The following is a 72089-nucleotide window of genomic DNA, read 5'->3' on the forward strand; positions in this document are numbered from 1 at the left end:
TAAGCACCATGAAGCATCTGCAATGTTTTGGCAGAGACTTTATTTACCAGAGTTTTCAAAGTCCTTGAGGGTGCACCTTTGATTAGAGATGTGACTTTGAGAAACAGGGTGGGTTAGGGCCTCCTTTGATCAAACCTGTTCTGTTTCAGCCATGTCATAGGACTATAATTTATTTCTGTACTTCAGTAATTTTCTTTTCTTCACTCTCTTTTTGAGTACTTAGCCAGCAAGCATATGCATTTAAGTGGCTCATACGCTTTCTTTCAGTGCTGAAAGAGGTACCAAGGGTCACATCACCTTCCAAGTTTCTGATGTTTCATGGTTATTCTTGGAAGTAGCTTCTTCACATGAAAACACTACATAATTGTTGGTTTTTCATACTTGCTCATGCGATAGTTCTGAGTAAAATAAAGGCTTCCTTACAGTGCCTGTTGCAGTTTGGAAATCAGTTATGAAACTGCACTGCAACTACTGGATGGGTTACAGAGAATGGAATATGGACTGTTGGCGAAGGAATTGGGTGAAACAAGAAAACTAGCCTACCTCTGGGATTGGAAAATCAGCAGGAAAGGTTCCCAGTAACCTAGAAAGTGGTTTCCTTATTTTTCTTTCAGGGAACCTGTGCATACATATATACACCGTCTCCTGAATTTACAGAGAGGCTCCTTAAATAGCAACAGTAACAATTCTGATGTGTAAATAAGTAACTCCAGATGTTACAGATATTATGGGGCTAGTTATAGTTAAAAGGGTGACATCTCAAGGCCTATGTGCAAGTTTGTAGATCCTGTCCATAACAAGCTCTTGTCTCTTTTTCTTTGTTGTCCTTTAACCCAGCTCCTTTTCACCTTCACACACATCCTTCTGGAAGGAAAAGACTCGGGAGCAGAGTGATTTTACACCATTCTGTGGGGTAAGTTTCATACCCAAAAGGTAATCATAATAATTCGACAGTATCAGTTCTGTATGATCCTAGTGCCTTTTGATAAAGTTTCCAGGTCCAAGCTCTATTTTAGCCAGACAAGCAATTGCAAAAGGAGATACCTCCACAGGAAAAAAAAGGAAAGGACAAGAAATACAACCCCAGACTTTCTTGTCATGTGAGGTATTTCTCAGTTCATTAGCTGAGATCCTCATTAGTTCTCCTTTACTGGTATCTTTTAATCTGAGGCTGAGATTGCAGTCAGCCCAAGGCAAGGTAAATGACAAAGGAAACAGCCAACAGTTTCCTGACTTTTCACCTTTTGTGAAAGGTTTTCTTTAGTGCAGGTAAAAGGGGATTAAGCAAGACCAGGTCCCCCGGCTGCGGCAAAAAGAGAGATGGGATGGGGCCTTCTGCCTGACTCAGCCCGTTCTGCTGGGAGGGATTGTGGGGCACAGCATCGGGCTGTGCCTTTAAACTCCAACCAATAAAAGAAGTATTTGGAATCAGGACATGGTGATGACTTCAGTGGATAGAAATCTACCAGAATTAGCCTGGAGGTCCTCATTATGCGAGGATAGGGAACAGTAAAAATCAAATCAGCAGAGATAAACTGCACAGATCATTTCTGCTGATCAATAACAGGCTTGTGCAAATAACCCTGCTGTATAGCAGCCCATCTTTCTCAGAGTCAGCAGGGAGCCAAGATTAGATAAACTGTAGGCCAGTGAGACTTTTACAGAAGCTTAACACATAGAAAATGTCCCTCACTCCATGATTTGGTCGTAATGTAATGAACATTTGCTTTGTGCATGTGGGCCACAGGAGTTTATGATGACAATCAACTGTAATAAAAATAAATGATATTATCTGCTGTACTGTTTCCTAATGTGACATTTGCTACGTTTAAGAAATGGCAAATATCAAGCTGCAGCCTGAATCTTGAATTCCTGCATTCCTAAAGCAATGGGAGCTTTGGTGCGCTTGGAAATCCTGTGTCAGATCTGTCAATACCAGTCTCCTCAGTCAGTGTCAGTCCTTGGGCAGGACAGATTTCTTGCAGGGTTGGTCGAAAAAAAGCAGTGCTGCAGAAAAGAGTAAATTCCAACTAATGCAAAACCTTGACTAAATATGGGAATGAATTGTTTTTGCTGTTAAGGCATCAGAAACTGGTAAGGCAGAAATATGAATGCCTTTTCAGTTCACAGCACCCTTTTCTGCTGTGTGTTATTCTGTGGTTTGTACCTTCAGGCTTGTGCCTCAGAGATCTCTGCACCAGGCAGTTCTGTGAGTCTCTCCTTGTCTTCGCAGCATTGTCAGGATCTCAACATGCTTGTTTGTTCATTTTAGATAACCCTAATGCTTAGAAAATAAGCAAATACATTGTTGTTGGGGTTTTTGTTCTTCCTTCTAAATTTTGTCTAGGAATTCTGGAGCGAGGATGCTTTAATTGCTGTGGTGTTGAGCACTGACCCAGGCTGCCCAGGGAGGGTGTAGAGTCTCCTTCCTTGGAGGTCTTCAAGACCCACCTGGACATGTTCCTGTGTGACCTGATCTAGACGGGACCTGCTTGAGCAGAAGGGATGGACTGGATGATCTCTAAAGGTCCCTTCCAACTCCCACCATTCTATGATTCTATTTTAGCTAAGGTTAATAAAGTGGGAATTGAATATATTCAAATGCCTGGGATAGTGGGTGAACATACTAGTGAGTTGAAACATTGACCTCAGTGCACTTAAAGGCTGTGAGTCAGACCCCTGAGGCCACAAGGTAGAGTGAGAGTGGGAAATGTATTCATGTGTACATGTGTATGTATGTAATTTGGAAATGTTTTTCCCTGCTCAGAATCTTTGGGCCTTCTGGTGCACTATGAGTTATTTTAGTCATTGCTTCAGCACATTCAGTAACAAAGTTAAGATCAAAAAAGATGGGTCTTTTCCAGTTTAAGGTTATTTAAATGTATTTCTTTTGTATTTCTTTTCTTCATTAGTGGTTAAAATATCAGTATCAATTCTTTTCAGCTGTTCTCTTATCATAAAAAATATCAGAGATGAGGAAGACAGTAACCTTGTAATAGTTAATCTCACTTCTTTTTCAAAAGTGCCTCTGGATGTTGCCCTCAGTCCTGATGCACACAGAGGCACGTTTCTGCTGCTTTAGCAGTCAGAAGTGGCCAGAGGAAGGTGGATTTCTCAGAGTGCCACAGGCTCATGGTTCTCCTGAAGACACAAAAAGAGCTGTGACTACTGTGACCCTCACAACATTTGGACTAGGTCCTAAAACCATGCATTTAATGCTGGCTTTGGAAGGTTTCTTCAGGAGTCAGGCGTGCTTCTCTGCAATTCAATTGCTGCAATGTTTGTTCCTTAGGCTAGCTCTTTACTTTGGATTCAGGTTCATTATGTAAACTGAACATGATATGCCAGTGACAGAAAGATAACGCCTCAAAGCTTCTGTTCAGTTCAAATCAAATGTGATTGGTTTGCATTTTCTTATGAGAACTTTCAACCCAAAAGTGTGAGTTAAACATTGGAAGTTGCCTTTCTGCAACGAAGACAACTGGCCTTCATCAGAATTGTAGCTCATAGAATGGTAGGGGTTGAAAGGGACCTTTGGAGATCATTTAGTCCAACCCCCCTGCAGAAGCAGGTCCACCTAGATCAGGTTGCTCTTACTACAGTACTTGCTGCTTCTTCTTTTCCTCCTTGAACTTCTGAGTGGATTTTCATGAAATAGGATGACTGCTTTGTGGCCTGAGATTGCCTCGTGGATCAGCAGGAGCTGTGTATGGAGCTGGTCAGGTGGGACTATTAGTACATATGTAGGTATAAAGAGATTTAAAATTAATGGGAATTGATTCTAGACACTGCTGGTACTGCAGAATGTTTTAAATTCTTACTTGGAACTTAAACCACACTGCAATGCATTGACCTCTAGTTGGACAAACTGAGGATTGGCCAGACCTCTCTGACTTCAGTCCAACAGGTCACGTGCTTATAATCAAGCTTACAGTTAGAATCAAGATGTAGATACATCTGGGTCTTGCAGAAAGGATTGCTGCAATAGCAATTTCCTTGCACAAGGCAACTTAGCTTTCCTGAATGTTAGGCCATCCTAATTAAAATGACATAAGCATGTATGTATGTATTTATGTGTGGGGGAAAAAACAGGGTTTAAAAACCTCCAGGAAAACAAAAGCATCTGTGGTCTCTTGTGATTTTTCTCGTGCCAGTTTGAACTTTTTCAAGAGTGAAAGCTAGGAAAAAACAATAGCAAATGTTGAGACCTCATAGAATAAATGTCCAAGCTGGATGTGAAGATACATAAACAGCTTCAGTGAAACACCTCTGAAATAATGGAATTCCAAGCATATCGCTGCTGGGGAAGTATCCAGTTAATTACTAAATAGATACCTTTGTTACCTGCCAGATGCACTGGAGATGTGCTCAGATAACAGTGGAACCAAAGTTAACTGAGATTCTGTGTTCTTCTTTTAGTCTGAAATATAATAAAGTACTTAAAAGGAAAATGCTGGAACTGTTTGCTTGTCCCTGGCACTGGTACACGAGTTTCACAGGAAAAGCATCGAATGTAGCAGACTACTGTTTTTATAACATGGCTATCAGCAATAGGCTAAAAATATGTCTTGTGATTGAAGTGTTAAGTGCTGAACTGATTATTTTTATTAGCGTTCACAGCTATTGGGAGTCGATTTATTAAAAGCTCCATTGCAGCAGCAATCCGGAAACACTTACAAGGATGTGCACTTGTAATGGAGTAGCTGGGCTTCACTCAGGGCGAGTGCTAGGGATTATTGAATGTCATTGATTAGCTGCAGTTGTTCTTCGATCTTTCTGAAAACAGGGAAATCCAAAGCATATCTACTATGTAAAATAACAGGTCCTAGGCTCTTCGTGGCAGAGATTTTGAGGGAGAAGAGGGAAGGATACGTATTGATATAGCTGAAGTTTGATATCTTGGTACAGAAAACAGTCCTGATATTCTCCTCTTGGGTTGGTCAGCGCTGAAACGTGTCTCTGTGAGTCCTGGCATGGCATGTGTGTGCCCCCTAACTCCATCATACACTATCCAAGTGATTCTTGTGGGCTTCTGACAAAAACCTGTGGTTCTGTAAATTGCAGTCCTAAAGCTCTTCCCAGGCTTACCATGTAAGCTGTAGTCCTGGCTCTGCACTCAACCACTTGGCAACTCATTTCATCAGCTGGCCCTTTGTGCTGGAGATAGGTTGCCATGTGTGAAAGAAGCCTGGTGTGTCACTGTGGGATTTCTGCATCCCTTCACGGTCCCAGTGCAATCTTGAACATCTTCTCTTAAACCCATGAGAGCGGATATCAACTGCCTCCTCTCAGGCAGTCATTAGTGGCTCCAGCCCTGGGAATAGCATGAGCTAACTTGTCTGTCTTTGTCCTGACTAGAACCAATTATAAAGTTGGTTGCAGGTTCTCATTCGTAAGCCAGTAATTAGCGCAGGAGAGGCAAGCGATTTCCTAAACTACTTTTTAGCTGTTAGTCTCCTCCTTAGCTGAGCTGTCAGCTAAAAGCATCCACGTGGCAGAACGGCAGGGGCTTGAGGGCTGGCAGGCTTCCTCCAGCAAGCTACTTAGCATGCACTCAAGTGAAGCATCACTCCGCATTAGGCTGGGTGCCGTACGGATGCTCGGCGCTCTAAGTGACATCTCCAGGCTGCACCGACTTAGCCGTGACTTGACCTGTGTCAACACGGCCAAATAGCGCTGCATAAGCAACGAGCCTTTTTGCTTTTAATTTGGTAGCTGCTTAAATGAAGTTTCCAATTCCTCCTTCTAGCAAGGGGGCTAAGTGCATGATGAGATTTTTGTGATTTCGGCACCGAGTCAGAAAATCATTGGACTGTGCAATATTATTTAGGGAAAAAAAGGGATTGGGAGTGGAAAGGAGGAAGAAGAACTGCTTTTGTCTCACATTGTCTTTTGCACAAGTAGATAGTTCTATGCAAGAGCAAATATGAGACAGGAACGGGCTTTTCTGTAAGTATCCCTGAAAGATGCTTTTCAGTAGATATTGTGTGCAACCGACAGCATTAAGATAATATAAACAAAGCAGGCAATGGTGCAAATCAAAAGAAAAGCATGAAAGAACAAAATGAAGTCACTCAACTGTCATAGTCAAGTGTTTGTTAATTAAAAAAAACCCTAGGAAAAAAATAGCCTGATACAGATGAAATGTGGCTGCAAAGGAGAACATTTGAAGCAAAGGCGTTAAGTGAAAAATGTGCACAGAATGGTTGTATACGTGAAGCAAAGGATCCATGTTCTGAAAGCACTGCTGATTATTTGGATTTTGCAGTTACTTCTACATCATGCACGTGAAATATGGGAATGGTATCCAACTTAAACACAAATGTGGGTGCCTAGAGGAAAAACCCTAGCAAGAAACGGGGTATAGCTGGATTAGCCTCCTGCTAAGGGAGGGGATGAGATAAGAGTAAGATAGCAGAATCTCCTTTTGCAGTTTTGTTCGTGGTGGAGAAGGATTTTCTCTATGGGATTTCTACACTGTTAGTGATTTCTAACACTCATTTTGGAAGACTCTGAATACGATCCAGTGAGATGCTGATTTCTTAATTATCACTGAAGTCTGCTTGTGCTTAGGCCATTGAGCTATCTGAGGCTGTTGTTGATATCATCAAGAACCGTTAGTCCTTAGTGAGCTTCCAGGGCTATGAACTTTCATCTCTGTGTGTGTGAGGGCAAATGGGAGAGAGCAATGAGGAAGCTGACCCCTTGAAAGCTAACGAAGCAGCTTTGATATGGTCAGCAGAATTCCCCTGAGGTGAGTGGAAAAAGTGACTTAATTTTGCAAAGGAAATGGATCAAAGATGAGCAGGGATGTTTACAGTAAGTAGAGCAGCAGACCACAGAGCAGTGTAATGACTGCTTTAGGACAGCATAAAAGGATGTGTACTGTGCAAAATCTGCCAACCCATCGGGATTTACTAATGTAGGAGGCTGACAACTTCCACATATTCCTTTATTAATCAGGTAATCTCATGACCTCTGACTTGGGGATTCGTGGTTTCTTCTTTCTGTTTTTGTAAGGCTTTTCTAAACCCATCACACCTTACAAAACTAAGGGTTCATATATCTGAATGTGGCTCAGAGGAAGCTTCCATGCACAAGTATAAACCCTGAAACGGTGTTTGATTGCACTTCTGTGACTGGAGTAACTCTGTCAGGAGCCAGTTAAGGACAGACAGAAGGTTTTTGATTCAGGTGATTGATACGATGGCAAATTATGCTCCTCCACTTTCTATTAAGTTTGTAAGCAGTGAATTGTAATCCAACATATATAGAAATGAAACCTTTTTCACAGCTCATTTGAAAATGCTCCTCTTTTGTATTTGAGAATCCTTGTTTCATACAGCTTCTTGTGGTTTAAGCCCAGCTGGCAACTCGGCAGTGCCACTGTTGAGAACGTATTGTGGAAGCAGCACATGCAAAAGCGATAAGAGGAAACATTGTGCATTTCCCCATGGCAGTTTATCAGCTAGCCTATAGTTTTCAGTGTGAAAGTGAGATACTTTTCATTGCATTGGCTGTACTAATGCAGTTAGATATGTAGGCTGTGAGCTGGCTAAATAAATAGCACGGAATGTTTTGAAGGTAAAGTGCATTTTCCATGCAGAGGAGACCAGAATTCAAAGTATTCTCTTTCTTTTGCTCTTTATATTTTTTCTTTAATAACAAAAACCAATTTAGTCACCTTTAGACACCTTGACTAGATTGGTATTAGACATTAAATTCTTCTTCAGAAGAAACCCAAGAGTCCAACAAGAACTTATGTAGTAGCTTTATATGGTGGCATTTTGTGGGGAGGTTTTGGTTTAGTTTGAGGGTTTTTTACATTGTTTTGTTTTGTTTTTTAAGTCCTCCAAAGCCCTGAATGAGCCTTGTGAGGCTCTCTGTTCAGTACACCAGCTCCTAGACATCCATTCCTTCTTCAGATGGCGAAGGAGCTGAGGCCTGTAATGTGGGGCTGTGGATTCCACCCCTGCACTAAGGGATTCTAAAATAAAGGTTAGTTTTAGCAGTCCTGTATCACCATAGTTAAATCTCTTTGTGGTTCAGCAGGAGGATGGAGCCAGGCTGTTCTCAGTGATGGCCAGTGATAGGACAAGGGGCAATGGGCACAAGCTGGAACAGAAGAGGTTCCAAACAAACACAAGGGAAAACTTCTTCAGTGTTGAGGTGAGCGAGCACTGGCAGGGGCTGCCCAGATGGGCTGTGGAGGCTCCTTCTCTGGAGACATTCCAACCCAGCTGGATGAGTCCCCGTGTGCCCTGCTCTAGGTGGTGCTGCTCTGGCAGGGGGGTTGCATTGGATGAGCTTTCCAGGTCCCTTCCAGACCTGGAGATTCTGTGATTGTGTGACTTGGGGTCCTAGTGCCTGCACGTGCCTTCAACATTTTGCTGAATTTTACAGCAGAGAATGCTAATCAAACCAAATTGTAGGCAGCACTGCCAGTTGTTCATATGATTAAAACAAACTTTTAATAACTCTTCCATGAAGCTGTATATTAGGAAATAGTGGTGTAAAGGAAGCACAGGATTAAGAATTCCTTAAACCCTGGATGAGATTCTAACGAGGGAATATTTCCAAATTTACCACACTATGCTCACTCTGTATTTCAGTTAATAACAAATAAGAACAGAAAAACTGTTTCACGGGGTCTTTTTTGCCACAGCTCAGGTTTGCCTGATCTAGTCAGAGCTGGCAAGTGAAAATATAATGAAAGGTGGGCTGACCTGAAGGCTGATTTCTTTGTTTCTGCAAAGCTAATTGTGAGTTTTTGTTGTTGAACCTCTTGCACTTGCTTCTTTTGCTTTAAAATCCTGCGTAGTATTTAAGCTTCCTAAGCACCCCATGGGGATATAATCAAAGAGAAAAGAAGCTTGGGAAAGAGCCAAGCGTGTTTCCCTTGCTGCTGTGTCACAGCCCCAGCGCTCCGTCAGCGGGGACTCAAGCTGGAGGCTGAACTCCTTCATTCTCCTTTTAGAGGATTTCTATCAGTAATGATGCATGGGAAAAGATTTGATGTAGACACTATTTAGTTCTTTAAAACTATGCATGTTAGGTCTAAAAAAAAGTGCCTTGCTGGCACAGATCCTGCTTTCAATGAGGTTTACTGATACAGTTTTATTCAAATGTGACCTTTGCAGAAATCAAAGCCTAGCAAAAAACCTCTTAAATGCCACTTTATGATAGTGACGCCCACTAGTGTTGCCATATTTTAGAGTCTGTCAGCTTTTCCATTAAAGAAATTCAAGAGTTTTGAATTTAACTCTGCTATAAAATCTGTTCTGGGTTTGAAATACACCCTACATGTTCTGTGTGGAGGATCATGTTTTAGTTTCAAGAATGATTGTCTCTCTCTCTTCCTATTCCCCCTTAAAAAACATATCAGATTGAATAATTATTACTGCTGGACAAGGAGAAAGCTTCCCACTTTGGAAAGAGTTCTGTGCCTTGAAAAAATCCAAGGCTTATGCAATCAGTTCATAGTTAAGTCATGTTCTTTCTCTTGAAAAAGAAAAATGCTGTTATGCTTCTTTCCAGAACCTTATTCTTTGTATCTCCTCTCTTTGTGACACCACATAGAAAGGAGAGGAAATTTATAGAGCTTCATCAGTATCATAGAACTTTTGGATGTGGGCTTCAAAACAGATGTGAGATTCCAGTTGCTGTGCTTAGAATTCCACTACCTGCTCATCTTAGAGTGCCACATTTCACTGAGCATATACATTTACTGTCTTTTTACATTACCTGTGTGAAGGAAGAGCATAAAGGATGAGTGTTCACCAACTTTAGCTTTTTGTTCTGCTCAGGAATTGCACGTTAATAGGATGTAGTGTCAATTGATTGTTCAAGATGTCTTCCTAGGCTTTCTATTCTTACTCTATGGTTTGCACAAACTTTTTCTGTTCTCCATCTTTGTAATGTCTCCATATATCTGTACTAAATAATCTACATCTACATCCGTGCATGTATGTATACACATGCATATACATAGGATTTATATTTTTCAGCATGAATAGCTTATTTCCAGTGATGATATCATAACCTTATGTCATTCTGTAGCTCATGTGGATGCAATACCTTACAATAAGCTGATTGTCATTAACTGACTCTTAGCTGTGATGCTGGTATGTTTTAAACAAAGACTGAAATGCATTCTTCTTGAAAGACAGTTCCAGAGCCAATGTTAACTCCTTTCCTTTACATTTCCTGAAATAGAACAGATTCAGCTTCTTTCCTCTTCTGTTTTTCATCGATAAAGTTTCTGAATAAGTGATTTCTTAGCAAACAGGATATGAAATACATGGAGAGATTCTTGTATGTTGCTGTGTCATTGATTTTGAAATGTTAAGTATATCTATATATAGTGAGCAGGTGTATTTTAATGTGTGTGTATATATCTCTGCATTTTTGCCCAAATTAGTTTTCCAGCAGCATGTACTGATTAGAGAAATGATAAGAAAATCTAATGATCACTGAAAAAAGTTTCTATATGAAGAGATCATTTCAAGGGCATGAGTAACTTCTAATGGCTCTCACCATAAAGCTCTGAGCACACAGGGAGCTCAGTAATGAGTTTGCCTGAGAAACGATCTCAGCATGGAACTGATTGACTTGTATTTATCACCACTCTTACATTTTGATAGTTGCTATAGGTGAGTAATCCTACTATGATAAGTCACTTCTTAGTGTGTGTTTCTCTTTCAAAATGTGGCTGTGGCTCCATTAATGCTAATTGGATTTATGGAAGAAAATACCCTTTAGTACTTTCATGCCGGGTTGGTGTGATGATGCTAGAAGAGCTATGTATTATGGGATATGATCAGTACACACAATGTTGTCAATAATAGTCCCACTAAAACCTACCTGGTTTTCTCCCTTTTCTCACTGTTTAACAAATACATATATGGTAAAAATACTGTTTTGTGACCCACTCTTCTATTGAACAGAGTATGGGGTCTGGTCTATCTTAGCCTTATAACTGTGTGAAAGTTAAAATGTAGATTAAAAAAGAAAAGGAAGAAGATTTTAGGGAGTGTGCAGTGCCAGCAAGTGCAGGTACATAAAGATCATTAGCTATCCTAAAGGGGGGCATAGAGAGAATTACATGGAAAGCTGAATCTTTGAGTAACTGCTTACATGTGCACTTAGCTGTGAATACGAGCTGATCAGCTGCCGAGTGGAAAGCTGCCACCTGGTTTTGATAGGAGTGGAAGTTGCAAAAGAAAAATAAAAGCCTATATATCTCTCTGGCTTACAGTTCCTGGTAGCATATTAACATCACTGGTACACTCTTTAAATGTCATCACATACAGGCACTTGTATCTTTTGCTTTTTTGTAGGATACTGATTTTCTTGGGTATTGCACAAGAGGTTTGGGTGTGGACTCAACCTCAAAAGGTGGTTGTGACCAGCTGGGCGGCTGAGTTTTCAGCAGTCAGCAAAAGAATCCTTTGCTGTTCAGTTTATAGTACTCAATTGTATAGTATGGGTTTTAAGGTCACATATGACAGGAGGTGTATGCAAAAATCTGTGGGGGCTTGGGGGCATGGGGATCTGTGAACACGTCTGCATAATTTTGCAGTGAAATTGAGTTGCGTTACATATGCGTTGGCTTTCCAAGTTGTGCCGTCCTTGTTTGGATTCTACCACCTTCTGAGCTACAAAAGGCAAAAACCCAAATATGTTACAAAAATGTATGTATTTATAGCTCTTATCTACTTTGTTATGGTGGAGGATGTTAATGCATCTTCTTTCTACAGCAAGTTACATATGCTGTATGCATCCGTAGGTGGTGTTCTTGTATATTCAGAGATCCGTCTATTAACTAATTTAACATAAAACAATTTAGCTCTGTTTATTTACAAAAGCCAAGCCAAACCTTGCTAATGATCTAATGGATAATTAGAAAAAATCCCTTTTCCTCATTAGATAGTCAAGCTGGGGAAGAAGTTGCCCAGAAATGTAGCACAGAGCTTTTCAAAGCCTGACTAGTTAAAGCCCTGAGTAAGCTGGACTGAGCCCTTAGCTGGCTCTGCCTGAAGAGGATGCTTGAGGCCTCCTGAGGGCCTTCCTGACTTGGATTGAACTGTGATCCTGGCACAGAGAGTGGATCCAAGGAGGAGATACCAAAAACTCTGCAACTGTACTCTCTTTAGTGCTGCAAATGACAGTACAATGTCTCTATGTATTTGCGTCCTCTCTGGCAGCATCTCTTCTCTCCTGGAGTTCTGCAGAAGCAGTGGGGTTGGGCTGGATCCCTCTCAAGCAGGAACATGAGGAACTGTCAACTTAAGGACTTCCTTCTGCAAAGGTGGTAGCAGCTCAGGTTATGAGGCACTGATGTGCTCAAACTCAGGGAGCTATTCTTCCTCCATATTTTACTTTCAGTGATTTCTGTATCACTCACACGAAGGAGAAGCTCCCATCCTGCATTTGAACACTTGAAGTAGTGAATTCCTGACTCTTCCACTCCTTTACTCGTTTGCTTCTTGCCCATCTCTATCTGCAGTAAAATTCACAAAGAGCATGGGACTTCACTGAATCCTCTGTCTCATCTCAGTCGACCTCCAATTAGAAAGCTTATTCTTCATTCAGTACCTAATGAGAGTGGTTGATGGAACCCACAGATTTTCTCAATGGTGTATAACAGATATGTGCCATACATCCCATAGTCATAGAATCATTTTGGTTGGAAAAGAATGTTTAAGCTCCTGGAGTCTAACCCCTCCCCTCACCCTGCCAAGCCCACCACTGACCCCTGGCACTCAGCTCCATGGCTTTGGGATCCTCCAAGGCCGGAGACTTCTCCACCTCCCTGGGCAGCCTGGCACAGGGGCTGACACCCCTCTCAGGGAGAAGTCAGAGACATGTCCAATGTCAAGACAAACTCATTAACATGTAGGTTCTGCATTTGTGGAATTGGAGTCCACAACTGTCATAAAGATATTGAGGTCCTCACCCTCAACACAGCAAAGCTGTTAATAGTGTGACTCCTTTTCTCTGTATCACTGTGTTTAAACACTTATGTTTCAGTCTTCTCCCAAGAACTTTCCCTCAACACCTGAATTTTGAGTTTATAAGTTTTCCATTTGTCCTTCTTTCCGAGGCCAGGGAGAAAAATGGTTGCTGCAAGTAACCTGTACGTGGGAGCTGGGTATTGTACTGTGTTTAAAACGAATTTCAACACTTTACTGGACATGTACGAGCACGAGAAGAATCCTTGAATGTCAAAATCAGATATGATCCTGGGAAAAAGTTATTTTCTGCCTGTAAAAGCATGGAGTGTATAGAGCTGGGCTAGAGGCAGCGAGGCTCGCTCAGAGTGATGTCCAATGCCAACAGTGGCAACCGCCGAGGCTGGAGAATAATGATCCATCTTTGGGAAGCACTTCTCGAGGAGCAAAATTGTTATTGTATGCTAGGAAGCACACATAACTTGTGCTAGTGTTTCTTATCCTCCAGAAAATTACTTTTTGAAGACAAAGGGAAGGTTTTAAATAGTTTATGAGCTCTTCTGCTTACTATTGATATTTACTCCCCTGCAGATGTGAGAAGCCTGTTGTTTTGCACGCACTTTTGTTTTAACGGTGGTGAGAAGTCTGAGGGTCAAAGCTTAACCAGCTCAACGCTGACACAGCACTTGGAAACCTGTAAGAGCATTGTGTAATTTAGGAAAATGCAAAATTTGGAGATATGATGCTAGAACCCTGGGAGTTTTACTTGACCTAGAAGTTAGGCAGAGGTGGCTTCTTCCTTGTATTCTGTGTGTAGGCATAATTATTTGCAAGAGTAGCTCACTGATCTAACAAATATCTAATTTTCTGGAAACATTAGAGCACTTCTGTTATGTGTTAGATAAATCAGATGTTTTTCTAAACCAGTGTAGTTACCTGCAGAGTCTTTCCTCAATTGCATTAGAATTGAAACTGCGTGAACACATAGATGCTTGAAACGATGCTTACTTACGTATCTTATTAATGCAGAGGATTTTTTATGGGTGTTTTTTTGCATCTGGCTCTCAATGGCCTCTTGGAAATGTAAGTAATGACAAAAATAAACAAAGAACATTAAATATTGCTGAATTAAAGCTTAAAATCTAAACAATAAAATCCCCAGAGGTCAATATTGAGCGAAGCTAAAATAGGAAATCTGGTATTTTGGAACAACTCTTGGGTTTTTTTTTTTAACTGATGGGTTTCTATCAAGGGTAAATGAGATGGATACTGATCTAAATGTCAAGTAGTGGCCCTAGAGCCATTATTTTGTCTTCACTCGGAATCAGGTGCAACCCTTATCTGCCCATAGAATCATTTCAGCTGGAAGACACCTTTAAGATCCTCGAGCGCAGCCTTTGTCCCAGCCCTATCCAACCACTAGACCCAACAAGGTAACATTTTAATTACAGTTTTGTCTTTGAGATTACTTTAATTTTTGTCTGCCAGCATGGAGAGGCTGAGCAAACCTGCTTTAGCTGACAACTGGCCTAATCCAGGCAGTGCCAGAGCAAATCCTGACCTGAGAATGGGCAAAAGCTCACGTCAGAGGGCTCTCTGTTTAATGGTCCTATTCTAGCAGAGACCATCATTGACTTTAAATTCTTTTGGCTCTCATATCATTATTAGTATTTAGGATATTATTATTTTCTTGAATAAACAAACATTTAATGCTTAAGAAACCAGTTGCTGTTCATATTTCATATGAGAATCTATAGATTTTTTTAGAAAACTCAGAGTATTTTCCTGCCTTAATTGCTAATTGTAAAGAATTTATGCCAAGGCTCTCATGGAAGTGCATTACTGATGTATTGTCTAGGAAAAATGTTTCCTTAGCACATTTTAAAGAAAACATCAGTATGCCATGCATTTTTCATGTAGCATTAGTGGCTCACATACTTTCTGCAATTTAATCCCATTTTACTTCGTTTCCTACAATTGTTTGATGTTGGAAAAGGTCAGTATGTGGGGGGCACAATGCCCACCAGCAACCCTAAAGCCTTTCTTGCTTTTCTGGGAGGTTCCCAGCTGATGTTAAATTGGAGATATGAAGGCACACAAACGCAAGGAGAAGTCGTCCACCCAACCCCCTTTTCTAGGAGAGGCAGTACCTCTGAGTGAGGGCAGTTGCCTCTGGTGATTGATCTGGTTGGACTGAAAACCAGGCAGTGGTTCAGTGCTGAACATCTCTCTTCCTCATTGCTTTTAGATCAAGATCTGTATTAACCCCCATGAAAATAATTTTCAGGGTCTCAGAACCTGAAGCCTGCTGCTACTTGCAATCATCTTTAAGCTTCTTGTGGGAAGGATGAAGTGGGAGTTGTACTAACCAGCATGTCCTCTTCTGCCTGACAGGGCTGCTACCCAAGTCTCCTTTCCAGTGCACTAAGATTGTTTTCCCTTTATTCATACAGCTTGTTCTAATATTCATATCTGTAAATGTATAGGGGAGCCATAAAAGTATATTGTTTACCTTGTAACATCTTTAGTATTTGCTGTGCTCTTATGGTCCTCCAGCATTTTCACAAAGGGCTGCCTCCTTCCTAGCTCCAGAAGGAATTCATGCAGAGAGAACACAGCCGGTTGCCGAGGTTATTGTTGTTGGCTTAGGACTGCTCTGCTAGAGGACAAGATCCCATTTCCACTCTTGGAGTGTTGAATGTTGTTATTGCCTTAAAGAAAAGCTGTTGCTGACAAGCCAGTCTTTCTAGGTGACAATCACCTGTAGCACTTCTCCATCCTGAGGTCTGCAGTATACTTCCCTGGAGCTCTGTCTTCGTACTAGCATGAACTTTGTATTGAGAAGTCTTCTGCAAATAAATATGGTGTGCTCTGCTTAGCAATGTTGCAAATAGAAGTATGGTGTCAGGACTAGGAACGTTGAGTTCTTTGTTTTATGCCTAATTACATTATGTGCCTTTAAGATAAGTGGGTAAGGTAGCAATCCCTGGAAGGAAAAGGGCAGATTTATTTTGCACAGGGAGCAATTAAGCATGCTTAGACAGGGAAGCTTCCAGAGTTGGAAATATTGGCCCTTAAAAGAAGTTTCACTGTGCAAAAACTGATTTATTCTGCAAAATAAATATTTAAAGCACAGCTATTTTCTTTTTGATATAACATTTTGCAGAATAGTCTCAAATGATAAAGGGGAAATGTTATTGTAGCTGCTCTGATTATGTGATTGAATGATTTCAGTTACTAGGAGGAAATATATTCCCATGATCAGTTGAGCAATGGCCTGATGCCGTTTGCTGTGGCTGGATATTTGGTTTTGGTTCTCAGATTCCATTTTGAAGTCTTAACTGTCACCAGTCACAGGCCTGGTGCCATGTGGAACACTCTGGAGTCAGTGGGAATTTGGGGCATGCGCTTGGTAAACGTTGGGGTCTAGAGCTCCCATATCTGCACAAGCTCTGCTTCTTATTAACTTGCAGTTTAAAGATGCTGAGTTTTTAAATAAACCAAAACTTACTACTAAGTGCACTCCATACATTAGCCTTTACCAACACTCATCTTGAATAATTTTACAGTCCCTTTGGTGCCAACATCTTTGTTTAACTAACACTCTATATTATTGCTTTCAAAAATGTACTTGTGAAAGAGAAAGTGTCTTGTGTTGCTGTTGTAGCTTAAAAGTGCCATTATTTAACACTTTTCTGAGGCTGATTTTTCCCTTTATAATTTGTGCAGATTTGCCTTCTAGTTGCAAATAGTTCAAGACTGTAACCAGCAGAGAGGATCTTAGCTAGCAGTAATGGCGTGGAGCTGCCCAGAAGACACTGTGATGAATGGCAGTGCTGCAGAACTGGTGATACTTCATGGTTTTATTAAACAACTTATAACAAAACCAGACCAAAAACCAGGGACTGCATTGTAGGAAAAAGCCAGCATGGAAATGGCCAGAATATTGTGGTAGTGAATCTCTCCCTTTTTTTCTTGTGATCTAGGGGAAACACTCTCAGAGGAGGTTTCCAGTAGGGATAGAGACATGTGCCAAGCCTCATCCCTATTCCCCTTTGAGTACTTATGAGCAAAGAGCAAGTCAGGGTATGAATATCTGAGGCTAGTGCTTTGTAAATCTTGTGACTTTGAATTTATGGTATAAACAGGGCCAGAAAAAAAGAAATCAGCAGATTCATGTCTTCATGTTTTGAAAAATCCAGATGAAATATCAACAAGGCATGGGACAGGGTTTTTAAAGCTGTGCTGCTTGTTATGAAATATGTTACTATTTTTTGGTGGTTATTTTCCTCCCAATTATAGTGGAAGCAAAAATAGATACACACTTCAATAATTTGGAATCCATAGATGCTTTTGGTTCTAGCATCGTGAATACAATATAAATGGAACTTGTTTGCTTTTTTTAGGTAGATACAGCTGCAGTTGCTTTTAGATATTCAAAGGCATGAACCTCTGTAAATGACATTTAAGGAAGAGCTCTAAAAATGCATACTGGAGTCTTGTAAACCAGTAACGAATTTCAGATGTCATCTAACAGAAGAAAATGCTGCATATGGAGCAACTGTAAAGCTTGAAATAAGAAGCTGCTTTTAAAGCTAAACAGCTGAGGGCAGCTGCTCTGGTATTACACTAGATATAAAGATTTAACTACTACTGCTATAAAAACCATCCTATATTAATTGTGTGCTCCTTCCTTTTGAGGGACAGCAATCCCAACTTCGAAACATCCACAGTGGTACTAAAAGAACCCAAGCTGGGTTTGTACTGCTGGGTGCAACCTATTCAGTAAGGCTGAAGAAGGCAGATGAGCTTTTGCATCTCGTGCAGGGAGGTTGATGCCAAGTTGTGAAGGCCAGAAGGGTTTATTTTTTGCAGCTGAAGTATCTTTGAGCACTTTTTGCCCTGGTTACAAGGGCTCAGGGAGAAACTTTGCTGAATTACTCCATTGGCTCCATGTCAGCTGGGAAACTCCCTCCTCCTGAGGTTATTCCTTGTGAATCTTGTTCTGCCAGCTTCAGTGCCTCTTCATGTGGCTGTGACAGGCTCAAGTGCCCAGATTGGAAAACTGGATTCACAATTTCAATGCCTTTGTTCTGCAAAACACGTACATAAGAATAGATAATGGATAAGATATGGATACCTACACGCTTGAGACCTCATATAAAAAGGAGCAAGTTGGTGGAGGGGAAAAAAAAGCAGATAAAAATATCCTTAATTCATAACTTCAATTAATAAAACATACTGTTCTCCCTCTAAAACAGAGCATTGGCTACATTTTGAGTGGAGGATATTAAAAGAAGCTTGTGTTTTTTTTCCCCTGCAGTCTGACAGGAAGTGGCAAGTGATTGCAGAGCAGAAAACTGTGCTACAACAAACACATTCCAGCCATTCCTTCACCCACCATTCTTCTGCCCCGAGTTAAGGGGAGGCACAGGAAGGGAGAGTGCCAGGGAAGCTTACATCATGGCAGCTTCTGCAGCGAAAAGTAAACAAATGCACACAACCCGTTGTCAAATGTGCACTTTGTGTTGTTCTCTAAAGCTTGGGATGTTTATCCTCATTTTGTAAATTAGCCTCTGGAGCAGCCTTCAGGCCTTGAAGGGCTGCAAATACTGGCTCCATACCAGGCGGAGAAAATTAATTCCTTGCTTCATATGCAAACATTTTTCTCCTCTTGGCTGAGGCAATACAGTCAGAGGGGACTAAATTGCAATCCGGGATAAAAGAGCATCTTTAGTCCTTGGTTGCTTTTCATGGAAACAAATGGGACCCTGCTGAACTCTTTCAGCTGGATGTGTCACAGAGCCAGGAAAAGTGGAGAGTCACCTGAGTCACCCCTTTTAACCTGATGCTGTGCATAGTACCATTGGAGTTGATAGCTACAGAAAGCCATGCTGAAAGCCACCACAGTGCTTCATAACTGAATTGCTGTTCAAACAGAGGCAGTTGGGCTCTTCATGGTCTTTTTGATCATTCTGCAAATTCAGATTTTGACAGTTTATGCCCCTGTGCTGGGCCCTGGGGAGGCTGCAGCTCCAGGGCTGTGCTCAGGGCTGGTCCCCTCACTCACTGCCACAGGGACACTGAGGGACTGCAGCGTGGCCAGAGCCAGGGAAGGGGCTGGAGCACAAGGGTGCTGGGGAGGGGCTGAGGGAATGGGGGTGTTGAGCCTGGAGAAGAGGAGCCTGAAGGGAGACAGGAGCCCGTTCTGCAACTCCCTGACAGGAGGTTGTAGGAAGGCGGGGGTCAATCTCTGCTCCCAAGTAGTGCATGATAGGACAAGAGGAAACAGCCTCAAGTTGCCCCAGGGGATGTTGAGATTGGAGCTGAGGCAGAACTGTTTCCCTCAGAGGGGTGTCAGCCCCTGTGCCAGGCTGCCCAGGGAGCTGGGGGAGTCTTGGAGGCATCCCAGAGCCGTGGGGCTGAGGTGCTGTGGGTTAGTGGTGGGCTGGGCAGGGTGAGGAGAGGGCTGGGACTTAGTGATCTTAAAAGTCTTTTCCAACCAAAATGAATCTATGATTCTGTGATGAGTAATTTTCTACTAACACAGACCACAGTTTTCTGACATGCAATTCTGGGTGTATTTTCTGGTTTTGTCCCTGGTTCAGACTCCTAACACCTCGATACAAGTAGTGATGTACAAAGCAAGAAGTCTAAACTAAAGCCTCTTCCCTTTGTTTGTCTCTAATCTTATTAAACCCCGTCAACTTCCACGTTTGGTGGTGAGAAGGAATCCCAGGGGCTCTCCCAATGCAATCTCTTTCACATGATTTGAAGTGAATTAATTAAAAGATTGTTATATAAGCCTTTTTTTTTAAAGTGCAAATGGACTTGGCTCTGTGTAGCCATTTGCCTTTTATTGATGATGGGGGCAGGAGATGCCTAATGTGCATTTATCTACCTACTCTTGCGTTTCTTTCATTATTTCTTGAGATTGACTTGAAGCTTTCTGTTTTTCTTTTTTCTGGCAAAATATATACTCACTTATGGGTTAAAAGAATTAGCTTGATGTGGAATTGAATATTTTCTTAGTCTTAATCTATGTTTTCATTGTATTTTTCCTTATTTTAAAAGGTTATCTTCAAAAACTTAGTTTGGCTTTATTTTTCTTTTCAAGCTGCAGTCCTCCCCAAAGTGTTGCTCCTTGTCTCAGCTGACCTGTACCTGAGCAGAACGATGCTCTGCTGGGTGACTACTCCTGTTGTCATCTGTGAGGAAAGTTTAAACATTTTAATATGTGGCATCATTCCCACAGCTGTCATTGCTGTCTGCAAGTTTATTCTCAGCACAGTGTGAAGCTTTCAGCCGTGCACAAGGGCAACACTTTCACTTAAATTGCTAAGACATGAGTTTTATATTCAGTTTTCTCTTGAGCATAATAGAACTTGTTACCAGGTCCTCTTATCTCCTCAAATTTAAGATTGGTGTTCACTGTTGAGTGAATTCTGGGCCTGTCTTCTTGAAGCCCTGCGTGAAGATTTATACCTCTGAAAAGATTTTCTGCTTGGGAAGTTGTTGCATGTGGATAATGAACTATTGAAGGCCAGTTGCCTAAAAATACAAATGTGTTTTCCTTAACACAGCTTGTGTTACCATATAGACTAATCTCATTCTGAGGGACAAAGAAGAGTGCTTCTTTGTCACTCTAAAGCAGAACACTTCCTTATGTATCCTTATGTGCTAATCACAATCTGGTTGCACTTACTTTCTGCAAATAGGATGCGGCTCCATTTATTTATCTATGGTTTATGCACACAAATGCATGTGCTCATGCACCCGTGTGCTTGCACATCTATACACACACCACATCAATGAGAACAATCTTCTGGAGTTGTACTGATGCAGGCAGTTAGAGAACACATTTGGGAACGTAACTTAGCATGGGGAGTGCTGTTGGAAACTGGGAATTATCTGGAACTATCATCTGGGATATCAAAAACTTGTGGCTCTGCAGACATCAAAAAATTTGGCCAAGAAGTAACCCACTGAAGAAAAATATGAAAATGATTGGCAGTAGAACAAACAACAGTCGCTGAATAAAGAAGGGGGAAGAGGAAGTAAACGGCACTGAATAGCAAATGAGAACATTTGTAGGGAAAGTCAGAGGGATCAGTGGCATGTTGGGAGTTCCCAGGTTTTATGGCTGTGGTGGCAGCAGCAGCAGACCGTGTGCTCTAGCTTCCCACAGCAGCATGGTTCCTCCCTGTTCTGTTTTCCAGATCTTTAAATCAGGGCTCAATCTCTCTCTCTATCTTTTGAATTATACTGCATTTACTTAGGCTTGTTCTCTCCAGACCACCTGTGTCAGTGCCTGCTCTGCATCTTGGGACAGCCGTGTGCACATGCTTGTGGGCTTGAAAATGTCTGAACCTGTGGGTGGGCAGAGCCTAGAACTGCTCTTCCTGCTCTTGGGGGGGATGTTTAACTTGGAACTGCAGAGAAGGGAGAAGTATTTAATGAATACCAAGATATTTGCAGCAAAAAACGAGATCTATAGTTGTTGATGCAGAAATTCCAGAAAAAAACCCCAATAAGACAACCATGAAAAATATTGCATGAGAGAAAAATTAAGCTCAGGTAATCAAAGCTTTAATTGTCAGAGAGAAGCTTATGAACTTGTGTATCAGCTGTTATCTGCTCACAGGAGGGCTTTTCAGCCTAGCAAGTACGGGCATAAAAAGTTTCAGGAGCAGAAGGTGGACGTTAGTGGACATATAAAACCAGTTCTTTCAGCCTTAGACTGATGTGGAAAGAGTATCAGACCATGGCAGGTTCAAAACAGGGTTACATTTTATTCTAAGGAACAATAATTTAATTGAAGTTACTTTTTCCCCACCAGGCAGGAATTCTCCCTTTTCAAGGCATCCATCCCAACCACTGTGCAGGGTAGCACAGATGCTCTGTGTCTCGGTAAAATTGATGCAAGTCAGATGCCTGATTGATGCCACTGCTTTGGTCTGGGTGGAACAGCAGGAGGAACGAGCAGAACAAGACCTGTTCCTTGCAGACTCTGACCTGCATTTCTTATATAATTCCTGCTTTGCATCTCTACAGAGATCCCTTGCCAGTTCCAAGTTGATCTCCTTGCTAATTCCCAAGTTAAATATTTGTTCCTCAATGGTTGCAGAACTAACAAGTTTCCTGGATCTTTTCCATCTCATGTTTGGAGCTGACATCACCATCTTCTTCAGTGAATTACTCCTCCTTAGAGGCTGACCTCTGATACTAGATTGAGTGCTGTCTTCTAGCATTTAAGAACACTGCCTTATGTTTCTGTAAGGATTCACAGGGAGGAGGCTTCTTTGATTTCAGAGATTGCTCAGTCGTTTGCCATTTGTTGTCCATCAGAACTCTAAGGAAAACATTTTAAGTGTGCTGGACACACATTATTTGTGTATGGGTTCTCACTCACAGATTCTGCTCTATCTGGAAGCAGCAATTGTGGAGGACAGACTAATCTCATGGTTGGTATCTAGGCTGGGAATTTAGTTTACTGAATTCATCTGGGCAAGCTATTCAGCTTTTCAGTGACTCAGCTTCCCTGTTTTGAAGTGGAGTTAACAGTAAGACATTAAAACTAGATGTTATTAATGTGAAATCAAGTTGCATTGTTGAAGGTATATATATATATATAAAATTACTTTTATCCTGCTTTAAATATTGTTCTTTTCACACTTTGGGTAACTTCTGAGCCCATGGGAATGTAACTGACTTAAATGAAGTTGCTGAAGGACTAAGACAGTAGTGCTTAGAAAAAATAAGAATGACAGAACCCGGTGACCCCAGGAAAACAGTAAAAGGGATCAGTTCCTGGTGCTCTCACAAGCACAAACTCACCTTTATGTTTGTCATGAGCAACTAGAGATCTGACAAACTGCCATTTCAGTATCTGCCTTGGTGTTTCTACTACATAGAATGGTTTCACCTGCAAGAGACCTTTAAGCTCATGGGGTGCAGCCTCTGTCCCAGCCCCATCACCCACCAGCCCATTGCCCTCAGTGCAACACCCACTCGGCTCTGAAACCCCTCCAGGGACAGTGACTCCAGCAGCTCCCTGGGCAGCCCTTTCCAATGCCTGACAGCCCTGGCAGCAAAGAAATTCCTCCTCACATCCAGCCTGAACCTCCCCTGGTGCATCAGTAGGAGAGAGAAGGCCATTAGATGTTTTCTCATAACAGTTACATGTTTCATGTGTAGATACATCAGGTAGAGTTGAAAGGTCATTAATTCATTCTAAATGGAAGAAACTCTTTGGTAGTGGTTAAATAAACAACTAACTATTGCTTGAACTGCTGGGACCATGGGAATAGAAGCATTTTCTCATGTGAGGATTACTTTAGGTTTATAACTGCCACAATGGTGTTCAAATACATATTCCTTGCAGTAACTCTAGGAACTCTTGTTTCACAGTAAGTACTAGGAACTGGTTCTTTAGGTTTGAAAAGATTTAGAAATGCAGAACTAGGCAGTAAAAAAGGTTTTCACACTGTTGAAAAATCATTGTTTTATTGAGTGTGTTGTAGGGTCTGAAGGAGGATGTACAGAAGTCTACATGAAAAAGAATACTTTGAATTTCATAGTTGGTTTTTCCAATCATCCTAATGCAATGATTGAGTGTTCAGGGTTGTATGACACTAATAATTCCTTACAGTGATTTAATACATCAAACATACTATCTCTAACAAATAAAACCTTCCAAATGCTTTCTGTTACCAGGTCAATGGTGAACAGATCTACCAGGAAAAGAATTCTGCTCACCAAACAAAGACTTGACAGTGTTAGTGGTGAAATAATTTGCTGTTTGGAGACTGCAGGAAAAGTCCTTTCTGTACAGCTGGTAAGTTTTTGTTTTTACAGTCCAAACATATGTACTGACTAGGGAAGCCACTGGTAATGGTTTTCTTTAACCCATACTTGAGTCATTAGCTGTTAGATTCTGTTAACAATAAGCTGTTTACTATTTAAGGATGCTGATTGCACGCCAGCTTTCCAGGCAAAAGTTACACATTGTTAAAGCTTTGATTAAGTGAAAGCTCACCCAAAACAACAACTAAAAAAAAATCAAACTAGCCCCTTCTTCTGCTTTGTGACCATTAGAAGAAAGTTGGGAAGAGCACATGTACACTTCTTCACAGTTCTGAGTCCTATATATTTGTGCCAGTTAAATGTAGGGAGAATGGAGGTCTTTGTGGCTGTTAGGTGCATTCATTCCTCTTGAAGCACTGACTGCAAATCTGATTTTATAGATTAAAGTCTTCCAGCATAATGTAGGCACCTGTTGGTTTATGGAAGCCTAAAAATATCTCCCTTGGATATAACATATTTTTCAGCAACTTGGAGCATATGTACGTTCTTTTGATACCTTTTAGCTTGTTTTTGTTCAGTGCTTGTCTGTCACCTCAGCTCCTTGTGCTAGCCATGATATGAATAATAAAGTACATACTGTTCATTGGCTGGCTTATTAATATGCAGTGAGGGCTTGCCATTAGCACTTAATAATATAATATCTTTCCCTTCTGCAGAAGGAAGTCAAAAGGCAGCACTATTGCCACGCTGAGAAGGTGACAAGATGGGCTCTTTCACTGTTAGTAGGCTGGGTGTGATTACAGGGGAGGGAGAGAGATCATATTGACTGTAAATGATTCCAAGAGGGAATCTTGTTTTGTCAAGAACTAAATGAGAAGTAATCTTTATGGTGTCCAGACAAAGCCTCCTCTCCTGGGCTGTGGGATTTGCTTGTACCAGTGTAGATGACTGCTTGTCTGGGTGTTGTCCAGGGACTCAACCTTGGAGAAGGACCTTAATGTGGATCACTAGATGCAGTCCTTGCCTCAGGATGTGAGCACAGCATTATCATACTGAGTCCACTTGAGGATTTGTGTCTTGTTAGTAGCGAATGCTCTGGTGCAAGATATTGAGAAGCCTGAGGTGAATGAGATGCATGGCTAAGTGAAGTCCTCCAGAACTGAAAACTTGCATGTGAATCTCCTGCTCTTCCCTTGTGACAGCAAAGGAAATAAGTGCAGGTTTTAGTCCTGAGACTAGAGCAGAAGTTGCTACTTGTGGCCTCTCATCTTTGTCACATCTCCATCATAAAACCAAACAAGTGCCTGAGTGCTTTTGAGATAAGGCCAGACTTGCGAGTTTCTCTGAAACAAATGGAGTAGGAACTAATTACAGATGAGCAGGAGCACTTTTTTGGGCATCTCTAGTTTCCCTTCCACCCCCTGCCCCCCAAAGTCATTGAGGTTTCTGTCCTTTCATTAAATATGGCCAATGGTTCAAAGAATATTGGTGGAGTGGGAGAATGGGGTCATAGGCAAACTGGTAACTAATGTATTTACATAAGCCTTGTTTTCTTAGGAAACCATGCTAAAAAGCCATCACTTTGTTGATATAACCTTTGATGGTGTTTGGATGGGGTTAGCTCATACTTAAACTGCTGATTCATTCGACAGTGTGTTTAACTTTGAAGAGAATTATAGCAGGGTTTACAGATAACATGAAGTTATTGGTTTGAAACTTGGAGACTGGGGGGAAAAAACAGGAAGGAAATCCGAGCCCTTGTAGGTCAATCTTTTGGTTACATTGGCATTAAATCAAGAACAGGAGGAGAAAAATTGTGCAACAAGAATCTGAGTCTTTTTTTGTTATTGTTGTTTTTTACTGGCTTGCCACTTTCTATTTATGGGAACCTAAAATGACCTGGCTTCCTGGACAGAAAACAGTAGTAACATATCCTTAATGATAGTCTTGCTTTTACTTTTTAAGCCAGTCTCTGCTACATGCCTATGACATTTTGTTTTTAACAGATGCCATAGCCCACACTGCAGCCTGAAAGGTGCTGGGACTTGGGGCTGCATCCTGTGACACGTGAAGCAGCAGGTGATGTTAATAAAAACAGTGATGATGTTGGGGCTGCTTCCTCCACCTCTGTAAATCAACAGTCGATGCTTCTCTCATATTCCCCCTCACCCTTGAGAAGAGCCCTCAATAAATATTGTCACTCATTCTTTTCCCAACGACGCCTCCAGGAAGAGTGAGGCAGTAACGGGCAGCGCGAGAGAGATTAAGCACAGACATCAGCAGTCCGACTGGTAAAGAGTTTTTCTCCTTTACTTGGCTCTTGTGCTAAATTTATTCTGTCCCCAGACAGCTCAGGATATTTCTTTTCTGTTCTGTTTTTATGCAGGCTGTATTGTGGCTGTTTTTTTACCTGTCCCTAGCTTGTATCAGTACAGGAACAGAATCAGGACACATGAGTTGATATACTTGATGCCCACTAATTTTGTAGAAGAGTCCCCAGTGATTTCAGCAGAACCTCATCAGCTGAAGAATCACTGTGAATTCCTAAGTATTTTATCATTTGGAAGAGCAGAACTTTGAGGATGTATTAGCAAAGCACAGGCTGCTAACAGAAGACTGGCTTCTCAGCCAGTTGAGTACAGTGGTCTGTTTCTGAAATACATCATTTCAGGGACAAAAAGATTAACATCACCTAATACATGTGTGCAACCAGCTGCAAGGCCACTGACTGCATTTGTGAAAGCATACAAAGCTTTACCTATATGCTTTAAAAAGTGGTGAGGATGTGCATGCAAGAGGAGATGTTCTTTTGTCATTTTACCTCTTACCCTGACATGGGAGCCAGAGATGCTGAAGCACCATAAACTTGAGGAAAAAAAAGGAGATGGAGAAAGGAAATAACAGGAGAATTTGCATTCACACACCTTTTTGGCAAGGTTGAAAGAACACAAAGCTTTAGTTTGCTGTCTTCTGTATTTAGGAGAAATTATTCTTGCAAATTGTTTTGAATAAGCAAGTCTCATCCAGGCTCCCAATTTCTTCCTCAGTCTTTTATCTTGCAGGGACTAGAGAACTGCACTTCAGATTTCCAGTGTTTGGCTTTGGTCAATAGCAGCACTGTTCTACATGATACCTAATGGTTTCTTAAACAGCTCAATGCTTCTAATGTTTTTGGATCAGCCTGAATGGTGTAAGAAGCTTTCCCTGCCTCTTTTGCTCATTTCTATATTGAGACCATGTGGTTCCTATTTTGCCTTGCACAGTTTAAGCAGTGACTTACCATGGTTCATGTTGACCACTTGCTATAAGAAGCTGTTTTCTTCTCTTTCTGGTTGTCTCTGAAGTGAAAATTTAAGTAACTTTCTCACAAGTGTAATTAATCCCCCCCAAAAGAGTAAAAATTCACTTAGCAGCTCATAAAGCCCCGTGTGGGAGCATCAGCTGTCACTTGGACTTTTGACAGCTATCCCATGTCACATCCTTTTTTGACTATCTTGCTGGGTGTCTGTACCCTGGCTGGATGATGCAGAGAAGAATTAAGATTCATGGCTGTATTTTTTTTCCCATGCATACAAATAACATACACTTAGGCATGGGATTATTTATTCATAGGTGTAAAGAAATCATCTAAATATTTCAAACAAAATTAACATTTAAAAAGGCATGAAAGTGATTATAATATTTAGTCCTGCCTTAGAGATGTAGCTCTAGTTTTTACTCCTCTGGACTTTTAAAAAGAGTTCTGTTTCTAAAATGAAGCACTTATATACAGAGAGGAAAACTGGATATTAAATAATGAATTGATTACCTTACATCCATTTCTGGATATATTTCTGGCTATTTGGCACTTTTGTGAACACTGAAAAATCTCAAATAGCTGAGGAAGTTTATAAATTCTTTGTGGTACTATTGATTGTCCAGGAGGACTTTAAAGACTCTACAGCAGTGAATTTACATGAATTTGGATCTCTCTAGTGCTGGATCAAAATTACTGAGTTATGGACAACCTCATGTACCAGGACAGGCTGGGGTCACCTGCTGGAGAGCAGCTCTGCAGAGACCTGGGAGTTCTGGTTGACAATAAACTAATCATGAGCCAGCAATGTGCCCTCGTGGGCAAGAAGGCCAATGGCAACCTGGGAGCATCAAGAAGAGTGTTGGCAGCAGGTTAAGGGAGGTTCTGCTCCCCCTCTCCTCTACCCTGGTGATGCCTCAACTATGTCCAGTTTTGGGCTCCCCAGCTCAAGAGGGACAGGGAACTGCTGGAGAGAGGCCAGTGCAGGGCCACCAAGATACTGAGGGGACTGGAGCATCTTCCTTATGAGGAGAGGCTGTGGGAACTGGGGCTGTTTAGTCTGGAGAAGAGGAGACTGAGGGGGGATCTCATTAATAATTACAAATATCTAAATGGTGGATGTCAGGAGGTTGGGGCAGCACTTTTTTTCTGTTGTGTCTAGTGACAGGACAAGGGGTGATGGAAAGAAACTGGAAAGCAAAAAGTTCCATTTAAACAAAGAAAAATTTTAAGGATGTAGGAGCCCTGGCCCAGGCTGCCCAGGGAGCATGTGAAGGCTCCTTCTTGGGAGGTCTTCAGAACCCACCTGGACATGTTCCTGTGTGATCTGATCTAGGTGGGACCTGCTTTGGCAGGGGAGTTGGGCTGGACGATCTCTAAAGTTCCTTTCCAGCTCCTACCATTCTATCATTCTATGTTTGCAACAGTCAGGATAAAGCACAACTTAATACTTACAACATTTTGTAGTCCGTTGCCTTCTAGCAATCATCATTTGTTGCTCAACTTTCTGTATGCATCAACAGAAGAACTAAACTTCAAGAAGGCATTTGAGTAAAGCTCAGAGTTCTGAGACAATGAATTTAGTTGCATGTAGTAATTTCTTCTTGTACATATACCTCTGTAGCATATGTGATGTCTTTGTATTCCTTATCTAGATTATGCAACTCAGCATATGTAGGACTTTCTGCTAAAAACTATTCTGTACTCTAATGGGATTTGGTCATGCTCCACTAGATCAGTGCCAGCCTTCAAAACATGATTGGTTAAATCTGTAAAGTTATTATTTGGAGCTCTACTGATAATGTTTACAAGCTGTTACATTGGAGATGTCATATGTGGATCAGACAATGAACTCAGTTCACTGCTCTATTGGAAGTGATACCTGGGACCACTTTTTTGCTTCTTCCTGCTTTACAGTTCATAAATGAAGGCATATGAAGGAAGAATTGCTCAAATAGTATACCTGATACTGTCATTCATATCAGTGAGTTACACCTGGGACACTCTACTCAGGGAGTATAACACCAACTCAAATGCCTGTATCAATTAGAGATCTGTCTGGGTCAAAGAAGAAAGATCTTTCCTTCTACTTGTCTATGCATAGCCAGCTGAAAATACCATATTGAACTATTTTCATTACTTTAAGTGGCAGGGATAGTGTAATGTCTTTTAACTGAGATGGAGCCTGTGCTGAAGGTTACACATTGTTTTAGAACATGAGATTTTCAAGATCTCTAGAGAAATGTGTTGATGCTTCAAACTCTTGTCTGGTGTGGCTGGTTAAGAGGTCCCAGAGAAGGATGGCTTCTGTGATAGAAAATATATTCGTACCAGGGATTCTGCAGAGATGATAATGGATGGGGACAAGAGAAACAAATGAAATCAGAATAAGGATTTAAGAGAAAAAGAAGTAAAGTGGCTCTTACATGTGACCTTGTCTGAATATTTATTCTGAGTTCTTATCTTCTGTGTGCATGTGTAAGGACAGTAAAGGGGAAATGCAGGCAGAAGGTTGCCTATTTTTCCTTCTAGCTGCAGGCAAGTTTGGCCACAGAATAGAGAATGGGAAGTAGGTTGGTGAGTGCTGATTGCAGCACTAATAGGAGAGTTCTTCTGTTGGCTGGGGGCAGGAAGTTTCTCAGCCCACGACTGCTGGATGACAGCAATGCTCCTTTGTTTCCAGCTGAGGAATTTGCTGGTTGTACCACAGGCAGAATTTCTCAGTTAAAATTTGCAGCATCTGTGGGTGGAGAAGAATGTTTCAAAGGGCTAAACTGAGCCTTCATCTGGCTTGTGACACTGAAAGGAAGGCGAGTACTTCAGGCTACTACTTGCATAAGAAAGTATGAGACTTGCATAAGTCTCACTATGTCTGTTGACTTGTAAGGACCGGCCATCATGGAGCTAGCTGGAACTCCTTTACCAGCTTTTCTTGAGATCATATTCACTTCATATCTCTGAGTTTTGATAATCTCACATTTCCTACATGATATTTGCTAATTGTTAGACTCTCGTTTTTTTCTAAACAACCTTAATGTTCTCAACAGTTCCTTGATTTTGTTCTGCCTTTGAAGATGAGCTGGTGTTTAATGCTGTTAGAGATATTTTCAAAAGCATGGAAAAAGACTTTAAGCCCCTTCTGATAATGTCTCTGTTGTAGTGGAGAGCTCTCCATCGTGCTTTTGTGATCACTAGAGTGGCTGACACAACGTCTTCTGGTGGTGACGTGCCTTGAGGTGTAATCCAGCTAAAATTGACACTGCTGGCAAGTTTTACAAAGGAATCAGAGCATTGTTTAGTCATGTCAGCTGGAGATGATGAGAGCTGTCCAGTCTTTGAAAGCCATGTTTTGAAACTCTGCATACTGTTGCCTGTAAACTCATAGACTCATTATGGTTGGAAAAGACTTTTAAGATCATCAAGTTCAACCACTCACTGCACTCAGCCTGTAGCTGCCAGACCCATCACTGAACTAAATCATATCCCTCAGCACCTCATCTGTACATCTTTAGAATACCTCCAGGGATGGGGACTTCACCATCTCCCTGGGTAGCCTGTTCCAATGCTTAATAACCCCCTCAGTGACAAAGTTCTTCCTAATGTCCAATCTAAACCTCCCCTCATGCAACTTAAACCCATTTCCTCGTGTTCTATCATTCATTACTGGAAAGTGACCCCCACCTCACCCTGCCTTCAGATAGCTGTAGAAGAGCGATCATGTCGCATCTCAGACTCTTCTTCTCCAGGCTAAACATCCCCAGCTCCCACAGCTGCTCCTCATCAGACCTGTCCTCTAGACCCTTCACCAGCTTTGTTGCCCATCTCTGGATGTACTCCAGAACTGGACACAGTAACTGAGATGCAGCACCGAGTACAAGGGGATAATCATCTCCTTGGCCCTGCTGGTCACACTGTGTTTGATCCAGGCCAGGATGCCCTTGGCCTTCTTGGCCACATGGGAACACTGCTGGCTCATGTTCAGCTACTATATATTAACACCCCCAGCTCCTTTTCCACAGGACAACTCTCAAGACCCTCTGCCCCAAGCCTGTAGTGCTGCCTGGAGTTATTGTGGCCCAAGTACAGGACTCATCACTTGGCCTTGTTGAACCTCATGCAGTTGGTCTCAACCCATGGCCAGGTCTCTCTGAAGAGCCTTCCTGCCATCAAGCAGATCTAAGCACCTGCCCAGCTTGGTGTCATCGGCGAATTTACAGAGGGTGCACTCAATCCCCTCATCCAGATCATAGATAAAGATATTAAACAAAACAGGCCCCAGCACCGAGCCCTGGGGAACACACTGGTGAGCAGCCAATAGCTGGATTTAACTCCATTTGCTGTGACTCTCTGGACCCAGCCATTCAGCCAGTTTTTCACCCATCACAGAGTACGTCCATCCAAACCATGGGCAGATGTTTTCTTCCTGGAGGGCGCTGTGGAAGATGATGTCAAAGGCCTTACTGAAGTCCAGGAAGACCACAACCACAGCCTTCCCCTCACTCACTGAGTGGTTCATCTTGTCATAGAAGGAGATCAGATTAGTCAAACAGGACTTACCCTTCATAAAGGCACATTGGCTGGGCCTAAACCCTTGGTTATCCTGTATGCCCTTCTTACAGAAGCACCCAAAAGCCTGCATTTCCCATCTGCTCTTGCAAAGGTAAATGTGACAATTCACTCTGGGGACAGACCTGACTTCCTTCATTAGCTTTAGTCTAATGCTACTCATTTTTCTTGGCTCTACAGGTAGGAGCTGCAGAGAAAATAGAGTGGGTTCAGGTAGTACAGGCAGGTGATTAAAGATAGCTTCTTGTGAGCACACCACACCTGTGGCCTACAGCTTGTTCTACTTGTTGGCTTGTAACATGATGCAAGATACTATTTGTCAGTGTTAAATCCCAAGTGATTCAGGGCTGGGCTCCTGAATGCTTGCTTCCTTCTTGTTTTGTTTTGGGGTTTTCTTTAAGCTTATTCTATGCTGCCACAGGAATGGTCAATGGAAGCCTTGAAGTGAAGCCAATATGACTTGCAGGAGCCAGTCTGGAATGACTTCCTACTGTCCTGTGTCACAGTCATGAATTCCTGACATTCCTGACACCTGCAAAGGTCCAGTGGGCACTTCTGGAAGGAATTGGTTCCAAGTTAATGATTTAATTACATTGTGGTGATCTGTGTGTTGCTTGCTGTTCCTGGTCAAACGCTGTGACTTTGAGCAGGCTGATGGCCCCAAATCTCCTGCATACCTTGGGCCTCTCACTGTTGCTAAAGTCTTCTTGAGGAAGTGACCCTTCTTGATTGACTTTAGGAGGAGCTTCACAAAAATACCCACCTCCCTGAATTAATCCACAGTGCAAAATGTTCTATGCCTTTTCATTGCATTTAATTGTTGCATGCTATAATAAAATACTGATTATTTGGGAAAAAAGAAGTCCATTGCAGGACAATCAGTTTTTTATGTAGTGAGATTCTGAGTCTCCCCTAAATAATGGGATAATACCTTGTGTTATTGCAGGAGCCAGGAGTAGAGTGCTTCTTTCATCAGTGCACTATTGCTAGGCATGAAATGCTGTTTTTAGCCAGCTGTAAGTGTGCTTAATGAGACACAAGGGGACTGGTCTGTGGCTGGGGAGAAATGGCTTTTAGCAGCAGATGCAGACAAAAGTATTGGATTTCGGTCTACAAAAAGTCAAAGACAAAAAGAAAAAGAGACAATAATCCCAAGTGGAGGAGAGAGGTGTCAGAATTCAGAAGGCTAAACAGCTGTAGCCTGTTTATGTCTTTTAATCCATTGTTAGAAGACTGGAAATTAAACAAAAAAATCAAGAATATATTAAATCCTTCATGTATTAATCCTGCAATTGACAGGCTACAAAAAGAAGTGTCTGATTTGTCAGTAGTTACAGCTTTATTCAGGGCAATGGGTACAAGCTGGAACAGAAGAGGTTCCAAAGAAACACAAGGAAAAACTTCAGTGTTGAGGTGAGGGAGCACTGGCAGGGGCTGCTCAGATGGGCTGTGGAGTCTCCTTCCATGGAGACATTCCAACCCAGCTGGGTGAGATCCTGTGTGCCCTGCTCTAGGTGGTGCTGCTCAGGTAGGGGAGTTGCACTGGATGAGCTTTTGAAGTCTCTTCCAGCCCTTGAGATTCTGTGGTTCTCTTTGCAGCACTGCTCATCAGAAGCTCCTTGTAAGGTGGGTGCTGTTTTCTCTAGAAGGCATAGTCATGTGTCAGACAAAGAGAAAGAGAGCAGAGTTGACTGCAGCTTGGGACGGCTCCTGCCAGGCTTGCAGATGTGGTGGGTCTCCTCCAGATGAATGTCACTCCCTCCCTGCAAACTCCACAAACCTCTGCCAGGACCAGGGCTGGAGAGAGGGCTGCAAAGTCAAACTAGAATGATACTTCATCCAAACACACAGACAGAGCACTTTAAGCATAACAAAAACCTAGTTCCTTATTTGTTTTTGTACAGGGAAAAATACAATTCTGAAAAGCCTCTGACTGTTGTTTTTCTTACAAGTTAAACAGATGGATTGGAAATAGTATTTACTGTTTATTTCCTCAACATATCAATATGTGAGGAGCCAGTATAAATTACGGTTTGACTGCAAACAAACCAACCCATGCCAAAGCAACAGAGTAAACATTGTTGGATTTTGTTTCAAGTCAATATTATGGGAATTTAGATGGCTGATGTTTCTGTTTTCACTGGCTATCTCTGACTAGCTGCATTTTAAGCCCTGTAATAGAAAAAATAGTTATGGTTGAAGAGATTTTGTTGGAATTGCCTTTGTAGCTACTCAGCAGAACATCAGAAGCTGGTGGCTTCAGAAGCCACAGTCTTTAGCAATAGAAACAAGATTTCTATGTGTTTCAGAACTGTTAATTCTTTTTCATGTGAGAAGCACAAGAGTGAAGCCATCAGGAGGTACTCTCTGATGGTGGGGTGTATGGTACAACAGCCTGCTCCTTCCTCTTTTTCTTGGCTGCATTCTTGTGCTGTTCTTTCTCTGTACTGACTCCTTGACCTTTCAGGCAGCCAGCTGAGAGCCCTAAACCATCAGAAAATCAACAATACCAAAAAGTGGATGCTTTCTGCCAGTTTAGTTCACCCAGCTGGCTCATCTCGAAGGCAGAGCAGTACTGGCAGGCAAGTGCCAGTGCAAGGAAGGGGATGGGGACACATGACTGGGGAGTGCAGGGGGATGAAGTGTCACCTTCTGACAAAAGCGAACTGTTAAACTGGCTTAACTGGATTGTGTCTTGAAATTGCATGAATTCTGCATCCCAAAAGCCAAAAAGTGATGCATGTCATGTTTGCAACAACTTAGCCTGTGTGTTATTGATTTAACATGTAGCAAGGCCAATTAGTTAAGATGTCAGAGTTCTTGACCAATTTGTCTTACTGGCCATGTGCTTCCAGCTGTAGTTTTCCAAACAGCACATTGTGGAAATTGAGAACAGATGAAACAAGGGAATGTAAAAACAGTGGATTGAATATACTCCCCCAAATTATTCCCTTATTTCCACAAACAAGAATCACATTGATGTGATGTATGACTGGCTTCGATGCTAAAAGCGAATCAAGAGCTGGAATGTACTTACGTGGCTAGACAGTAAATATCTTCGAGTCCTTATAATCCATTAAATTGCAAAGAGTATGTCTGCTTGTCTAAATGGAAGGAGACATCTCCTCTCTACCACTGTCATTTACTCCTCCACTTCCTGGTACTTTTTTCTGCTTCTTTTAAAAAGAGGGCTTTGTATGTGTGACACTACTGCTGCTCCCACTGAAGCTTTCTCCTGAAAGCTCAGTTCAAGTACGGTACAAACTTGTGTACTGACGGTTGCAACTTTTCCACTCTGAGGTGCCACTTTCTGGTATCAGAGGATGGCCTAATGCAGAAGATGGGGTTGAGTGCTGCGAGGCTTGAGCCACCCTGGCTGTGCTTTGTGTTGAAGCTATTTGTTCTGCCTTTGGTTTGATTGTGGTGTTTGCTTTCACTTCGTTGCTTGGTGTTGCAGAGGAACGCCACAGAACCAACTGGCTTGCAAAGTAGATGTGTGCTGTTCTGACTGTATCCTAATCTGCCTAGTTTTATGTCTAGGTAGCCCTAGTTCTTTTTCAGGTAAATATATTTAAGGCTGATAAATATTGGTTTGGTTCAGAATCTTTTTCATAAGGCTTTAGTCCTGGCAGGGAGCTTTGGAAGTGTGCCCTAAGCCACAGAGCAGACGTGGCTCAGAGTACCTGTGTGTCTCAGCACTGTGTGCTCTTTGACCCAAGATCAGGATGCAGAAAGGGGATGGAGGTGTCACAGTGTCTATTTTTTCCAGTTTATCTCCTCTGAATTAAGCTGATAGGAAGTGGCATCATCTCTCAGTGTGCAAGTGGAGGTAATGAACACGCAGTGAATAGTGTGGATGTTTGGTCTGGCTCTACAGTCCACATCACGATGTTACTTTCAACGTATTGTCTCTCCCATTAGCTTCATGTAGTCATCATGTAAATTAAAATTAAAGAAGCAGGTATCTTCCCTTTTTCTCCAGTCTTTGACAAAATCCAAGGTTTGGAATTATTGCTCTGAAATCTGTGTTGTGTGATACTTTCTATCAGGTGACATCTTACAAAATCCTTGGGTTCCGAAGGTCTTTGTTCTACGTAAATAGAAAGCTTATCAATTGGCTTGAAAATCAATCACTGCCAGAAAGTTCTCCCACTTGCTCCTCAGCCTGGCCATGCAGCCCAGGAGATGAGTACCTTATGGTGCTCAGCACTGCTAGAATACTCTCACCATCCTGGTTCAAGAATAGCAGCTTTGAAGGACTGAGATGCCTTACCTCAGCCTGCTCTGACGAACGGGAACGAAAATCAGACTTTTTGCAAAATCCCAAACAAATGAACACAGTTGTGGAAGTTTGTCACGACAGAGATGACAGAAAAGAAACCCTCTGCATTTCCCAACCTGTCAAATCCCCAAAGTTGTCCCTTATAAATCTGTTTCACTAGCTGCCTGTGGTTATTTATTGCCTGAGCAGTAATCGAGTCGTAGCACCTGTCTGGTGTTGCAGTTCTTAGGCAGGAGAGGCATGCTGAATGCCAGATCCTGCTAGCCTCTGTGAGGTTTGGTATGAACATCTCTGTATTCCTAGCATATCTAATTCTTTGCCTCTAGGAGAATGTAGTTTGGAAACTTCTTTTGCTGGGCTGGTGGCTGCCCTCAGTTTTTTTTGGAGCCACCAAAACCTCTTTGCCAGGCCATGTGCAATTGCCTCTTATGCTTGATTGAAATATTAGCAAGTCATTAATCCAAGGAGCAAATGACTTACTGAGGTGACAGCCAAATCTCAACTCTGAAGACTTTTTACAGTCTTACTGTTAAAATTTCACATAAATTGGCATGCATGCCTTATGCAAAATTATACATGGGATTAATGCACACTGTTGAGAGACCAGAAATTGTCTCTCATAAGTCACTTGGGTGATTAGTAGTGTCATGAGTTGATTGACCCCTAAAAACACCTCTTTGCAAAAAAAACCCCCGTGCCTTGTGCATAAATGCCAAGGCAACGTGTTAATAATTTCTATTACTGAATTTGGGGAAACTTGTGAATATCCTACCCAGTGTTTCCCTCTAAGTCTGTAGGAATTTCAAAGTACAAGTATTACAAGTTAAATATCTTTCTCTCTAAACAGCTTTTAAAATAGCTTCATAATGGAACTGTTTAGATTTTCCTCTAATTGAACTCCTAGCACCTAAGACCTCAAGGCTGTGTGGCTGCTATTTTCAGAGGTGCTGAGTGCATACAGCTGCTGTTGACTTCCCTTTGTATTCGGGATGTTCAACACTTCTCAGAATGAGTGCATACAGCATCTGCTGCTCCTGCTTAGAATACCAGAGTTCCAGTAGAAATGGCTGAAAATTGCCTGTTACCATTTTGCAGCACCCAATGAACTTGTTCAGCATGTCACATTCTGCTGGGATGTTCACGTTTCTTTGGGTGGTAGTTAGAGGGCAGGCGTGTAACTGACTGACGCCTTCGCTGTGTGTGAGTAACGTGGTCAGCCTAAGCTCACAGATCCCTTTCCTACACTGTAATGTGTCTGTAATGCACACCTCAGGTGGCCTTCACAACAGTATTACCTTATTTTGACACTGATAAGTTACAAGCTTGGTAGAGCTTGGGAAAAGACAAATCTACTTCATTAAGCTTTAAGAATTTTTGAATCAGATACAGAGCTTAAATGTGAATCGAGTTGAACCTTTCTCGTCCTCCAAAAAGTAAACTACAAATGAGTTAGTTCCTGGATCTGTTGATTCAATATTTATTCTTCAGCTGAGGCGCTCAAGTAGGTCTCGAGTAACAGGTTGTTCTGTTGAACTCTCAAAGCTGAAGGATTTGTGCTTCCCACCATCATTCCTCGACATCTAGTTAAAATAGGTTTCTGTTTGCTGAAATAGCAATTTGTAAGTATTCCACTCCAGTCTGTCACCAGGACTTTGAAGACATACAAATAGTGGGAAAGGGTTTGTGTCAAAGGAATGTGGACAATTATTTCCAATCTTTCATTTTCACAGGCTATTACACTGCTGCAAATTAACAGTGGCTGCAAGCTGACATGTAATTTAGAATATACGCTCTCCACGCTTGTAGCTGAACAGAACCCACTAAAGTGTCTGAAAAGAATCATGCAGCTCTGAGTGATGGGTGTGTTCAGCCTGGGTTATTCCCATTTGAAATACCAACTATAACAGTTCATTGTTACTCTGGTAAGATGAGGTGGGTAAAATGTTAAAGTTACTACTTCAGAACTGTTAAAGAACACTTTCAGGCAAGAAGACACGTGCAACTGTAAAGCTGTCTTCATTCATAGCCTTTGAAATATCAAACTGTGAACTCAGACCACCAAGAAATATTAGGCATGCCAGCTAATGTTTACAGCACTATAGTCTTCATGTTTTCCATGCATGAATTGTGGTCCTTTATTAACTGTCAAGTAGCAGAGTTTGCTTTGATGGTGCAAATCTGAATATCTCAGACTTAGTCTTGTGTAAATGGACGGGTAATAAAAAAAGAGAATAGCTTCCATTGTTGGTTCACACCTCAAAAATATTGTGCTAAAGTCTTTGTTATCAAGTTAGAGTTGAGAATTTCCTACCACTGGTACAATAGAAAAGAGCAGGCAGAGGTTTATTTATAGAGATACAGTTATTGCAGGCTTCTGAACAACAGATTACAGAGACTGTTGGTTGTTTTATCCAGCAATGAATGTTTTACTAATTATGAGCTATTTTCTTTCCAAATATCAAATTGTGAAGAAAACAAATGTTTAGCAAACTAAGCAGTGAGTTTATATTTCAAACAATTCTGTGGGAAAATGTGTCTGGCGTTCACAGCAGGCTCTGCGTGCGCCGCTCTATTAATGGATCACGGGAATCTGAAGTAAGCACGGCAGCACAAGCACAAAAAGGGTGGGCTTTATAGAAAGCTACCAGAAGCATTGCTCTGACAACAGTAAATAAAATTACAACTTCTATGTATTAATCCTCAGCTGCTCACAATCACTGTTTACCTGTAAAGTGGAAGACAAGGTTTGCTCGTGAAGGTGTAAAAGATACTCCAATGTGTTTCCTCCACAGTGTGGTCCTTCAGGTGCTTGTTGAGCAGTAAAATGCAGCATGATTCATACAGGTGTAGAAATTCATAATATTTTGCACAGGATGTGATAAAAACGTTCACGTGTCTGCTTAGATACACAGTCCAGGTTTTTTATGACTAGCACAACTACATGGTGGTAAATGCCAATACAAACACTTCTGTAATGGCTTTTCTGGCTGCCAGACACTCTGAACTCTGCTGTAGTGGCCTTTTTGCACAATGGCAGCACAGCTCAGCACAAAGCTCTGCTGTATTAGCATGCTGTAAAATTGGTTTTTCATTAAGTACCTGCTTTGTCCAGAAATCAAATACCTGTTTTCCAGGTCAATATTCTGAGACCCCAAGAGTCCCCAACAAAAGAGATGATGTTTTATTATGTAGATTTATAGTTTTCATGCTGTAGGGTCAGGCTAGTGAAGCAAAGACTTGTAGTCCATTTAGTAGAACCAGAGAATGGTGGGGGTTGGAAGGGACCTTTAGGGATCATCTCATCCAACCTCCCTGCTCAAGCAGGTCCCACCTAGATCAGGTCACACAGGAATATGTCTAGATGGGTCTTGAAGACCCCCAAAGAAGGAGCCTCCACAATCTCCCTGGGCAGCCTGGGCCAGGGCTCCCTCACCTCAATGGGGTAATAATTTTTCTTTATATTTAAATGGAACTTTTTGTGTTCCAGCTTCTTTCCATCACCCCTTGCCCTGTCACTGGATGCAACAGAAAAAAATGATGCTCCAACCTCCTGCCATTTAGATATTTGTAAACATTAATGAGATCTCCCCTCAGTCTCCTCTTGGACTAAACAGCCCCAGGTCCCGCAGCCTTTCTTCATAAGGAAGATGTTCCAGTCCCCTCAGCATCTTGGTGGCCCTGCACTGACCTCTCTCCAGCAGTTCCCTGTCCCTCTTGAGCTGGACACAGGACTCCAGATGAGGCCTCACCAGGGCAGAGTAGAGGGGGAGCAGATTCTCTCTTGACCTGCTGCCCACACTCTTCTTGATGCATCCCAGAATGCCATTGGCCTTCTTGGCCACGAGGGCACATTGCTGGCTTATGTTTATTGTCAACCAGCACTCCCAGGTCTCTCTCTGCAGAGCTGCTCTCCAGCAGATCAATCCCCAGCCTGTCCTGGTGCATGAGGTTGTTCCTCCCCAGGTACAGGACTCTACACTTGTCTTTGTTGAACCTCATGAGATTCTTCTCTGTCCAACTCTCAGTCCAACTCACCTTTCCTTAGCACATTATCTTTACACCAGATTGGTAAGGACAGTGCTGTAGTCACCAGGACAGGTGGATCCAGGCTTTTGTAGTCATTACACTTTTAGCCCTTTCCCCTTAGCGCAATGTTGACCCCTTTCTTTCCCTCTTAGCTTCCCAAGGTATAGTTTTTGAGGATGTATATCACTCCTGTCAAAGAATACTGGTAATCTGATGCCATACAATCATTCTTGAATATCTAACACATGGTGGATTTATTCCAAATAGTCCTTCAGAGTCACAAGAGCAAACTACTGGCATGGCAGAAACCCAACTTATAATACCTTGTTGGGTGACTTCAGGCAAGTTACTTTATCTGCCCAAGTCTCGGGTTCCCCATCTGTTCAAGAACAGTGCTTTGTAAAAGTACTTTAAGATCTGCTGATGAAAACCATTTTCATGCTTTCTTTCGTGGCTGTGAACACTATTCATGTGGGAAATCCTGCATAGTTACACATGTATTCACTGCAAACCCAGCAAAAGCCAAAGACCCGGGCGTTTGGTTTTTATTACTGGTAGCATGCATTGATTAGAGAGGATTAGAATCTAATATTTTCAGAAATAAATAAACATAAAGGAGATTATTTAAGAAGCTTGTGTTCAAAGACTGTAACTCGCTGGGAGCTGGCATTTGGAACAGTTTTATTTGTAAGAAAATATTCTGAACCCATTAGGCTGCTGCTGCTTCGAAACAGTGTGGAGACTTAATTAAAGGCTCAATAGAGAAAGGAGGATGGTGAGAGTTTTATAACCACAAGTTGATATGTTTTGAAAGCATGATTATATTTTTTAATATGTAGAGGTCTTGGAAAAATGCAGGTGTGGAAGGTAAATCTACCTTCTTGTTCACTGCCAGGATTCACCTGCAGGTTCCTGGATTCTGGGATTTCACCATCCTCGGAATCGTGTCCTGAGCATTTCAGCTGCGAGGATCATACGTTTCTGTGGATATTAAAAGAGCTGAGCTAATGTGACTAACAAATGAGTTACAAAGCTTGAATTTCTTTTCTAGATAAATCTGTGAGTTCAGTCACCAAAAGACTGCCATTTGTTTGTGTCACATGTAGATATTACATGTATTTCCCATTACAAAGTATTGCATTTCCATTGCTTCGTGTTCAGTTTTGTAAATAAGTTCTTATCTTGCCCATTAGCATTGGTGTTTCAGGTGCCCTTCCTTTTCTACTTGCCCCTTGTGTTGTTGTGTGAATTTGGGGTATTTTATGTACACTCCTTGATTACTCCCCTTTGTTTTGAGAAGGCAAGTATGCAAAAAAATAGGGTTTCTTTTGGTAGGAGTCCTAATTCCCACGTTTCTTAGGGCAACACAAGGAACTGTTGATAAAGCTTCTGGTCGCAGAGGGGAGGAGTGGGGAGAACTGTCTTACCTTCAAGATTGAATCCTATAAGTATATGCGTGCTAAAGCTCAGCCTCTTGGGCTTTGGGGGATTTGAGTCTGACCTTGAGTGCAGCTTCTGAAGGTGACAGAGAGGTGCCTTTTGGTGATGGGAGGGAAATGTGAAAGCTATTGAGGGGTGACCTCATTAATGTTTACAGACACGTAGAGGGCAGGTGTGAGGAGGCTGGAGCCAGGCTGTTCTCAGTGATGGACAATGATAGGACAAGGGGCAACGGGCACAAGCTGGAACAGAAGAGGTTCCAAAGAAGCACAAGGAAAAGCTTCTTCCCTGTTGAGGTGAGGGAGCAGTGGCAGGGGCTGCCCAGATGGGCTGTGGAGTCTCCTTCTCTGGAGACATTCCAACCCAGCTGGGTGAGTCCCTGTGTGCCCTGCTCTAGGTGGTGCTGCTCTGGCAGGGGGGTTGCACTAGATGAACTTTTTAGGTCCCTTCCAGCCCTTGAGAGTCTGTGATTGAATAGTGCTAGGCTGAACTATCCCAGTGCAAATGGGCATATGATGGTATAGGGAGGTTTGGGCCGCTTTTCCTATGTGTCTGATGCCTCACTCTTACAAACACCTGTGGTTTTTACAATGAACAACGTGTAATGTTTCTTAGAGCCTCCACCTCCTGTGTTATTGTAAGCTTGCATTTAAAACAAAGCTTTCACTCTTCTGAGTTACAGGAGAAAAACTTGGGAACGTAGGCCCAGCTGTCAAAGAGCCAACCACTTGTCACTTGTAATTTCACTACCTCAATATGTTAAAGAAAATAGCATTATTTAGACCTGTCTGGGTAGTGCTTTCATGTTCCACTGCACTTCTATGGTAACTGGGGTGTCCTTTTGTTTCCACACATTAAATAATGTGTTACTCATCAATTTTTGACCTCACCAAGATGAAGAATTAGTCAGATTGATGTGTGTATAAGTGCCTCGTGACTATGTTCCTTCCAGTTGGGTCAAACAAGAAACATTTTAGCTCTGAAGCGCATGGCTAAATTTACCCAGTTCTGCATACTTGATTTGGCAAAACCATATGGACTTTTTGATACATTCCTCAGATCTCTTCTGAATCGGTTTCAAAAGTCTATATTCATGAATTGTACCCACTGTTCAGTAGGAGGTGTAGAAGAACGCCTATTTTAGGCGGAAGATTTCCTGTGAACGTACTTGTCTCGGACCAGCTCTACCCTGAAGCTGCAGCCTGAAGCTGTTGAAAGGGCCACTTCTGCCCTCCCACCTGCACTGAGCCAGCCTTCTGCACCTCTCCTGGGCTGGGGGCCCCGCAGTGGGTCAACTCAGGGGTGTAGATGAACAGTAATTTTCTCTCTCCGTCCTTCAGGCTGAGCTTTCCAGAGCAGAGCATTTAGGTTTGGTCCAGAGTCACTTCTGCTGCAGGGGAGGTGATGGGGATGTGCAGCTGGAGGTGAAGAGAAGGACTGGAGGGAGTCTCAGGTCAGCTTTATCTAACTATGCAATTGCACTTTGTTTTTTACCGTGGTTTGTGTGGCTGATGCAGAAAACTGGAAAAAATCTCTTTTAACCTGTTAGGCAGGATTTCCACAGGACAAAATGTATTTGCTAAACACAAGCTGTGAAGCAGCTGACAGATCAATCCCCAATGACATGCCTGAGAATCATCCCGTGGGACATTAGATGTTTAAAGCGTATCCTGTTCCCTGAGCAGTTTGCCCTGGGGACGAAAGCTGGAGATGTCTTTCTGCCTTGCCAATTGAGATCCCAGTGCCTCTGAAGCACAAAGCAGGCTGGGCCCTGCCTCAGCTGAGATGCAGAAGCTCAGGAGGAGCCTGTAACATATATCTTTGTCAATAAAACAGTGCTTTTTTCTCAGAGTGCATGGGTCCTGGTGAGTATAGGTGCAGTAAAGAGAGCTTGAGAGGGAAAGAACCATGAGCTGTCTTAAACTATGTTTGAGAATAACATTAGCCTCTTTTACATTTCAGACACAACAACTGCATAAATTGCCTGGTAATTGCTTTTTATTCTTTTGAGAAATGTAAAACTCTGAGTAGTCTTTTTCCCCCTTGAGTTGAGAGGCCCAGGAATAGATCATTTGTACCTGAAATGACAGCACAGCCCAGAAGGCATGAAACAGAGGGCTGCTAGAACTTGCCTTAAGGTCTTAACATCAGAGCTAAGACAATCCAAAAATTAACTGATGTGAAAAAGATACAGTTAGATATAGACTCATCTTTTTTCTCCAATTCCCCTAACCCTGTGAACCTGATGCAGGCTCTGTGGCTCGTTTGCCCTGTGGTGAGCTGATTCAGGGAGCTAAATTGGCAGAGAGGTATTTGCTGGGTTTTTTTTTTTTGTATAGTTAGTTCTTTGCTGTCTCATTTTCTGCACTGATTCACCACAAAGTGAGACAAACTCTAAAGCCAGGAGAGGAGAAGCAGAGTGTGGGCAGAACAGCAAAGGAGAGGAGCCAGCAGGACACCACCTTGTAGTTGCAGCTAGCGTTAAGATCGATTTAACTCTAATCTACAATCTCCTTCTTCACATTTTAGGGTAAGTTAAAGCTATTTGAAAGTCTGGGGTGATAGCATGAATGTGTGAAAATACTAGTCTGTATAGTCTACTATTCTGGAGAAGAGGAGACTGAGGGGGGATCTCATTAATACTTACAGATATCTCAATGATGGATGTCAGGAGGTTGGGGCAGCACTTTTTTCTGCTGTATCCAGTGACAGGACAAGGGGTGATGGGATGAACCTGGAACACAAAAAGTTCCATTTAAACATAAGGAAAACCTATTTGGCTGTTAAGATGAAGGAGCCCTGGCCCAGGCTGCCCAGGGAGGATGTGGAGGCTCCTTCTCGGGAGGTCTTCAAAGCCCTCCTGGACACGTTCCTATGTGACCTGATCTAGACGGGACCTGCTTGAGCAGTGGGTTGGGCTGGATGATCTCTAAAGTTTCCTTCCAACCCCTACCATGCTGTGATTCTGTGATTCTAGTTTCCTCATTGGCTGACTGTCCAGGTAAGCAAGTCTGACCAAGCTCATGGGGGTTAAAGTTTGGGTGTGCTTCTGCACGTGCCTGTGTTTTGGCAAGGTCTGTGAAAACATCAATATACAGGAATTCTTCTTTTAAAAAATAAAATCAGAATGTCACCCTTTTTTTTTTTCAGTTCAGTGCCTAAACTGAAAATGTAGAAGCCATTAACTTAGAGTTGAATGCAATATTTTGTTTCACAGAAAATATTTTGGTTTGAGCTTTTAAATACTTTCCAAGTCGCAGATCTCCTCTGCTCTGCTACAAAATTCAATCTGAACTTGCAAATACTTTGTTTACTCCAGAATCTCTCAGGTTTTTTTTTTTTCTGTTGGAATATAAACTATGCATTTTTGCTGCCAGCTATAGCTTCTAATGCAGGCTTTATGAAGCTAGGCCACTTCTCCTGCCATACGCTCTCAGTGAGTCAAGACTGCGGGGGGAACTTGAGCTTTGTCATTGCCAGGAATAAAAACACACTGCTTTATCAAAGCACAAAACTGAAGGGCATCATTTTGTCTTTTTATCATAAAAAGTGAAAAACAGTGGTTCAGCATTTTTCCTGGTTTTGTATTGCTGACATTTCTTCGTCTTTCAAACTATTCAGTGCACACATCAGCTTACAAGCACTGAAACCCATGAAAAATGCAGCTTGGTGCCTCTGTGCTGAGAGCTTTGGCCTCATCTAAGAAGACTCCACACACTTTGTTAGTCATCACACTGGTTTTAAAAGTGAGTGCTTGATGCTTTGTGGGTTCAAACCCAAAGAAAGTTAAACTTGCAGAAGATCACGGAGGAGTCTAGTATCCAGTTAGCTGAACTGACACATTTTCTGGAAACTCCCCTAAAATCTAAGCTAAAATTGCTTCTTTTTGATGCTGAAATCACAGCTGTGACAAATATTCAGCCTTATCTATGATTCATTTGTTTTCTCAGAATGGGAAGTGTCAGAGTAGCACAATTTGGTAACTTTTGTTTACTTCCCCCTAGTTCACCATTTCTAATTTAACACGTCTTCTCTGGAGTAGGTTGTCGACACAACAAACCCGCTGCTACCTGCCTATATCTGACACTTTGCCACTTGTTCAACCATCCTCTGCTGCCTAGTTATAAAATATTCAGCTTTGTGTAATATTTCCAAAGAGGGGGAACGTTTTGTGTATTAAAAGCTGAGGAATTCATTTACCATCAGTGTTTTCTTGTTTCAGAAACATACCCCAATTTACCTGCAGAATGGAATTACCATCTTTCTCTCTCTGTTGGCAGTTGCAACGTTTCTTTAAACCCCATGACTTCCATTATTCACCTGCTCAGCTTCTTTAAGCCTGGTAGACTCTATCTCCACCTGCCCAGCCCCTGGAAGGTAAGACAACGCTGAACACTTTCAGTTGTCCCTTGTAGGCTTTCAAGTCTCAGTTCTGCTCCCCGCTGATACAGAAAAAGGGACTGAGATTCATTTTCCTATTGTGCCTGCTTGTCCCTTACCATTTGGGTTAGGAGCACATTATTCCTGTACAGCTCTGTGCCCTGCTAATAGCTTAATTTGCATTCTTTTCCTTCTATCAAAGCACCTCACCCCAGTTTGGTGCACGCTTGAAAAGTCACGCTTCCCATAATTTTTTTTTTGGCCTTTTGGTTCCTTTTCAAACATTTCAACATATGGGAAACTAAAGATTGGTTTCCTGCATGAAATAGTTGTTTCTTTGGTGATATGCTTATGGCTTGTCTTTGACAAGGAAATCCTGGTGGTCTTTCATGCAATTAAATTCAGAGAAGCTGTGGGGATCTTGAAACGAAAATGTATTTCACTGCAAAAATGTCAGGCTAACCAGTCACTTCAGATGAATGCTTGCTGTTCTCTCCCTTGGTATAAAATAATGTGTGTTTTAAAGCTGAGATTTTTCTTTTCTCTCTGCCCTCCAAGTGACTGGAAGATTGTACGTGAAATGTCGTTATGTTGAACAGCCGGTAGTTGTATTGAAGAATCTCCTGTTAAAGCAGATGAATTAACTAAGTAAAAAAGTTAAAACCTGTACACTGAGAGGCCAAAGTGGTAACAGAGCCTCTTGTGTCTTAGCAAGAAAGCTGAGCATAAGTGAAAACACATCTAGGATGAAAACAGTTTTCTTTGCCCATTGTTCTCATATGCACAACTTATGAACTTGCCAGACCTTCGCTGTTAAAAGTCAAATGGTGCCACTTGCAATACATTTTAAAAAATGGTATGCATTAGAGGGATTTTCTTGAATTAGAGCAAATGTTGTTCTGCTTACAGCAATGTACTGTGATTTAAGAGAATGCACTTTACGACAGAGGAAAAGTTGGTTCGTCATATCTGAGGTATTAGCAAAAAGAACCAATCTGTGGCTGGCTTTAGAAGGATCTTTTATGTGATAAGAAGAGTGGAAAATGAATTCTTTTCAAAGGGATGGTTTATAAACACCAATCCTGTTGGAATATTGAAAAGCTCAGCTGGAGATGAAGGATTCATGTCTTTACTTTTCACTGGGATGCCTCAACCCTGCACTGTGCAGTGTTCCCCTTGGTGAGGATATTTAGGAGGTCATCATCATGAGCGGTGAGACTAGCAGCCCTGCCTGCCCCTTCTGCTTATCATCCTACACTAAAGGAGAATCTGGCTCCACACTCTCTGGTTCGTGAAGCTGCTTAGAAAACATGTTATGCTACATTTGACTTTCCTTTTTGGGTATTGCAAACTGTGCCTTTACATGAATTTTCATGAAAATTTTAGATGAGTTTAGATTTTTAAAGGGAAGCTTTTAAGGCAACTTACTATTTTGTGAGTCAAAGTTGATTTGAAACTAGTTGCAAGTAGAAGGGCTGAGATCACATGATATATTTCAAGTCAAAGATAGCCCCATTTGTTCATGTGGTTTCTCTAGGGAAACAGTAGCTTCTTATGAAATGAGAAGAAATCCAGTGTCCATGTGGCTGGTGGCAAAGTTCCATTATCTCAGTCTCCAAACACATCTTCCAGCTAAAGTAAATATGTGTTGGTGATGAATAAAACACCTTTGTAAGATTCAGGGTGAGCAGGAGGCTTTAAAGATTGGCAACTTCATATAATCTACAAATTTCCCCAGCAAAACCTCTTCTGCTGCAACTGAGGTGGGAAGAATTAGCAGGTAGAGTAGGAGCCTGCCCGTGAAAACTTCTCATGCTCCAATATATAGTGATTAATTGAGTCAAGGAGGAGAGAAATACTACAGAATCTCTGGCCAGCCCTGGATTGTAGAGCCCACACTCAGTATCTTCATGGGGCTGCTGTCTTCCCCAGCTGCTCAAGTACTTTTCTGGTTTGAAGTTACAGAGGTGAATAAAAAGCCATTGGTGCCTGGTTCTCTGCACACGATGATACTCTGTGCTGGGCTCTTTGTAGCACAGGCCATTATCTCACCTGTTGGTGTTTGCTTGTCTTGGAGACTCTTGTCAATTTTTAGGTTTGGAGTCTGTTGTACTTTAAATGAAAGGATATAAACTTTCACAATACTTTTTGCTTTTGATCCCTTGGTCTTTGCTGTTCCTGAGGTTTAAGGAGATTTCCAGTATACTTTCAAGAACCTTAACTTCTGTTATACGAGTGGTGACCAGCTTTTGAAAGTCAAGCTGCATATGGAATCCTTACTTGAATTCCCCAGATCCTTAGCTTAATGTGACTAGACAAGTAAATGATATTAGAGTTGAGCCTAAAACCACTCAGCCAAAAAGAAGGGAAAGCCTTACTTTATCACATCATGCATAGTATAAGCAGAGTAACACAGATCCTTCTGTTCAGATTCAAACCAGCATGTCTGATTACATGAGGGATACAATTTGGCTTTTTTTCATTGATGAAACCCATTAAGACTTCAGGTACCATTTTAGGGCTCATCACTTTCAATTTGCTTTTACTGTTTCATTGAAGTTTGCTGAAAGTAGGTAATTTTTCTGTGTGTAAAGAGCAGATGGAATAATCCAAGTAATCCCATGGAAATGGTGGAGACCTGAGTGTTCTGTGTAGGCCTACAAGCCCAGTGGTTAACAGATTGAGCTCTGGGAACTGTTTTGTGCAAATGATGCTCCTGAGGTACCAAAGTATCAAAACAATAAGGTAGGTGTGGTGAATTTAGCTCTTCTCTGTGTTTCTCTCTGACAATCAAATAAGTGCTTTTTGTGTGTGTGTGTGTGTGTGTAAATGAGCATTTTTTCCCCTCATTTTAAATGTTGAGGTACCCATCAGTCAGTGATGTCATTATGATAACTTTGCTTGTGTCAGCCTTTAGTACCTTTATAGACAAGCTTTTGTTCATTGAAAGTATCGCCCATGGTCTGTCTATCAGCTGTAAGGTGGGCAGGAGATGGCATCTGCTGGGTCTGATTCTGGACTAACAGTGTCTGAATGGCCAGAGGCAGCCCAAGTGTGGGGCATGACTGATGAGCTCCCATTTAAGCCTTTTTACCAGTGACAGTACCAATTTGTGTACTTCTTTTCTCTTCCAGCCATCAGTTTTCATTAAGCTGATAGAAACTCATATCTGTGAGATGTCTACCTGGCTTTCTGATTTGATTAAAATTGGTCAAAAAGTTATTGGACAAAGGAAAGATGGACAGGGTGATAACAGAACTCTTTCTCATTAGTAATTGAAGCCAAGAATGCAGCAATATAAAACTATATCATCCATTTGTGGGAGATGCTTCTGTCTCTTATAAAGCATTTGTCTAGTCCATATTTGCAATTAACGGTCACCATATAACCTAGAAACATTACCAGTAGCCTGCAGTGCTGGTTCACATCACCTGAAAACCACTGGTGGGAAATATGGGAGAATAGGAATGATGTGAAAACTGTAAAGGCCCAAATGCTGTCAGAGCTACTACATTTGGAAGACATTAAGTAGTTTGTGTACTGCTTTATGCATGGAGCCTCCTAATAGTTATTTCTTGTGGATCTGCAAAATACAAAAATACTTTAGGTTAAAGGAATAGTAATGAATCATTTATGAGATATTATCTACGAAGATGGATTGGTTCCATCTGTTACAGTAATAAAAATAATAATGCTTAGCAATTACATAAATGCTTTACAGGTTTTCAGTGTGCATCACAAACATTAATCTAAGATCTAGCCCATAGCACAGTTTTTAAAAGCTTGTAAAATGGCTTCAGTGTATACATCCTGGTTTATTTATTTATTTTGGAGGAGGGAATTTGTTGTAATAGAGTTTTTAAACTGGTTTAGAAAATTGAGTTGTAGCTCCTTGGTCTAAGACACTGTATGAAGACAGCCACAAAATTAGTTTCCATTCCTCCTGTTAATTTAAGTTGCCACAAATGTCCAGGAAAAATACAGCTCTACAGGCAGGTGTTCATTAACATACAAATGATGGAAAAGTCTTCCAAGATGCAGTACCTCACAGGTATTTGTTAATCTCATTTTTTTTTGTGTGTGTGTGTGTCTTGTAAGCAGCTCACTGATTGAAAGCCAATGTATTCCGAAGCAGAGTGTAGTCTTACAGTAGTTATGCTATGTCTGTGTGTTGTAATTCAGTACATAGGATCATGTTACTTGAAAGAAATAACTTATTTTGTTCAATCCAGGAACAAATTGAATATATGAAATAGTGGTTTCCCATAAAACATGCTTTAGATGCAGGCTAATTTACCTAACAGAATGAGTATCAGATTCAGTTTTGTCCTCTCTGGTTTTTATGTTGGATTCTTGAAAAAGAAGTGATGATAGCTTTAGGCAAAAAACATTTGAGAATCACAGAACCTGAAGGGCTGGAAGGGACCTCGAAAGATCATCCAGTGCAACCTCCCTGCCAGAGCAGGATCACTTAGAGCAGGGCACACAGGAACTCATCCAGCTGGGTTGGAATGTCTCCAGAGAAGGAGCCTCCACAGCCCACCTGGGCAGCCCCTGCCAGTGCTCCCTCACCTCAACAGGGAACAAGTTTTTCCTTGTGCTTCTTTGGAACCTCTTCTGTTGCCCCTTGTCCTATCATTGGACAGATGAAGATGTGGTAAAATAGACAAGATTGACAGTAAATGCAATTTAATAAATAGCTACCCTCGAGCATGTCTGTAGGGTGTATTGTGTCACAGAATACATGATCTATATATGAATAACTAGATCAATATACACTATTACAATTGGGGTAAGTACATATGTGAAGGTGTCTTGAAGCTGATTCTTTTGCAGTGTAACCTATGACCTTGAAAGACAAGGCACCATGTGAGCTCCTGCTTTGTGAATCTGTTTATCCATTCACATCATAGGTTAGCTGTGGGTTTTGCAACATGTCTGGGCTAAAACAAGTGACATTAATTCCATGAACTGTGGTCAAAAGTAGTGTATGTATTGACAAATTGAATGGGGTGGGTTATGTATCTTGACCTACCAAATATTTGGTTTGTAAGCATTTAATGCATGAGATTATGCTGGACAATAGAAATGTTTTAATAGAACTAAAACATCCACGTGTCAAAACAAGATATAATTTCCTAAAGCAACATTCTGTTAATTAATTAAAATGGACCTGGGGGGAAAAAGAATCCAATAGTTCATGCACAGAGAAAATGGGGAGTTCTGCTTAGTGATACCTGAGTGCTGCTAAACATTTATGGACTAGAGCAACAGTTTGTTATCAGTGCTAACTCTATCCTTTTAATCACCAATGACCTGGAAAGCAGTTCTCTAGTCTCATTATCCAGGCTACCTGGGTTAGTGTTACAAAGCATAAACTGCACATGGACGGAGCGATTAGCAGGGCAAAGTCAATCTTGCTTCTTAACTCCCAGATGCTGCTGGGCGTGCTCTGCTGCCAGCCTGTCCGAAGCCTCCTGTGCTGCATTCTGCTCCACACTGCAGCTCTGCTGCTGTCCTCAGCCTCTACATCTCTCTTGGCATCCAGTCCCCTTCCAGCCCTTTTCTCAGGAGGCATCACTATTGAATCTCCTTCAGTCTGGCCATCTTCAGGGTTACACATATGAGAGCTGGTATAAGTGTCCCGTTAAAAAGCCCCTGTTTGTGTCAGTTCCTCATTTCCTTGCTTGCTTATTCATAGAGGCCAAATTATGGCTAAAAGAAATTATTTGTTGTAACACACTTTTTCCTTCTCTACCTCTTCCAAAACACGAAGCACTCTGTAGAAATCCCTTACTACAAGTGCACATCAGCAGATTACCTCAGCCATTGGAGATGGACCATAACCCTCCAAACTGCTATGGAATCCTGCCCAGGAATCTGCCTGAATGGAGGATGGAGCTCTCATGCTATGAACCCTGTGATATATTTTTAATACCACGCTGATAAGAGTTAAATATTGATGGTGTTCTTCTAAACTGTCTTTGTTTCATACGGTAGGGCATCAGAATAAATGCTTTCAAGTTGGTGGTGCACAAGAGCTTTGACAAACCAGTTCCAGATAATCTTGCTTTGAGTTGGTTAGATCTCCTGGCCCCAGAAGTCTGCTCTGTTTTTCTGCCAGAGCTCACCAGCCCATGCCAGGACTGGCTGGAAGGAAAATACGCTTCTATCAGAACCTGGAGTCTTGGCTCAGACCCACTCTCATCAGCAATTTAAGCCAAGATGCCACTCTGTGAACAGGGTTAGCTGAGACGTCGCACACCTTCTGGTTTCCTGCCTCTCTTGGAGGTGTTGTACCTCCCAGAGGACAGCAGGGTGGATGATTAGAAGTCACAATGGTAAACTGCTACTGTAAGGTTTCCCAGATAATCTTGGTTCAGGTAACCATCACCTGCCAAATGTGTAGTTAGGCTAGTAAATAATTGATGTGATATTTCTTTCTTTCTCCTTAAAAAGCCAGTAATTATAGTTAAGAATATTGTCCCAAAGCTCCAAAATAGGTTGCTGAATTTTCCTGAGAAGATGGTCTTAAGCTGTTGTATCTTGGGTGGGATCTCAGCACACGACAGGGTTTCAGAACAGTTAAAAAATGAGCTACTAAATGCCAATACTGTCTGTCTAGAATGTGTCAGTAACTAGCTGTGTTACACAGCAGGATGATATGCAGAGCTGAGCTGCAACACAGCCTCATGTATTAGGCTGTTTAGCTCATAGTAGCGACACGATGATTGCGATAACAACAGCAATGACCATCATTCTTTGCTGAGAAATGGCTTGTTAACAACCTTTTCTTTAAATATGCCTGTGATAGTTCTGAAATCATTTGGGGGACTGTTTGGAGGCTTCTCCTTATTTAAAAGCTTATGTATTTGTGTGTTAAATTCTTGGTTATATCATACCTGTGCTGAGTTGCCTTTTGCACGTGCTCCCAATGTTTTGCAGTTGTGTGCAATATTGAGCAGGTATTTTTTCCTCTTTTTAATGTCTAATAAGGATCCAGTACCTTATAAAGTGTGATTACAGGGGGAAAAAAGGTATTGATGACTAATATGAAATATTCTGTGGTTAACACTGCTCATCCATTCCATTTTTTCCTCTCTGTCATGATCAGTGAACGCTCCAGTTGTTGCTATTGAATATTGGATTATCAAACTGCAATAACTGTGTTGATGGACAAAACCAGCTTGTTAACTTCCATGTGTCTTAGCAAAGAAGAGATGGTCTGCTTTAGTGGGATTTCCTGTGAAAATGAATCCCATTTGGAGGTATCTCTCCTCTGGTCCCAAGAGCCTCAAAATATCCAGCAGCATAAAAAATGTTTCTCCAGCTTGGGAACTTTGAAACACTGGTCCTTGTTGCTGATATTTTGCAGCATGTTCAGAAGGCAAGAAAGGCTTAGCTTTGGGAAGGTAAAGCTGAAAACAGATTCCAAAGTATTTATTTTTCTCCTGCCTATGTCCTTAGGAGAGAATATCTCAGATCCTAAATTGTTCAGAGCCTGCAAACAAACTCCAGGGAGACCCCACAAGCAAGCACTTAGCCAGTGTCTTCCATATCATGAAGACACAAGTAGCCATCTTCTGATGGTGATCTTGAGCTGCAAGATAATTAATTATCACAGAGGGACAACTTCTCTTTGTTTTTTTTCATAGTCATCCACAGAGTGTTAGGTTATAACTACAAAAGACAAATGATGTCTCTACCCTCCCGTGCTTTGCAACATTTCAGCAATGTAGTTTACTTAATCTAGCTGAATGGTACACCCATATGGAAAGTGTGGAAATTGAGGTGAAAGATCACAAAATGACATGAAAATTGGTGTAGGACTTCAAGCTTCCCAGCTTCTACTTTCTTCCTTCAACTGACATTGCCAAGAGAATGAGTAACTCAGGTTACTGACATGAGAGAAGCTTCCATTAGATTCTCTTTCAAAAATCAAAATAGGGTCATTTGGAGAATAACCTTTTGAACATAAAATGTTAATGACTCCTGAGGTCTGGAGAGGACTGATAGGCCCCATTTACACAGGCTTAGCTTCAGGTTTTCATGAACCTATGTGAAACAGGTTCACAGTTACAGAATAGCTCATTACCCCATGGAAACAAAAATGTCCCATTTCATTTAAAGTTCATCAGTATTAGGGACAGACCTTTACAAATGTTTCCAGAATGTCCTTATTATTATCAGTGATATAGTTTGACCAGATTTACAGTCAGTCATGTAACAAAGACAAGTGGCTATTAGGAAATCATCAGGGAAAGGGAGTGCTGTGGTCTGGAGTGTGAGGTTGGCTGGTTTCATTTTAGACAATGACATTTCAGCTTGAGGATTGTGTGCTTTGACTGTGTGCTGTATGACTGGTCACACAAGTCTTGTTTCTCCTCCATGGGAGGATTTGAACTGGATGCATAAAGAGTAGTGAATACTGTGGTGTGTGGGTAAGGTTAAACCATCTTTTCACAGTGTGGGAATCCCTGTAAAGAAAAGCCAAGAGTCTATTTATTTGTTCATGTCAGTAGTGATTAATAAGTGTACAAGCACATTGGTTACTTGGAGCTTGTAATTTGTGCAAAGTTTTTTAACCTAATTGGCCTCAATATCTTGTGGGTGTCTGTCCTAACTGCTGTCAAGTACTGGCTCTTCCTAAGGTCAACTAGTGAGCCCTTGGTAACAGAGTGGCTGTAAGAATCTGATCAGTGAGGGTCTTTGAAGGAATCTCTATATTAAAGGAGACGTCCGTCCCTTGAAAGTGTCTTTAAACTAGTTGGTTTTGTTTTTTCTGATGTTTCTTGAGCCTCTCTGGTTCTTTTTTTTTAACATATATATATATATATAAAGGTGGAGTGAGGGAAGGGGCGGATTCATTTCCAGAATGTATTTATGATTTAGCAGGACTGCAAGAGAAGTGAGTTTTGGGAGTGTGTGCTCAACAACAACCATGAGACTTCACATGCCGATAAAAGCCGCTGGAGACCTCGATGGACACTGAAGCCAGAAGTTATCATGGTAATTTGGCTGCCTGCCATTCTTTTACTGCCTTTTGCTAATTTATGTGTGGTGTTGCGTGATGGTTGTTCGGAAAATAGACAGCTTCATGAATGGTGTCTTTTATTACAAATGTAACTGTCAGGTTTTATTTAGCTTCCTTAATTATAATGCTTACCCCTGATACTCACATGACAAACACTGTGACCTGTAGTGCCTATCTGTTGGGTTAGGAGAAGCAAAAGGAGTCTTTCTTGTATGTGTTTAGGCTTATTTGAATATATTTCCCTTGAGGGGAAATCCCACATTCACACAGGTCCCAGATAAAACCTCTCATTTCGTTTTCCCATGAGAGGCAGTGAAGGCAACAGCAGTTAGTCCCTGAACAGTGAGCTGTAGCAGTTTCCTGCTTGATGACTGTCACTGCTAATGCTGGGTGCTAAAATAAATGCTCCACAGTACATTTAAGTTGAAAACGGAGCATTATAAAGCTGCTTGAGGTAGTTAGCAGTATCAAGGCAACTTTCTAAGAGAATTAAATGAACGAGTCAAGAGTAAAACACCCATTCAAGGGTGCACTGTGGCGTGGGTGTGGGGAGGGACAGATGGAAAGGGTAAAACCGGCTGAAAAGGAAGAGAAATGTTCCCAGCAAAATGGCTCGATGTGTTTGCAAAGAACAAAAGTAGAAACCCACGTTGGATATATGACTTAATTTATAGGAATGTTAAATTGTTATATAATTGGAGCTCTACCATGACATTAGCAGAGTAAAGCTGCATGTTTAACAGGCTTTCTCACCTGCATGGTGTGTGTGCCCCCCTTCTGCATCACACTGGCTCATTTCTCTGTTAAGCTTTGCTAATTTCTTCATTTCTAGTGAGTTTGGTATTTAAATATCTGCCAGCTCTGTGAATTCCAACAAGCATTGGCATGAGTAATGAGTCAAATGTTAGAGCAGCATTATTCTTTGACAGTTCTGAAAGGATTATATAACTGGAATTTTAAATAATATTTGTGAAATGTGTAATTTCAAAGGTCCTCGTGTTCTGTAAATGGTTTAATTTTTCATCCCATTTAATTGACATTGCAAAAGAATCATTAAGTCAATGATGATTAAACCAGCACTTTTATGGTTCAAACTCTCTTTTGGGAGAAATTTAGTCATCAAGAAAGAAATACAGACATATATTTTGAGGACAGTGCAATAGATGTAGGGACTGAATAGGCTTTTCAATAAATCTCTGCTATTCTGACCCAAGCAGTCTTCTAGTCAATCTGAGACCAAAGCACCTCTAGAGTCAATGCTGGAGAGCATGGAAAAATTCTGTTGTGTCTTTAGCATGTGACACTCACTTGAGAAGGAGAGACTTATTTCACCTGTGTGGTTTCAGCCTGGTTTGAAACAGATTCTGAAGAAATGAGAATGTAATCAAGTTGTTAAGTGTATTCTCATGTTGATATTAAGCTGCTTAATTTTCTGTATAGTAAACTTCTGCACTCATTAAAAGTAAGTGATGGAGTCTTGCCTGGTTTTGTGTTGTTAAGTTCCAAGCCTCTGTGTACCTGAGACAGTTGCTACAGATCTGTGTGGTTTTTCTTAAGAACACTTCACAGTATTGTGTCAACAGGTACTTTTGTTTTTACTAAAAGTTCTACTACTCAGATAGATGATAGGTCCTGGAATAGGAAAAGAAATAGCTGTAGTATACCTACAAGTGTTTTGTCTTTCATTCTTTCCAATTCCCTTAAACAGTGTCTCTGTCAGAGCATGTAATGATTTTTGCTCCTTTTGAAGCTGGCTAGGTTATGTTATTATGAAAGAGGAATGGTATCATTACAGACTCAACTGGATTAGTCTCATCTAAAGTCAAGTAATTTAACTGGAGTTGCTAGATACTTCCAAATCATCTGTTGGAGAGTTTCTGTGTAAAATATGAGCTTTATTCAGAATGAAATATTTGAAAAACCCAAGTTATGGGTAACATCAATAGAGCAAGTTACATGAAAGAAGTTCCTAAAGAGCAGAAATAAAGGAGATCAGAAGTTAAGGAATGATAAACACAGGAAAGCAGCTGTTCATGTATCAGTCCAGGAAATAGTACTCTAATAGGAGATAGGATGGGATTACAGTAAAAAAAGAAACCTGCAAAGTCAGGAATTGCTGAGACAAGAGAAATAATTGGAAGTAGGAGCAGATTGTCTAAGAATGTAATGTAAGCGATCTCTGGGTTTGAAAATTCACTCTCCATTTGTGTGATGTACAGTTAATGACCACACTTTCAATTGTATTAAGTTCCCCTAAGTAATATCTGTGTTAAAAAGCATGATCAGCCTAAACTTGAGAATTCACTAAACCAAAGACAGCAAGTTATCCGAGGGAGGAAAAAACCCCTCTGGAAGGTGCTGATGAAATACAAATTAGCCACCAAAACGAGCTCCAGTGTTTAAGTTCTCAAACCTCTCAATGGAACAATTTAGCAAAACCTTGGTAAAACTTATGCCTTGTTACATTTTTCTGGTGATCGAGTCAGTTTGAATGATATTGAACATGACTCTGTTTCTTTCCTGAGATAAAAAGAAGAAACAACCAACAGGAGCTTGTCCACCTCTGCAGCTGAAGTTTTGCCACTGAGTATCGTGGTCACTGACAGTAAAGAGATTTTCCAGACCTAGCAAAGTTTCTGTAGAATTTAGTAGTTCCCATGCCACATCTGTTCAGCTTGTGTCATTAGCAATAATAATAAAGAAAAAGCACTGGCTCCAAATACACAGACTGTTCCCAGATATACACACAGAAACATATAAATCTGGACTAAATGTCAGCACTTATAAGGTAAAAAGGCTAATTGCAACTTAAGCAAATTAGTCCTTCCCCTAAAGATAAGGAAACCAGATCCTGTATATCTTATCCCAAGCCTCATGTCCCACTTAATCATGTTCCCTAATCCAGATTTCTTCTGAGCTACATGCCCTATTTGCTTTCTTTTCTCAACATCCTCCACCTTTTCATGCAGCCCTCTCCTCTGCTGGGGGTTCACAGTCTCCTGCCTGGGCCCTTTCCTCTGGCAGATGTGTCAGGATTTTCCCCTCCAGGTGGAGCAGTGGGCACCTCAGCAGCCCTTTAGGGGTGCAGTAGTCAACTTCCCCCTTTTCAGCTGTTTATCTGAGCAGAAATTGAGACATTTCTGCAGCACGAGCAGACTGGGAAACAATAAGTAAAAGTTGGTTCAGTTGTTTTGCTTCAGCACCAAAAAACAGATGGAAAGCCCTGTGCATCAGTGTTTCACTTATGCTGATTCTGTTCACTTCATTGCTGACTTCACTGTCAGATGCATTTATTTTACGAGCCCAGGACTTCAGCCAGTCTTAGTCAAAGCAGAGCTCTTCTGCCCTTCCATGTACATTTTGCAAGAGCAGACCTTTCAGCTGCCTCTTCGCTGATGGTCTGCTGGGGCTGTGCCAAACCGTCTGCGAGGCGTCTTCCTGTTCTGCTTATACATGAAGCATCACAGCACTTATGGGAGGCCAAGTAAATTTAAATAGTGGATCAATCTACAAAACCTTGTTTGCTAACTTAAGTTGTTGTTTTGGGAGGAGAACAGGTGAGACTTTGTTAAAATAGTGGGACGTTTGAAGCCTCTTTGTGGGCTGGTACCAACCAGGTAGGGAGACACAACAGTTTGCAGGGCAGGTGAAGGATGTGATATCTCCTGAACAGCTGAGGGCAAGACATTAAGCAGAGGATTTTCCTTTATATTGAAAAATGCCTTTAAAGTGATGTTCTGTTTGTATTATTTTCTCTGTCCCTGGAAATATCCATAATTTTCCCTACTGAAGTTTTCCCTCAGCCGACTTTCTTCTTTCTTTCTCTTTACAGGAGTTTGTGATTGAAGTACTTCTGTTTACTCTGCTGCTAATCCTTATCTCTGCATAGGGGGGCTAGTAAGCCTAATCTTTGAAACGTGGTTTAACTGTTCTGAGCAAATATAAGGAGGATATAAATGCAGACTATTTGACTGCATTTTTTTAATAACCAGAGTAACTGGCAATCATGCCTAAACTGGACTTCACTCTGGAGCAGCAGGAGCCTCAGGGAAAGTATCTTCTAAATATGGCTCTTGTCTGTGGTATTTGTCTTGCTCTACAGCAGTTCTCCTTGAGTACAATCTTTAATGTATTTATCTGGCAGCATTACTTCTGCATCCACTGTCAATGTTTTATGGAGACTGAAAGGTCCAGTAGTTGTGAAGAGCATTTTTAACAGTGTTAGGATTCAAACCACACTTCCTGAGTCTTGAGTGTCGTCATGAAACCGTGGTCCTTCATTGCACTTTTGTAGGGGTATCAAACCAATGAACCAACCAAAACCATTGACAAGACTCCACTGGAAAAAACTTGAATGACTCTTGAGAATGTTTCTGGAGACTCAGTTGCCCATTTCAGGGCTTTGGCTGCTGCTCTTGGGGACTACTGCTCTTTTACACACTGAGGAAGTATTTACACTGTAAAGCTTTTTGAACAACCCAAAATCTTGTATAGTGTGCTGCCATTTCAATCAGATGCAGTGGTTTTAAGGAGTCTGCACTGAGGAGACGATCCATTAACTTCCTCTGCCTTATGTTGTAGCCCTTTATATAGCGTAACATCTGCTGGAAACAGCTTATATTAGTCTTATCTTCAGATTGCTTAATGGCTCTAATAAGGTGGCTACAAGGCCTTGCACCAGTGAAGTGGGATTTGGGAAAACTTAACCTTCACTGCTGCTGCAACAAGAATCTTAGCAAGTTCTATGGTCTTTGTTTTTCTTAATCATCTTAAATTTCTGCTTCATTTTACCATTTATAATACTTTTTCCCCCCCTTATTTGTAATAAATTGGAAGTGTTATAACAATGCAACCAATTTTCTTTTACCTTCCCTTTAAGGTCTTGTAATGTCCAAAATATTTCCCTTGACTTGAGTGTCTGAGATGCTACTGAAAAATCTGACTTCTTTTTTTTGCTTCCTTCTCTTTTTTTGCATTGTTTTGATGTTTTATTTAACAACTCAAGTTTGCTTCTATTTGTGCTCACCAAATCAAAAAGGCTTTATTTTAGCTCTGTGATGAAAATTCTATCCAAACATTTTTTATTTAAGGTTTTTTCTATTCCTTGTAAGATATTTCCTGGAAGAGAAATTTGGAATACAAGAACATATGGGCTCCTTAGGATCCTGTTTCAGCCTTTCGCTTAGAATACTCCACGTAAGTAGATAGGGAGAGCAGGATGATAGAAATTTGGTGACCATTGGCTTCCTGTCTCGCTGGTGCTGGTACATTAGCCCTTATCAAAGTTGGAAGAGCAGCTACAACACAGCCATTGTAGGGCTTGGATCAATACCTGGCAAAGAGCCTGAAGGTCAGATAAAGTACTTAGGCAGGCAGTATGCCAGGCTAAAGAGATGTCAAGAAAATCAATTAGATACTAAAGAAAGAGCAGCAAGCTAACTAAAAATCCAATCTTGAAAGGCTCTTTATATTTTGAAGTCAGCTTATTAGCGTTAGCTTTATCTTTATCTCCCTAATAAAATTACGTTTGTTAAGCAATTAAAGGCAGGCTGGGGTCATACAAGGCTAGCACAAAACTGACTGTGAACACCTGTACAGGACTCGACTGGAAGTAGTTACAAGTGGTGGAGATTGAATGGAATGGCTTTCAGGGTACAGCATTACATAACTTGTGATTAATCTGCTCTCCTTCTCCCCATATTGATTACTTTACCTATGTGCATTTGGCATATATCTTAGATACTTTCTCCTCTGAGTGGTAATGGAAAGCGTAGACTTGGAGTTTGTCTGCTGGTGCCGGGTAGTTTACTTAATAAATTATAGCTGTCTGAAGTCAATAAATAGAAGAGAAATTCGGAGGGGTGGATCTTCCATGAGCTTTCCTCTCCCCTCCCCAAACCACAGCGACGGGAAGCAGCAGATGTTTCACCAGGTCAGCACTTGGAAACACGACTGATGTGAGTAAATGTCTTGCAGTAGCACCTTTTGGTACCAAAGAGCCCTTGCTCCCACTGTAGCCAAGTATAATGGGGAAGCTGCTGTCCTGCATGGGCACAGTCACCCTTCTCTGAGAAAAAGTACTTGACAGAGAAGAAATTCACCAGCTACTTGAAGAGAAACTCATGCTGTTTGTTCCACACTGGCTTCACTGGCAAAAATTGATAAAGTAGTTCTTGTCAGCTAGTCAAGCTGCCCAAGTCTTGAGCATGTGAAGGTCTATAAGTGTATTAGTATGGTGGGCCTCTTCGCCAAGCAGCAAGTAGATCGTGCACTGCAGAGCAGGGTCCTTGCATCCTTCTCATGCATTATGCCATTGCCATGTTGTCCCTTTTACCCAAGATGTGGTGTGCTGGTTCCTGCCTGTCTTTATCTGATGTGAGTTGAGACCCTCAGGAATTGAAGCTAAGGTTGGTTGAAAAGCAGTAAATTCCATCTTGAACACAGGTATGTGTGTTTCTGGCAGAGTCCCCAACCATTCAAAACCACCTGTGTTGTTGTATACTATCACAACACACCTTTGAGTAAAACTGTGGCCTTGGTGAAGTCACAGCCTTTGTATGCTGCTCAGAAATAGGATTTCACCTCCATTGTGTATGATTGAATGTATTAATTAAAGGTAGTTCATCATATATTGATACATTCATCTGGGGATGGAACGTTTGATGGCATGTTGGTTTTATTAGCATGCATTTGAGTTGACTGCTAAATACTGTTCTTTTCTCAGAGGGCAATGGCACTGCTTTCCACAAGGCTTTTTTTTTGGGAGCTCTCTTTTGGGAGCTGGAGTTGTTTAGTCTTGAGAAGAGGAGGCTGAGGGGAGACATGAGCGCTCCTACAACTGACAGGAGGTTGTAGCAAGGTGAAGGATAGTCTCTTCTCCCAGGTAATGAATGACAGGAGGAAATGGCCTCAAGTTGCCCCAGGAGAAGTTGAGATTGGAGCTGAGGCAGAACTGTTTCCCTGAGAAACAGTTGTTGTTGTCAGCCCCTGTGCCAGGCTGCCCAGGGAGCTGGGGGAGTGCCCAGCCCTGGAGGGATCCCAAAGCCGTGGAGTGAGGTGCTGAGGGCTGTGGGTTAGTGGTGGGGTGAGGGTAGGGCTTGGACTCCATAAGCTTAAAGGTCTTTTCCTGCTGAAATGATTCTGTGATTCCATGACTGATAGTTTTGGACTTTGTTCACCAGATGCTGAAAACATCATGTGGTTTGCATGCCCATGCATGTGGGTGTGTGGGTGTCTAGGCAGGCATCCATGTGTCTCCTTCTCCATACATCACCGTGACAAGTTCCTAGAAATCAAATAGCAATTCCTTTCTCATTTTGACTTTATGTGGAGACACATAGTTCAATACATATTAATGAAACAACAAAAACTGTCTGTACATAATTAATAAGGTTAATTTATTTTATTCAGAGTCTTACAGGATGACTGTGGAATCTGAATAAGGAAACAAAATGGGCACAAATAGTGACAGCAGACATTTGGTCTGTCACCGAGGAAAGAGCTCAAGTTCTTCCTTTGTTTAATGCTCATTTTCCTGCTCAGATGTATTTTCTGATAACCTCAACCTGCAGTTTCAGCACATGCACCAGACTTTAATTATTATCAACCTTTTGCTGCCAATGATCTCACTAACAAAATATTGTAGGAAGTAACCAGTGCAGGTCTTATACCTACATTTTCTTTCCAAGTCCTTGGTCTCCTTGCCAGGACAAATCCAAAACAGCCTTGTCAGTGTTCAGAAAGATTACTTTTTTTACTCAAATTCAGATGTGATTGGCTGGCCTATAAATTAATTCAGGCCCAAAAGAGATGGTAACTTCCAGAATTTGAAAGGTTGCATTTTGAAATCTCAAACCCAACACACAAAGTTGAGAAACTTCCATGCCTGTGTCCATTAACTGTTCTGACCTGCATTGGATGAAACTTCTCCAATGTCCAAATTTTAACTGTATAAGAAAAATATCATCAAATGTTCCCTTCCCTCTTCTAAATACCTGTACATTTTCCATAGGACTGGCTTTGTTGGAGCTTTATTTTTAGAAAGCTGATGAGTTCCTGTGTGACCTACTCTAGGTGGCCCTGCTCTGGCAGGAGAGTTGGACTGGATGAGCTTCCAAGGTTGCTTCTAGCCTTTAAGATTCTGTGATTCTGTGAGGAACTCCACATATATAACATACATATGTATATGTATAGATATGTATATCTAAAGAATATTGCAAGTAGCAGGCAAAATAGTAGCTTTGAAGGCTGAGGGCAGTGATGTATGCACAGTAAATTAGGAAGATTTGTGTGAAATCCCTTGTACTGTTCTGGAGATCAAATGTAAATCTCTATAGAGAATGAAAGTTACCTGTTGTGGATATCAAACAAAAGCTAAGCCTTCGGTATGAAATAGGGAGGAGGCAAGTAAACTAAGGATAATAATTTAATGATGAATGTTCCTTTTCTGAGTGTGAATAGATAGATACTCATGTCTTGCTCAGACTGATCTGTAAACTTGTGTCAAGGGTTTTTATAAACTTCAAGGGACTCTGGAGGCTGGAGTAATGATGTAGTCACTGCAGTTGTGGTCTCTGCTTTGTCCTTAAGCCCTAGGGATTAATATTGGAGCAGGTCTACAAGGTCCCACCTTATCACCCTGTTTCTGTGCTGTGAAGTGTATTGTGTCCCTAATGGTGAGGAACACATACTGTGTCCTACACCAAGCTGTGCATTCAGCAGCCTAGGCTGTTCATCTACATACAATTGGTGATGGTTTAAGTTCCTTTGTCCAAATGACCTGTGATGGCCATTGAGCTGATTCCTCCAGGTGCTTCAAATCACACAATCAGGAATTCTTTAAAGCATTCCATCCTTCAAGTAGCGAGTAGTTCTGCAGGTGCCTGTGTGTGACCGTGGCATCAGATAATGGTCTCCTTCAACTGTGGTTTGGGAATTAAATTCTCATATTTTCAGAGAAAAAACTGACCAGTGTTTAAAGAGTGGAAATGCAGATTCATGTGGAAAACAGTCCTTGTTAGCTGTGCATACTTCATGGCTGCAGTATCGCTGAGCCCTGGTGAGACTGCATCTGGAGTATCGTGTCCAGTTCTGGGCCCCTCAGTTCAAGAGGGATAGGGAGCTGCTGGAGAGAGTTCAGCACAGGGACAATAGGATGATGGAGTGGAGCATCTCCCTCGTGATGAAAGGCTGAGGGAGCTGGGGCTCTAGCTTGCAGGAGAGAGGATTGATGTCATTAGTGTTTACAAATACATGAGGTGTGTCAGGAGGCTGGAGCCAGGCTGTGCTCAGTGATGGCCGATGACAGGACAAGGGGCAATGGGGACAAGCTGCAACAGAAGAGGTTCCAAAGAAACATAAGGAAGAATTTCTTCAGTGTTGAGGTGAGGGAGCACTGGCAGGGGCTACCCAGATGGGCTGTGGAGTCTCCTTCTCTGGAGACATTCAAACATGGATGAGCTCCTGTGTGCCCTACTCTAGGTGGTCCTGCTCTGGCAAGGAGGTTGCACTGGGTGAGCTTTCGAGGTCCTTTCCAACCCTTATGATTCTGTTATTCCATGATTCATCTTTTCAGTGTCATTGCTTTCCATAAAGGACATTCTTTTTCTCTTTGCAAAGGAAACAGGTATTTTAGGATGATGGAAGTGTAACAAAGTAAGAAAGTCTGTTCTGGCATTGACAATCTCATTACATCATCTTAAAGAGAATGCACAGACAACTGGACTCTTGTCAAGAGTTTCCCTACAAGTGTTGCAGCCTTTTCCAATCCAAGAGTTAATAGCAAGAAACAGAACAGGAGATTATTGGATGTATTTGTGGTTTTCCAGCTTCCATAGATATATTCTGCCAGCAGGGGATTCAAAACTAATTCAGTTTTTTTCCTGCAATTCTGTGAGTGATTTGTGTGCTTTGACACAAGAATTCACCAATTAAGAAACAAGCAAAAAGACTTTTAAACAAAACTTACCACATTTGTTCAAGCCATTGAAAAGCAGGAAATTACTGTTGCTCTCCAAAAAGCAGCTGTGTGTATACAGTGACATTTTATTTAATGATTCAAATTATAGCATAAATATACATTGTATTACTTGTTATTCTCATTTTTATTACAATACTGCAAAAGAGCCTTCAGTAGAGATGTCAGCTGAGGCTTTTTTCAGGAGCAGAAAGAACCCCAGACCTCAATAACATAACAGACCTTATCTGTCTTTTAGAATCTGATGCTGGAAGAGCTTTAGATGTACTTTTTGAATGCCATCGTGCTGCTACATGCTGGTCTGTGTGTGACTTTATTGTCATATTAAGCTTGATGTGACTTTATGTTGTTATCCAATATCAAGATGAGAAAAAAATTAAAGGTTTAGGAGTCATTACTGTTAAAGTTGCAGGGAAAAAAATTATACTCCAGCAGCAAAAATCCTCACATGCAGTTGAAGTAATGGATCTGTTGTAAAGCAAATACACGTGTTATTTAAAGATGTATCTTCCTCACCTTCCACATATTGTCCAGTGATGTTTCTGATGTGCATATGATGTCCTCCAAGCTTAGCTGTTTGATCCAAGAGGTTGTCACAGTCTCTAGTCACAGGGTACCAGAGGTGCTGGGTCTCTGCACAGGGAGTCTTGCTCACATCTCTCCTAACTGCTGCTGTGGTATTAGTGTGGCTTCTCAGGTAACCTGCTCTTGAACCACTTCAGTATATTAAGGTGTTGCAAACTCGACCGTGGGTGAAACTACTGAGGCAGCCACTATAGCATTGAGGTTTGTTTAAGTGGATGATGAGCACTTGAGAATTGTGCAACAATTAATTCCATTAGAAAAAATGTGGCTGGACTAGATGTACAGTTTCCAGCTTAGGAGGGTCTGTGGAAAGGTGTAGGAGAAGATTCCAGTTCAAAAGCAGCAGCAGCAACTCCACTGGAGACCTTAGACCCTGCAGAGTGCCTGGTGTGAGCTCCTGAATAGGCTGGAAATAGAAGGAAATAGATGTCTGACATTGAGTGATGCCTGATGAATAATGAACTGTGAATGTGAACTGTGGTGTTAAGGTCATTCTGTATTTTAATTATAGAGTGGATTGTAAATTATCTAATTATCTGCACTCACTCTTTCAGAGAGAGAGTGAGAAGCCTTCTGCCTGTGAAGTGACTGACCTGGGCCTCAGTGTCAGGCTTGCATGGGAGGTGGTGGGGATGCTAAAGCCCTCTCTCTGCCCTGGAAATCCATGCTTGGTGGGTTTCAGAATGAAACAAGAGATTTCAGAAATCATCAACTTTGTGAGTGCAGTGTAGGAGTGGCACTGGAGTCCCAAGGGCTGTGGCATCCACTGGTGATGGACACGTGGAGCCAGGCCAGAGCGTGGGATGGGGTTTGCTGTGAAGAGCTGTAGGGTGCAGTGTTGTGGGATCACTGTTTCTCTTTGTGCTCATTCTTGAGGCCTTGGTGGTACTGCAAGTTTGTAACTGTTCACCTTTTGGGTTTAGATTGAATCTTTTCAGTTGATTTATGCATCTAGAGGGCTCCAAAGTGTACTTCTCCCTCTGTGCCTCCATGAGCTATAAGCCAAATCCTGTAGCTGGCATGAGAACTCTGTCTTAAAACCAGAGAGGACAGTCTAGAGTGTTTAGTCTCTAGTGTCTAGTCACTAGTGCTGATGGTCTCACAACAGTTCAACTGAGGAAGCAGCTCAATTTAAAACAATTTCTGTGAAAATAGATTGTACAAGAAAGAGACTAGAGTACACTTGTGCTTTCATTAGACAGTGACACTTTGTGCTCTCACAGGTGAGCTCTGATGCTCAGTACCCACTGCTATTTGAACTGAGCATAAGCAAGTTTGACAAGGACAAAGAAGTAGACGAAAGGAAAGAATACATGCACAATATATATCTTAACTTCACTATGACTCTGAGACCTTGCTATTTTTAGTGCATTAATAACAATTATACTCACCCTGCCTTAATAGCAGTTTGTTTTGCTACTAGTTGCTTCTTACGTGATGACATCACAGACAATACCCGAGCAACAAAGAGCAGCTTCTTTGCTTCATTTTTGACCAAACCACTACTGGATATTTCATGTGAGATAACTCATGGCAAAACTATTAGACTGATAACTTTCTTGAAATTAATCTTTAATACCCACAAATGCTGGTTGGCTGCATTGGGAGCATAGAAATGTATTGATTGATTTAAGAGCATCTTATTTATGTAAAGAACTAAGGTGTTTTATACTTTGTTTCTTTAAGCTCTCAGACTTTTTTTGGCTGCATATTCTTAATGCAGAAGGAATCTCTTGCCTATTTTCTTTAATCTGGGAAGCTCGAAGATATTTCTTGTAGTTAATTTTCCAGCAAAGGGAAACTCAGTCGTGTGAGGGAAAATGACACCAATTTTATTCAGTCCATCAACACTGATAATACACTTGTAGAGAGCCATCTGCATTGATGAGATAGTATTTATGTACAACTGTGCATAAATGAAGCCATTTTTTCCTGAATCACCACTTGGGAGGTTTGTGCTTTTCAGGGGTATTTGTGATTCTGTTGTTTTTGTTGTTCTAAGAGAGGTAAGATAAGGACCAGCCTGTAATACTGGGAAACAGGAAAGGTACATCAGCTTTGTTTTAAAATGCTTGGTTGGCTGGGGATTCGGGATGCCTATGAAAACAATCTGAATGATCATGTCTTGAAGATGGGCGAGGAAGTGATTAAGTGACTCTATTTCTATGCAGATTTGGACTACGTAATTAAATACATACTTACAGACAAAAGCAGAAATGAAATTGCTTCCTGACTTCAGAGAAAAAAAAATAATAGGAAAGAATATAAAATAAATGAACAGGGAAAAAAAATGAAAGCAATAAATGGCCAGTCAATAGAGTGTTTGGGAATTAGAGAAGGTCAAGCTAACCCAATCTTTTATTCTATTTTTGGTTTTTCTGACATGGCAGCTGAGGCTGAAAAAAGGTAATGTAATAAACCTAAATGGAAGTATTTGGAGTGAGTCTTATTTGAAATGTTGATTAAGAAATATAAATCATCATCTGGCACGTGTGAAATGGGTTTAGCTGGCTAACTGTGGCTCCAAAGGGTTGCTTAAACAGGTAATAACTGAGAAGTTCCCAGCAGAGAGACTTCTAGATTGGTTCTAGATCCACTGTTGGTTGAGGTTTCTATCAGTGACCTAGGAGCAAACAAGAAATCACTGCTGATTGTATATTGCTGCTTATGCAAAGAGAGAGAGATAGGGAGCTATTCTATGTCAAAACATGTGTCATGATCTGACACACAAATGACAGAGGGAATGGGGGAGTCAGGTACAGTGCACAGGCCACGTTGTTGGCTGAGTGTGTCCAATCTGGGTTCCCTGATCTGGGCCAGACACTGATGTGCTGGAGTGAGTCCAGCGGAGGCCACTGAGCTGCCTGAGGCTGGAGCACAAGACACACACAGAGATGCTCCCATGGTTGGCCATGCAGCTGGGAGGTCAGTGGAGGCTGAGGACAGATCAGGACAGGCAGTCCACAGAGAGCAGCTTGGTCTAACCAGACCTGCCTGGAGCAGGAGGTTGGGCTAGGAACCTCCAGAGGTCCCTTCCAATCTCAATTATTCAGTGATTTGTGTTTAGCCTTAACACAAACTGCCTGTGTGGTTTCAGTGCTAGTATACACTACCCTTACTCACAAGTGTTCAGAAGAACTAAGAGCATCACTAAAATGCTGGCAAATAGCTTTACAGAGAAAGTACTTATTCTCTTTATATAGAGAATATGATGTATTGGTCTTATACAACTAAAATTGGTGCAGTGACCTCATCTATAATAAACTATGTGGTGTATAAGACATTATTTAGCAGACAAAGGTATAGTGCAACCCAGGACTAGAAGCTGAAACCAGGCAAACGTGACTGAGGTGCACTTTTTACAAATGGATGTGGTTAATCAATACTCTCATGGTCTCTGGGTGCAATGGCACGTTACACCTGATTTCTATCTGTTGCCTACTTTTAAAACAGTAGATCTACTTGTTTTGACAGACCTCTTGGTCACCAAGTGTGGTTACATCAAGTTAAATACATCTGTGAAGATTTGCTCTAAGCTGTACTGGAAGTTAAGCTAAAGAGATACAGAAGTCTCCATTGCACATCTGTAAACCTCCCTTCTTCACTGTGTTGCAAAAAGCTTTTGCAGCCATGTCCTTGCTGCGCTCAGGGAGTCTTTGGAGTTCCCCAAAGAGTTTTTAATGGATCAGCCAGAGAGGTGCAGTTTTGTAGAAACCAATCATCCAGATAAAAAGATCAGGGAACAAGTCTACAATAAATTATGGATAAATGACATTTGCCCAAATGACCTTAAACACAATTAATGAAACTAAGATGTCTTCTGTCTGGGAGTGTCTGAATGTGTTCTGTCTTTTAAAAAAGGTTATGTTTGGGTTTTGTAATATGTAAACACTGCCTGCTTTACTGGGAACCTGGGCCACTAGGACCATTGTGTATATGTCCTGCCTGTTGTTGTGCATGTTGGCTGTGGTGCCCAATGAGATCATCCCACTGCCTCACCCCATTATCCCTCTGCTTTATGTACCTTACTGCTCATTCCTGTTTGATTTATATAAACCTAGACGCTTTATGTTTTAAATAGAAGTCTAATAATGCAGGACTTAGATGGGGAGAAAATGTTGTTTTATCCTAGACTCCCCTCCTGAGTGCAAGTGCTGAGTAACCAGCATTCTGTGATCAGGTATCAACCAGGCATCTCTCTCTGATGCAAACAGTAGACACGCGTCTGGCTGGCTGCACACTTGTCTGAAAGCTTCTTCTTTGAATCCAGGTGATTAATTCAGCTGCTTTCATATGGTTCCTTGTCTTCTGGATCATTTGATATATTATGTAAACTGCTTACTAAGATACCATGCAGTCTGAAGCTTGCATTGTTTCATGGAGCACCCTGGCAGTGCCGCTGAATTGATAGCCCTGATTTCCAGACGGATGCTGAGGCTGGTTTCTATTGCAGTTCAGTGTACTGCCTACATCCCTCTGGTTAGAGTGTATGGCAGGGAAACTGTTTGTGATTTGGCATTACTTTCTGATTGGTATTCCTTTCTGACGTTAACACACGAGGAAATCATTCCACAAAACCTGAAATACACATTGTGAGAGATTCCATGAGCTAACCAGGATAAGGGTCACCTTCCAGACCCTCCAAAAGCATGGAAGTCTTTCCAGAGGTTTGTGTCATCTCAAGGCAATTGTGTGGTGCTCTGCTAAGATTCCTCCAGGACAGTCACATTTGAAATTCCTGCAGATTAGCCTATCATCAAGTCATCAGGATACTGCTATTTGAATAAACACAGCTGTTGTTTTCCAAGAAATATGGCAAAGAGCAGCAAGGAAACAAGGGACAATTACTGTTGCTAAATGCCAAGAAACTCAAGCTGGCATTGTTCTATTTATGAGAGTCTGGCTTTCTGGAAAGCACTTTTGCAACCTTGTGGTTTAACAGAAGAGGAAATAAAATGGAACCTGCCTGTCCTAGATCAGTCTCATTCATGGGGTCTTTAAATCCAACATGGGAACAATGGTTTTGGGTTTTTTGGATTTTTTTGCTTTCTGAAGTGTAGTTAAAGGCTTCTTTTTGACTTTTGGCTTCTTCAACACATTTTTTTTCCCCCTCAAAAATGATACAGCATCCTATTTCTTAGTGCAGGCAGTAGACCAAGAAAGGATTGTCTCGAATGTGGAAAGTTATGGTTGAAATGATCTCTTCTTTCCTGACTGCCTTGAGGAATTGCTCTGCTACCAGCTCACGTAGGCTTGCTGGAGCCCCAGTTTTTGACATCAAAGGGCCTTGGTTTCATCTCAATACTTCAAAACTTGTCCTACTAAGTGTCAAATTTTGTACAACAGGAAAGCTGAGTCTTATGTAGCACTCCAGACTTCCTCTGTTAAGTAGGATGCACTTCTTCCTACCAAATACCTTATGCAGCCTTTAAGCCAGGGAAGCTCTCCCCTAATATTTTGCACACGTTGTGATAGCTGGTACTGGAGGCTGGCCAGCTGTGTCTGGATTGCACATGATCCTTCACAAGCTCTCCTCTGAATAGGAGAGGCTGAGTTCAGAGACCTGAGATAGTGGGGAAAGAGGTTCATTTGGAAAACAGAGGAAGTAGAAGAGTCTTCTCTTCTAATCACACAATATGGACCATGTGGTGGTCTCATGGCAAGGTGTCAGTGTAGACTATCAGACAAAATATAGGCAACTGAGACAAATTAATTTCCTCTGCGTCACTGTGAGGCATCTCATCATCTCATCCACTTCAGTACTTTATTTATACCCCCATTTTGGCAATGTGCTGAAGCAATTTCCTTAGCAGTTAGAGCATTTTATGTCCAAACTGGAAATCATCCTGATATCTCTGTTCATTGTGGGCAAAAATGCAAAAGTGTATTAGATCTAGAAAAGCAACCTGAGAAGTTACTTGCAAGAACAAGTGTCAGAGTTGTCACAGTGATGGAAGAAGTGTAACAGGCTTCTAAAAGAGCACGTAGCAAAGGCCTATGGTTGCTATTCAAAACCATGGTAAATTGCCTTGGGAGACAGAGTTAGACCACCTGAGGACTTTTAGAAGATACCACCTGAAACACAGGCAGGATTCAGAAGCTTTTAACAATATTTAAAAGCTGAGATCTGAAAAGGAGTGCTTGTTTGTAGGCATAAGGTGGTCTGTTAGTGTCTTTGCCACAGGCCACAGTTCAATGTTCAACTTGCTAAGTAATTAGTAATGACTTAATAAATAAAATAATGAACAACATAAAAGTCTTCTTTTGAGACACAGCTCTGTCCTAGACCTTGTATGTACTGAAAAGAAGAAGAATTGAATTATTTTCCCTGGACATTACTCATTTGACCTTCCACTGAACAGTCTATCTCTTGCTTCTGCTTTTAAGCTTATTAATCCAAATCTCCAACTTCTTCATCCCTGCTAATGTCAGAAAGCGCAGAATAAAAAGTCATATGTGTGTGTGAGTCCAGACAAAACTTTATTCAAAGTAAGAATAGGAAATCTGATAAAAATGAATGATTCATCCTCTGCTGTAGCCACAAGTAGCATCTTTGTTACCTATTCATTTGTGCTGCTTGAGGTGTAATGACACACTCTCTGGCACTGAAAACCTCTGGAGAGGAATCCTGTTTGTGAAGTTCAATGAGAACTCCTGTGAAATCTGTTGAGATTTCTGCTACCTCTGATTTGATTTTGGTGTGGAATTACAAAGTGAGAATGGCTAAAAAAGGCTGTTTTATTTAG

This window comes from Colius striatus, chromosome 11 (assembly GCF_028858725.1).
Source record: "Colius striatus isolate bColStr4 chromosome 11, bColStr4.1.hap1, whole genome shotgun sequence".
Classification (NCBI taxonomy): Eukaryota; Metazoa; Chordata; class Aves; order Coliiformes; family Coliidae; genus Colius; species Colius striatus.